The sequence below is a fragment of the Crinia signifera genome, chromosome 4 (genome assembly GCF_055691185.1).
Source record: "Crinia signifera chromosome 4, ASM5569118v1, whole genome shotgun sequence".
NCBI lineage: Eukaryota > Metazoa > Chordata > Amphibia > Anura > Myobatrachidae > Crinia > Crinia signifera.
Genome location: NC_139220.1, coordinates 157,939,750 through 158,011,838, shown reverse-complemented (window position 1 = coordinate 158,011,838; position 72,089 = coordinate 157,939,750). Strand labels below are relative to the sequence as shown.

The 72,089-nt window shown below is 43.2% G+C and overlaps 1 protein-coding gene across 1 annotated transcript; it reads left to right on the top strand.

The window, feature by feature from the left end:
• Positions 1–25,854: 25,854 nt before the first annotated feature.
• Positions 25,855–49,159, top strand: GPR37 (G protein-coupled receptor 37). Its single transcript, XM_083182855.1, has 2 exons — positions 25,855–27,853; positions 48,003–49,159. The coding sequence occupies exons 1-2, from the start codon at positions 26,882–26,884 to the stop codon at positions 48,819–48,821; spliced, it is 1,791 nt and encodes a 596-aa protein (XP_083038981.1). The 5' UTR covers positions 25,855–26,881; the 3' UTR covers positions 48,822–49,159.
• Positions 49,160–72,089: the final 22,930 nt, after the last annotated feature.

Genomic DNA, 72,089 nt, shown 5'->3' with positions numbered 1-72,089 from the left:
ACATTCTCTTTTCAGCAAGGTGAGTAAAATGTGAGATGCATCTGATTAATGAAGAACTGGCATACAATCTAGAGTACAGTTTTGTGTCATCAGGTTTTCATATTACTTAAGCTGTGTACACACGGGTTATAATCGCTGGCAATATGGTTGCGGAGCGACCATATTGCCAGTGATTGGAGTGTGCACCGGCAATAAATTGCCGGGTGCGTGCTCCCGTTTTTAGCCCCCTTATGATCGCTGGTTGCAGAAGCTTGCTCCTGCGACCAGCTGATTCCCTCTGCAGCTCCCCCGGCAGAGGTTCCCTTTGATCAGCGATAAAAAGGAGACACTGAGCAATATATCGCCCCCGTGTGTACACAGCTTTAGATGAAAAAAATGCAATTGTAGGTCATATTAACAGAGTAGTCTAATGCTGGCCACACATCAGACCAACTTTCCTCCAACCATCCAACTAGTTGGTTGGATGGAATAAAAATCTGGTACTGGATAGCAGCAAATGTAATTTGTAATTAAGTCATTTGTTTCCCAAATCTGAAAATGGACAACAACTGTCACTCAGACACGGTACTGTAGTTGGACCTATTTGATTTAAACAATTTCACTGAATATTTTTGTCCATTCTCCTGAGTTTGTGAGCAAATTGCTTATTGGAATTTGCCCCCATACAGTACCAGATTTTCAGTCCAACCAACCAAGTAGTTGGATGGTTGGAGGAAAGTTGGTCTGATGTGTGGCCAGCATTAGGGTATATTCCTATGGATATTTGAGTACTGCATTGATTTGCATTCATCAGGAGGTGAATGCAGCATTACAGTATCTGACCTAAACTTGTGATCTACACTAGAAAATGCTTTTGCAGTACACAATTCAAGTATGTGATGGACCATAGCCTTTACAGTCACTGCAATACGTACAGATATGTTCCTAAAAGTATGCAGCCCTACAACCACTTATGAGTACATACCCACCTTTAAAAAGGATCAGTTATGCGGATTCAGTATTAAATCCCGGTGGTCGGGATCCCGGCGTTCAGAATCCCGATGCTGGAATCCCGACCGCCGAAATCCCGACAAGGGGGGACGTGGATCTCCCCCCCCTTGCGGGCTCGCTGCGCTCACCACGCAGCGGGCCCGGTGCTTCGCTACGCTCGGCACACTAATTCTTGTGGACACCCCCGGAGGGAGAAAGTGTCGGGATTTCAGCGGTCGGAATTCTAGCGTCGGTATTCCGACCGCCGGGATTTCTACTGCATCCCGGTTATGCTGCTTTCCCACTGCCTAAACGGGTAAAGACCGTTTTTTTTTTAAACGGGTAAGAGCCATAAAGACCCTTTTCCACTGCAGCTTTTAAACGGTAAATTACCATTTAAAAGCTGTTTTTGTCCCATTCCCACTTACCTGTTTAAAGACCCATTTATAATAGTAAAGATGGGGGGGGGCTTAAAAAACAACGTGGGTTCCCCTCCCCCCCCCCCCCCCCCCCACTGCCGTAACCAGCACCAGGCTGAAAGGGGGACAAAATGACTAGGGGTCCCCATATTTTAAGAACCAGCCCCAGGCCAAACCAGCCAGCAGGGTAATGTCACAGCCGGGGGAAACTTATTAGATAAGGTCCCGCGGCCAGAACATTCATCCCTACTGACCAGTCAGCCTGGCCAGGGGCCCTGGGGGAGTGGGCCCCCCCCTCCAGGACTTACCTGACCAGGCTGAAGCCTGGTGCTGTCCCCGGTCACCCTGTGCGGTGGTCAACGGGCTGATTGAGTGTAAAAAAAATTGAATAAGCTATTGTCTTTTACTGTGGAACTATGAGTCCCAGCAAGCCTCCCCCACATGAGAACCACAAGTCCCAGCATGCGGGCCATTAAAGGGCCCGCTGGGACTTGTAGTTCTACAGTAAAATAAATAGTTAAATAAACACACACTGACAAAACATAAAAATAAAAGTTTAATACATACATTACACACACATACTGATACTTGCCTATCTTGAGCCCGTAGGTAGGTCCCGGGAGTCCGGGGCTTCAGGATCCAATGAAATCCATGGGGGACCTGTGGAAGGAAATCCTACTCACCAGGTCCTCTGGCGAAGATCCCGTCATCTTCTCTGTCTCCGCCGTAGTCCATCGCATCAGCCGCCGGTACCCCGCTCACGGACTGAGAGGCGCAGAGATGTTTCATCATCCGCGCCCCTCATCCGAATGATTCTATTGGCCGCCTAGCGGCCAATCAGAAGCTGAATTTGGAGCCTGGGGCTGGTTTTAAAAAATCAACGAAGCCCTATTTGTCGGGTTTCCTGATTTTTTTAATATCAGCCCCGGCTCTTACAGCCTGGTGCTGGTTACGGCAGTGGGGGGGGACCCCGTGCCGTTTTTTTTTTAACGGGTAAAAGGGGTACCCCTTTCCCACTGCCGAAAAAACGGCTTTTAAACGGGTAAAACTCTGCTTTTACCCGTTTAAAAAAAACTGTATTTTTAAACGGGTACAGCAACCTGGAGCATTCCCACTGCAGCTCTACCCATTTAAAAAGGCTTAAAAAAACAGCAAATTACCGTTTCAGAGCTGCAGTGGGAAAGGAGTATTAAAGTAAAGGCCCCTTACACTTGTGAGATTTTGTGAGATTTGACCCAATTCAGGTGGATTGAGTCAATTTATCTGACAAAATCTGACGTGCCTGTCTGACAAAATCTTATGTGCCTGATGTGTAGGACACAATCCACAATCCTGTGCCATTGGGTATAACCAAGAGATTGGAAGAGATTGAACCTCCTGCACATAGGATAAATCTCGAGTCAATCAGGTTCAATTTGTTGAACAATAAGTTGAACAAGTGTAAGGGGACCTTTAGAACTGATGCCACTAAACCAAATGGAAATAGTAATGTTGGATCAATTTTCATGTTATGTTGACTATAGTCAGGTTTTACTATGCTTTAGGGTGCTTCCCTTGTTTCTAGTTACAGATGTATATCCTCAGCCACTCCAAATGACCCGGACCCGGACCCGGGTTTCTTACTTGCACCAAGCTTCTTTCTCATTTTTGCATTTTATTTGCATAAATGAAATATATGGGATTGGAAAAAAAACTTTTATACCCCGATTCACACAGAAAATAAAACCCAGGGAATTACCCTGGTCCAGGAGGGTAGATCCGGGGTTTTTTTCTGTCTGAAAGGGGCCAACACATCTAAAATGCTGGGGCTTCGACCCTGGAATTTACCAGGGGTTTTTGCAGGCCTCAATTTCAAAACCTCATGTTGCCAGTTCTTGTTAATCAGCTATGTGATTAAGATGTGGAAGTGCAGGCAAAGGAGGATGCCTGCCTGCAGCGGTTCTTTGACAACAAAAGAGAACTGCAGAATTATTTTATTATGCAGCTTGTGGGTATGCATGACTCAAGTGCATCAACCGCGAAAACCAAGATGTCCAAATGGCCTTCCTTAAAGGCCTAGTGTCTAGATTACACAATCCGCGCCCTCATCCTACGTATCCTCCTTACTACTCTGAGGGGCAGTTACCCAAATTAGGTAACACAGTACTTGTTTTCTAGCACAGCGCCCAAGATTTTTATCTTATGGCATCTTATGCCATCACATGCCAAATAGCCACATGCGATACGATTTTTAATTGTATAAGCACCCTAATGGGTGCTTACAATGTTAACTGCACCCCCAATACGATTTTTAATTGTATAAGCACCCTAATGGGTGCTTACAATGTTAAATGCACCCCCACGCCACCCCCACTATCAACGCAAACCCAAAGCGTGGCAAGGGCAGCGAGCCCGCAAGGGGGGGGCGGTAAGCGTCCTCCGACCTTTTCATACCCCCCTATCCACGTTGGCGTGGAGTTGAATTTAGATAGTGTGGCGAGGGGATGCGTATTACTTTACATGTATTCTGCGTCCCCTCGCGGTGCTCGCTACGCTTCAGGCTCGCTGCGCTCGCCACACTATCTAAAATCAACTCCACGCCAACGTGGATAGTGGGGGTATGAAAAGGTCGGAGGACGCGTACCGCTGCCCCTCGCGGGCTCATTGCCCTCACCACGCTTCGGGTTGGCGTTGATAGTGGGGAGGCATTTAACATTGTAAGGACCCATCAGGGTGCTTGTACAATAAAAAATCGCATACCATTGCAATACATACAATGCCATACAATTTTTTATTGTACAACATCACATCGCATACCTTATTTAGTCTTATGGTATACGATGCGATGGGCGCCGTGCTAGGAAACAAGTACCGGTAACACTTTATGGAAACAAACCCCCTCAAATCAACCTTATGTCACCCTGCATTCTACTCTGCATCATAGCCCACATGCCCTACTGCATAACCATCCAGCTGGCACAGGGAATAACGATCCACTTGGCCCCATGCAGAACACTGCACATGGTAAATGTAGTATTACCTCACATGCCTCGCCCCATAATAATACAGATGGGAATGTGCATTACACTTCAAATACAGATGAAGCCGTCCTCTTCATTGCAGGGGCTGGCGACACTCTCGCCAGCTACCAGCTCCCGCCAGGGGGCGCGCGCGCACGAGATGCTTGTGAACGAGATGCTTGCCCGCCCCCTGGCAATGGAGCTTGCCCCGGGTCCCTGCCACCTCCCCCGCCCTGACCCTTCCCCCTAACCCTGCCAGTCTCCCTGAAGCTGAGATGGGCAGGGACCTGTGTGAGAGGCACACGCGTCCCAGTTCAGTGTAGCCCCTGTCCGCCGGCGCTCGCCAGAGGGGAGGGTCTGGTGAGCCCCGGCCAAGGATGACAGTGGCTACATCTGTAGTCCCACTTTGTAAAGACAGTTGTAAAAATTTTATGTTTATATGTACAGTACCCTGTTATTTTTATATGTTTATTTTGATTGTTTTAACCCTTGTCCATATGTACCCTACACCGATTGCCATGCTAATTGTTCGACCACTTGTCTGATCTCAACTAGAAGCACCTTTTATACAGCGGCATCTGAAGACCTCTAGCCCTTACAGTTTGTGGGTTGGAAAGTATATATACATACATACATACATACATACATACATACATACATGTTGCCCCTTTAATACTAATTCAAGTGCTGTGTTTGGGATGGTCTCACCTTTTAAAAGCCATAAGGACATGGAAGTTAAGCTTTAACCCAGGAAAATAACACATGTTCATTTTAGCTATGATGTGCAAACAGTTGCCAGGTTCCCATGAAAATCAGTTGTTAGTGTAGGACTTGCAGTGAACTGGGGTCCCTTGGCGATGGGCTGCAAGCTTAAATGCATTGATCAATTCATGAACTAAAACCCCATTATTTATTTAATTGATTATTTGAATGTTAAGGTGAGTTAGTTTGTTGTAGTGAGTGCTGGGCCCCCTGTGTTTGTGTTTACTAGAGTGTGTGGTCACAGGCCAATGCACCCCATCCTGGGAAGTGGGTGCTGTTTGTACCCCATTCTTGGGAATGGCGAGTGTGTTGGTACTTCTGTATATATATATATATATATATATACATACAATATAGAGGGTCCGCACTCACATCCAGGGGTGAACTTGGTAGTGGGGTGCACCTTTAGAGAGATCCCAAGGGGGAAAACCAAATATAGCAACAAAGTCCAGTATTCAAATAGAACCACTGAGGAGGGCACTCACCAATCAATTGCAAAAGATGATTTATTCAGAAAAAATCCATATCAATTTGTCGACGTTTTGACCCTAAACTGGTCATTATCAAGCCTGTAAAACAGCAACAATATACCAGCATCTTCCCATTATCTTCCTGCTGGTATATTGTTGCTGTTCTACAGTCTTGATAATGACCCGTTTAGGGTCGAAACGTCGACAAATTGATATGGATTTTTTTCTGAATAAATCATCTTTTGCAATTGATTGGTGAGGGCCCTTCTCAGTAGTTCTATTTGAATACTGGACTTTGTTGCTATATATATATATATATATATATATATATATATATATATATATATATATATATATATCCATGTAGTAACCGGCACACTATGCTGAAATCCTCATCTGTCGCCCGGTGCATATCCTCCACACTGCAGCGGGATAAATATCGACCAATTCGACTGCACACTTGGGCTCACACACAACAAGAAACGGCTGACTCCTCAGGTACTCTGCAACGTTTCAATGTTTAATACATTTTTTTCAAGCACAACATACAAATGAATATACACATACCTTTATAGGTCCACCCTCACCCACCAGCGTGTAGCGCTTCCGGTCCGGGACCACGCACCCGGCCGGGACGCAATCAACTGACGTCATCAAGGCGTTCCTGTTGTCCAGGTTACCAAGACGCTTTAGATGCAATGTAAACACCTCCTGACACCGTGAAAAATAGAAACATAATATCAGCATGTAGAACAGGCACAAAAGTCAATTTAAACATCCCTCATAGAACCGCACTAATAAATATATGACTGTTAATAGCACAAACTGGGATTGCTCAAAAAAGATCATAACTAGCAATCATAAAAAACAATTGAGACCCAGCTGATCGTTGAGCCCAAACGGGGCCAATGTATTCAATCGTACGATCCATTGGCTCTCCCTGCGCAACAACAAAGTGCCTCTGTTTTCACCCCTTTTAGGGGGGGGATGTAATCTATCATCCTATATCGCAAGGAGGTTAACGAATGCCTGCATTCAACAAAGTGGTGGGCGACAGGCTGCTCACTGCCACCCATCTCCAAAGCAATATGGCTGATAAACATTGAAACGTTGCAGAGTACCTGAGGAGTCAGCCGTTTCTTGTTGTGTGTGAGCCCAAGTGTGCAGTCGAATTGGTCGATATTTATCCCGCTGCAGTGTGGAGGATATGCACCGGGCGACAGATGAGGATTTCAGCATAGTGTGCCGGTTACTACATGGATGTATATGAGATCGCTCTCAGCTGGATTGAGGTCTCAAGAACAGGGCACCTGCTTTGAAAGATTTATTCACCCCATCAAGCTCGTGGAGCAGTGGTTGGCACACATCCCTACAATAGGCGAGTGTTGCTGTGTTTTTAAAAAGGTGAAGGTGTTGTTTTCACAAAGAATCTCTTTTGTGAATTTGTGAGCAGATTGGACAGTGTGTACGTCCCGAGCACGGCCAAGATGGCGGAATCCACAGCCGGGAACATTGAAGGCATTGATTTAGCACACTTTGACTATCCAGTGGGTGAATTCCTGACGTTCTCAGAGTCAGAGGCTGAGACAATCCTGGATAAAGACAAATTATGCGACCAGAATGAGTTACTACCACTGGATGTGATATATAAAGATCTGTGGAGACTGTGGAGACTTAACAGGAAAGAAATCGATTACAAGTGCCACAGTGTGTCGCTAAGCGATTACTATCGTGCCAAAAAAATCCCCCGCGGTCTGCGGGTTAAGAATTGCCCAACTATAGGGCGCAATGATCCCAATTTTTGTCGACGCTGGGTCGCCATCTTAAATAAGTGCTCGATGGACTTGATCCTGCTAATCATAGAGCACTCTAATAAAGAACTGAACACCATCAAAGACAAAATAAAAGCATTTGAATTGATTCACAAGTGGGGTGGCATAGTACTGCTCGACTACTCTTATTATGTCAAAGAAGCCTTAAATCAACTTGCAGAACAGTCCTGTTATCTTCAACTTGAACGTGACCCCACTTGGCAGTTCAAAAAAGAAATAGACAATGTCATTGAGATTGGTGTCTGCAATAATTACATCAGCAAGGAAACTGCAGATTTTCTAACACAAAAAAATCCAATAATTCCAATCTTATACACCTTACCCAAGGTGCACAAATCACTTGTGGCACCTCCGGGACGACCGATCATCTCTGCTAGGGGTTCATTATGCCAGCCCCTATCGCAGCTAGTGGATTTTTTTCTGCAACCGGTGGTTAAGCAAACGGAGAGCTTCATTGAGGACACCTCAGATTTTTTAAGAAAATTGAACACTGTAACTAACATCAGACCTGATACCCTCTTGGTTACCTTAGATGTATCCAGCTTGTACACCAACATCCCTCATGAACAGGGACTTGCTGCTTGCCGAGAGATCATCACCTCCAGCAGAGAATACAGTGGTCCACCTATTGACTATCTTACATTACTGATGGGAATCATTCTCAACAAAAATTATTTCCTCTTTTTGAACCGGTTCTATTTGCAACGCCAGGGGACTGCGATGGGGTCCAATATGGCCCCAGCCTACGCAAACCTCTTTATGGCGGCGTATGAGAACAAACATATCTATGGAAATTTACAATACAGGAAATATATTAAGATGTATGTAAGATACATAGACGACCTGTTTCTCTTGTGGACAGGCGGTGAAGATAACCTGTTGGCTTTTGTCAATTACCTTAACCTGATCCCTGGCACTATTCGTTTTACCATCAATTTCAGTCAAAAAGCCATCAGCTTTCTCGATGTCAGCATTACACTAAAAGACTGTGCCATCTCTACCCAAGTGTTCACAAAATCCACGGATAAAAACACATTGCTCCATGCTACAAGCTTTCACCCTGAAGCTCTAAAAAGAGGGCTTCCATACTCTCAGATGCTCAGAGTATGTCGCATTAATTCAAACCCAGAAAGCCTGCCAACAGCACTGGATGAAATGAGCACACGCTTCCTCACAAGGGGATACAGCAAGCAAGATGTTAAATCAGCACGCCTGAAAGTGCGCAACATCGATAGGAATGACCTATTAAAACTTAAACCGAAGAGCCATGAAGAATCCGACAACAGATTAAACTTCTGCAGCACATATACCGTGGCTTCAAACCACATCAAAACCAAGCTCAAAGAACATTGGCACCTTGTTGCCAGTGACCCTGTCCTTGAACCGGTACTTACTAAACCACCAAGGTTTGCCTATAGGAGAGGCCCCAATTTAAAAGACTTACTAGTGACAACAGACATTTCTGCTAATATTCCAAATGCCACCAATTGGCTTTCAAAGAAATATGGGGTCTACAAGTGTTCCGGATGCACGAACTGCAAATTTATGGTCACCGGCAATGAGTTCAAGAATCCCACCAATGGACAAAAATTTAAAATCAATCACAGATTAGACTGTAATAGCAAGTTTGTTATCTACGCTCTCACATGCCCATGCAATTTAATCTACGTGGGTAAAACCACAAGGATGATTAAAGAAAGATTAGGACAGCACAGGTCGTCCATCAAGAAATGTTCTGCAAACAGCAACGAGACGTTGGACCTCAAGCAACTCCCTGTGGCCAGACACTACCTGGAGAAGAGTCACAACATTACACACCTCAAATGCCATCTAATTGATCATATACCCCCACTCAGACGGGGTGGGGACCGTGACAGATTGCTGCTACAACGGGAATTACAATGGATCCACCGACTTAATTCCCTAACTCCGCATGGTCTAAATGAAGACTACAAAATGGGTTGCTTTATATGAACCCACCTCACGCACAGTGCCTGAGTGCACTCCCATACTGGACTAACTGATGTTTCATCCCTCCCATAGTCAAGTATCAGCAGTTGCACATATTATAAGCCCATTCTCTTATACCTCCTTGATGCAACACTGGCGGACTGGATTCCCCACTGCTCTGGCCAGGTTGTTGCATCTTTTTTAACTACATCTCACACACATAGACATACAAGAGTCGACACCGCTGTGTGTCACCGCCTTCTAATTGGTGGGACCTGCTGGACACCGCCGTGTGTCTTATTGTACAGTCTTTTGAGCTGAAGTTATAATAACTCACTGTAGCACCTCCGAGTGTGATTATGCAGATGTAAGTTCAACTACAACTGACACCGCCGTGTGTCAACAGATGTATTATACTGTACCCATTGGACACTGAACTGCTGAATGAAGCACCGCCGAGTGCACCTATGCTTTCTGCTATGTATCACAAATATTTATTTAAATGACTTGAATACGACATCCCTATGTTGGGATCTATGTTATACTGTGAAAGTTTTGCTACAAGTCTACAATGAAGCGCCTCCGTGTGCTATGTTATTATACGTGAATACATTAGTATCTTTTCTGACAAACTCCAATGTTTGTTAGGGTAACTATGTTACCAGAGTTGTATCATTCTGTATATCAGCCGCTCAGTGGCACAATTTCCAGCGGTCCATATGCAAAATTAAGTCAATCACTACCTGTACACATGAGGAGTTAACCAATTTGGCGCCCGTGCAATTCATCACCTGCAATTAACTTGACAGCGCAACATTTCTACTCTGCGTGCACTCCCTTATCGGTGTTCCTGTCACATATAAGTTATGGTCATTTCACTCACGTAACTCACATGGTGAAAGTACTTCTGTACCCCGCTCTGCACTCCCGCACTCCTACCCCTTTTATTACAACCTCAAACGGCATGTAGCACATAATCCTATAGGCACCACAGGGAATCCCCCATGACGCGACTCAGACCAGCCCTCTGTTGCTTAGCAACAGGAAGCTTTCAGCTCTGTGCGTGGTGCTGATTGACAGCGCACTTTGAACCCCAAGGCGGGTCTGGCGCCCTTTTTTATGATAAATACTGCCTGGTATGCTACTGTGATGTACCCCTGAGGAAAACTGGCGTGAGTCCAGTTGAAACAGACTGTCGGGTCTGTTTGATGTTGTATACGATGTTTGCCATGCTGTAAGCATCTTTCAAATACATTTTTCTTTTCTTACTACAAAAACGAGTGCTGGTCTGTCTTCTTCCCTCCTGCGAAGTTGGGTAAGTGCTAACTCTATATATATATATATATATATATATATATATATATATATATATATATATATATATATATATATATATATATATCCATGTAGTAACCGGCACACTATGCTGAAATCCTCATCTGTCGCCCGGTGCATATCCTCCACACTGCAGCGGGATAAATATCGACCAATTCGACTGCACACTTGGGCTCACACACAACAAGAAACGGCTGACTCCTCAGGTACTCTGCAACGTTTCAATGTTTAATACATTTTTTTCAAGCACAACATACAAATGAATATACACATACCTTTATAGGTCCACCCTCACCCACCAGCGTGTAGCGCTTCCGGTCCGGGACCACGCACCCGGCCGGGACGCAATCAACTGACGTCATCAAGGCGTTCCTGTTGTCCAGGTTACCAAGACGCTTTAGATGCAATGTAAACACCTCCTGACACCGTGAAAAATAGAAACATAATATCAGCATGTAGAACAGGCACAAAAGTCAATTTAAACATCCCTCATAGAACCGCACTAATAAATATATGACTGTTAATAGCACAAACTGGGATTGCTCAAAAAAGATCATAACTAGCAATCATAAAAAACAATTGAGACCCAGCTGATCGTTGAGCCCAAACGGGGCCAATGTATTCAATCGTACGATCCATTGGCTCTCCCTGCGCAACAACAAAGTGCCTCTGTTTTCACCCCTTTTAGGGGGGGGATGTAATCTATCATCCTATATCGCAAGGAGGTTAACGAATGCCTGCATTCAACAAAGTGGTGGGCGACAGGCTGCTCACTGCCACCCATCTCCAAAGCAATATGGCTGATAAACATTGAAACGTTGCAGAGTACCTGAGGAGTCAGCCGTTTCTTGTTGTGTGTGAGCCCAAGTGTGCAGTCGAATTGGTCGATATTTATCCCGCTGCAGTGTGGAGGATATGCACCGGGCGACAGATGAGGATTTCAGCATAGTGTGCCGGTTACTACATGGATGTATATGAGATCGCTCTCAGCTGGATTGAGGTCTCAAGAACAGGGCACCTGCTTTGAAAGATTTATTCACCCCATCAAGCTCGTGGAGCAGTGGTTGGCACACATCCCTACAATAGGCGAGTGTTGCTGTGTTTTTAAAAAGGTGAAGGTGTTGTTTTCACAAAGAATCTCTTTTGTGAATTTGTGAGCAGATTGGACAGTGTGTACGTCCCGAGCACGGCCAAGATGGCGGAATCCACAGCCGGGAACATTGAAGGCATTGATTTAGCACACTTTGACTATCCAGTGGGTGAATTCCTGACGTTCTCAGAGTCAGAGGCTGAGACAATCCTGGATAAAGACAAATTATGCGACCAGGATGAGTTACTACCACTGGATGTGATATATAAAGATCTGTGGAGACTTAACAGGAAAGAAATCGATTACAAGTGCCACAGTGTGTCGCTAAGCGATTACTATCGTGCCAAAAAAATCCCCCGCGGTCTGCGGGTTAAGAATTGCCCAACTATAGGGCGCAATGATCCCAATTTTTGTCGACGCTGGGTCGCCATCTTAAATAAGTGCTCGATGGACTTGATCCTGCTAATCATAGAGCACTCTAATAAAGAACTGAACACCATCAAAGACAAAATAAAAGCATTTGAATTGATTCACAAGCCCATCCTGAGTGCCGACACGGAGGTCGACTGGTATGCCAAATTAAATACTCAAATTCAAGTATATAAAAGGGATCTCATCCGTTTCAAGAAAGAAAAATTTACCAAAGTTGAGGCCGACTATGACCATCATACGGTCTATCAATGGATCAGCAATAAGCAGGAGTCCAGAAATCCAAATTTCCCCAGAAAACCCTTTTTCAGGAGAGGTCGTAAGCAATTTGCCAATGAAGGTACTTCTAACGAGGGAGGTTCTACTACCAATAGCGACTATGAGGGAAACTCCTCCAGCCAACAACAGAGAGGGGCCCCTTTGGGTACAACGACTCGTTCAAAGCTAAAAACATCAAGCGATCCCGCACCCATCGGGGTGGTCAGGGGAAGAGGTACGAGAAGAGGAAGACCGCCGCTAACAAGTCGTCGGTAATCTTTAATCTGTCAGACTATGTTTTAACTCCTAGTGAGGTCAGCCTGTTATCTAAAGGCTTATCGTTCGTGCCGACTAATAACTTTGAACCACTCCAGTGGCAAATAGAGCTGCAAGATCTACAGCGCAAATTAAAACTCAAAGAGTTCTTTGAAAAAAATCCTTCTGGTAATATGAACACTGAGAGTATACCCAGTCAGGTTCGCAAACTCCTTCCTCGTTCCAAGTTCGACCCGCCATCATCTAATGCATCAATTAAAGCATTTATAAGACGTATTGAACAACAAGCAAGCTGTAAACCCCCAGTCATCGATGGGTTTAACAGAAGCAATCTGACCAAGGATGAATGGTCTTCTTTACACCGTCTGTCTTCTAATAAAGACCTTATATTTAGGTCAGCGGACAAAGGGGGAGCTCTGGTTATTTTGAACACTTCTGACTACTTGAGAGAGATGTCCAAGCAATTGGATGACACTACAGTGTATTGTAAATTGACGGGAGACCCTACATCAGTTTTTAAGAAAGATTTAATCGTTTGTTTGGACTCTGCAGTGGCAAATAATTTGATTGATAAAAAATTAAGGAATGCCCTTATCCCAGAAGATCCTAAGACACCCTTGATTTACCTGATCCCCAAAATTCATAAGGACCCTTTAAATCCGCCCGGCCGCCCTATCATAGCGGCTCGAGGGTCGTTATTTCAACTCGTGTCGACGTATTTGGACACTCTGTTTCAACCCTGTGTACAAAGTCATCCCAGATTTTTATTAGTTTCGACTGGGTTACTAAATAAATTGATGTCATTACCGAAGGTGCCAGCTGATGTATGGCTGGTCACGATAGATGTCAGCAGCCTGTACACCTCGATCCCCCACAGGGAAGGGGTGCAGGCTGTTAGACAATTCTTAGTGGATCACCCATTATACACTGGCCCCAATGTGACTTTAGTTTTGGAGTTGCTGGAAATGTTACTGAACAAAAATTACTTTACTCATGCTAATGACTTTTTCTTACAGGTTAGCGGGTGTGCGATGGGGTCCCCAGTGGCCCCATCGTACGCCAATATTTTTATGTTCTTCATTGAACAGATGGTTTTTTTCAGCAATGAGGATGTTTCGTCAAGGATCTTGTTTTATACAAGATTTATTGACGACGTTCTGTTGTTTTGGGGGGGGGTCCCCCGAAAGCTTTGCGGATATCATCCAGCAACACAATTCCAGCACTTGTCCCATTAAATTTACGTTCAGTATGCATCTGGAGACAATCTCCTTTTTGGATGTCAAAATCATTTAGGAGAATGAAGCTCTTGTCACCACACTTTTTTCTAAAGATACAGACCGGAATAATCTGCTTCTGTACAGCAGTTTTCACCCAGCACCACTGCGGGCTGGGTTACCCTACTCGCAATTTTTACGAGTATGGCGGATTAATTCCAATTTACAGACAGCTATAGGTCAAATTGACAATATGGCTGATACATTTTTTGAGAGGGGTTATCCCAGGTCCTTTCTGAACGAAGCTAAATCCAGGGTATTGAAATTAGAGAGGAAGGATTTATTGGTAAAAAAACCTGCCAATTTATCCTCTAAGAAAATGTTACCATGGCCTACTGTATTCAACCCGCTCAGCAAGCAGATCCAGAGGGTGGCTAAACAGAATTGGCCTTTAGTGATATCCGATGAGTCTTTGGGGTTGGCTGACACCAGACTCCTCTCGTGTTATAGGAGGGGAAGAAACTTACGCGATTATTTGGTGAAGACCGACATGTCTGATATGAAGGGTGCAAAAAGCAAGCATTTTCTCCAGGCTGGCAACGGCTGCTTTGGTTGTGGCTGTACCACATGTGGTTTTTTACTGAAGGGCAGCAGTTTCCCTCATCCTCAGTCAGGAAAATTGTTTGAAATAAGGTACCATCTTACATGTAAAATGAGGTTCCTGGTATATCAAATTGTGTGTCCCTGTGGGCTGTCATACGTTGGTAAGACGGAGCGAATGTTCCGGGAGCGTATGGCAGCCCACAGATCCGCCATCAAACTTGCTTTGGAGATGGGTGGCAGTGAGCAGCCTGTCGCCCGCCACTTTGTTGAGTGCAGGCATTCATTAACCTCCTTGCGATATAGGATGATAGATTACATCCCCCCCCTAAAAGGGGTGAAAACAGAGGCACTTTGTTGTTGCGCAGGGAGAGCCAATGGATTGTACGATTGATACATTGGCCCCGTTTGGGCTCAACGATCAGCTGGGTCTCAATTGTTTTTTATGATTGCTAGTTATGATCTTTTTTGAGCAATCCCAGTTTGTGCTATTTACAGTCATATATTTATTAGTGCGGTTCTATGAGGGATGTTTAAATTGACTTTTGTGCCTGTTCTACATGCTGATATTATGTTTCTATTTTTCACGGTGTCAGGAGGTGTTTACATTGCATCTGAAGCGTCTTGGTAACCTGGACAACAGGAACGCCTTGATGACGTCAGTTGATTGCGTCCCGGCCGGGTGCGTGGTCCCGGACCGGAAGCGCTACACGCTGGTGGGTGAGGGTGGACCTATAAAGGTATGTGTATATTCATTTGTATGTTGTGCTTGAAAAAAATGTATTAAACATTGAAACGTTGCAGAGTACCTGAGGAGTCAGCCGTTTCTTGTTGTTTGTGAGCCCAAGTGTGCAGTCGAATTGGTCGATATATATATATATATATATATAATATATATATACAGTATATATATATATACAGTATACATATATATACACAGTGTGTGTATATATATATATATATATATATATATATATATATATATATATATACGTGGGTACAGGAATGAGGCCACTCTCCAGACTGTAGAAATTTTCAATATTGCATTTTATTCAGGCACGCTGCCACATCATTAGGTCAATGTTTCGGCTCTAGAATTGAGCCATTATCAAGACATGTGAACAGCCATCAGTGCATACATCGTATGAAAAAATACACCTACAATGAAATATAAAACAAATATGTATCAAACACACAAGACTTCTAAGGGTATATAGCCATTTCATTACAATAGTCACAATGATCATATAAAGTAGAGCATAATTATCATTTATATATGTGGCTTGTTATTACCACTTATGGATCAAAAGGATCCAGAAAAACAACAAAAGCTACATTTATCAAAGTGCAAGTGCATATACAGTACCCTCCTAAAGGTGGAACAGTTAAGTGCATGGATGAATATCCAGTAGAGCCAAGCGTCCAGCTTACCTTGCGATGACAGCAACAAGGTGCACGCCATTAGCCACGTGCAAAGTGCGGCGTGACTGCTATCAAAAACCGCGCTGTCTATATTCCTGAGCGTGGAGCGCATGGCACCACCCCCTGGAACGCACAGTCACTGGCCGGCTTCCGCCCACGTGATCAACCTCCGATCACATGCTCATCACGGAGCCTTCCCATTGGCGCTATATATTAGGCTTATACAGCAAGAAATAACGTACAGACTATATGTCAAATGCGAGCAGTTTTCAAAAAAAGAACCCTTATTAAATATATACACTGTATTAAATCAGTGTTTAGCAGATTATTCAAATAGAAATAAATTTCCATAATGACAGTAAATGTCGCTGGCTCACTGGATAAGGTGTCACATCCATACACCAAACCTTAACACCTATATAGATCCACAATATATCTTAGGTGTCGAAAATACATATATATACACAAAAATACATACAAACATATATAAACATTAAAAATATACTGAGGAAGATATTTAACAATACATAGTTTCAATGTGTGCCCCATCGCCAGGTATAACCCAGATCCCATATGTAATTCATAGAAAAACTGAAAGTGAGTTACTTTCGTTTAAACCTTTAGGTGCTATCGTGTCCAGTTTTGCTATCCACCGAGCTTTCCTCTGGAGGAGTGCCCTCCCTCGGTCACCCCCTCTTTCAGATGGTGGTTCCCAGTCTATAATCATGTAGCGCAAGGTAGTAATTTGATGGTTTTCTCTCATGAAATGTACTGCCACAGGTTTATCAGAAGACCCGGTACTATAGGCCATTCTAATAGAGGAGCGATGTTGTGTCATCCTCTCACGGAAAGTTCTAATAGTTTTTCCGACATATAAATAGCCACACGGGCATTTTAGGAAATAAATCACATGGTCCATCATACATGTCAAACGACGGTTTAATGAGATTTTTTTGCCACTGTGTGGATGATTAAACGATCGTCCAGTGATGAGGGCCCGACAGGTTATGCACCCCAGGCACCTAAAACAACCGACTTGTTGTGACAACCATGTAGGTTTGGATTTGGTTGAAGAGATGGACATGTTAGGCCGCAGGAGATAATCCTTGAGATTACGGCCCTGTCTTATACTCAGTAGAGGCGATGTTTTTTCCATCTTAGAAAAGGCAGGGTCTGATGCAAATATGTGCCAGTTCTTTCTGATACCTTGTTGAACCTTTCTCAAGGCTGTGTCACATTGGGTGCTCAGTACCATACTAGGCAACCTCCTTTTCTGTAACCCCTCGGTATTTTGAAGACGAAATTTCCTTCTTGCTTTATTTAAGCAGTTGTCAATGTCCTGCCTCTTGTACCCACGTTCCTTGAACCTGTGGCAACTTTCCAGGATTTGTTCCTCTGCTTTCTTTGAATCAGAGTTATTCCGCAGTATGCGTAGAAATTGCGACAAGGGTAATTTGGATTTGAGGGAGTCTGGGTGGTGGCTTGTGGCCCACAACATCGTGTTTCGATCAGTGGGCTTTCGATATAAAGTATAGCCTAATTTGCCATTATCTTTAAATAAAGTCACATCTAAGAAATTTATAGACGAATCACTTATCTCTGCTGTAAATTTAATGGGATGTTCTAGACTATTGAGATGTCCAACCATATCATGGAAGGACTGCTCAGTACCACACCATAACAAGATTATATCATCTATAAATCTCTTGTAATACAAGATCTCAGTTTTAAATTTGTACAGAATGTGTTCATTTTCATACTTCTGCATGAAAATATTAGAATACGCCGGAGCCAAATTCGACCCCATAGCGGTCCCCGATAGCTGTACATAATAATCACCTTGATACAAAAAATGATTATTACGGAGTACCATATCCAACAATTCAATCATAAAACCAATCGGGGGACCGCTATAGGGTCCAATCAGCATCTTCTCTTCAACAGCCTGTATCCCCATGTCATGGGGTATAACCGTATATAACGAGCAAACATCGAGTGATGCCAATTTGCATGTTGCAGGAATATTAGTCAATTGTGTAATGTCACCAAGGAGGTGGCCTGTATCACGGAGGTAGCTCTTATCACGAGTGACAAATGGCTGCAAAAAATAATCCAAGAATTGTGCTAAGGGCTGCAAAATAGAACCTCGGGCAGAAATTATTGGTCGCCCAGGCGGGTCGACCAACGATTTATGTACCTTTGGTAACAAATCAATGGGCATAGGGGATAATCCACTGTTAGAAAGTCCCTAACATTATCATCAATCCAATTACTGGTATGTCCAATCTTAATGATTGCATCCACTTCTCTCTTGATCCGGGGCATTGGGTTAAAGCCCAGTTTCAAGTAGGTGTGGGAATCGGTCAGTTGTCTTCTGACCTCAACATCATATTTAGCAGAGTCCATCAGGACAACTGCGCCCCCTTTGTCTGCATTACGTATAGTAATTGCATTGTTGTCTCTTAAATCACGTAAGGCCTGTCTTTCTGCTTTACTTAAATTATCAAAAGATATTTTTTGGTCTTTGTTGTCCAAGACCTCATGATTAACCATTCTCACAAAATTTGTTATACTAATGTTGTTAGATGGGGGATCGAATGTGCTTTTATTTTTAAACAGTACTTTGGATTGTAGTTGGGACTGGCCCCCCCTGCTGTCAAAGAATTCTCTCAATCTCAGTTTCCTCCCCATTTTATGGTCAACAGACCATCTAAATGGGTCCATTTTGTTTGTAGGGATAAAAGATAAACCCTTACACAGCAGGGAATGTTCAGCCTCTGAAAGTTGGTGATTCGACAAATTAAATATTAATTCCCTTTCCGTCCCTTTTTGTTTTTGTTTTTTTCTTGAGATCCTCCCCCTTCTTGGGTGGGGTCTCCTAGTGCATTTATCCTGGATCTGGTTCCTGCGCCTAAAAAAGCCCCAGAAGGAGGCCTTTCATTACCAGAAAATTCTCTATCAGAGGAGGAATATTGATTGCTAGAACCAGATTGATCACTTCTATTACGACCCTGTCTCCTGTTGCCAGTGAATCTAGGTCGTGTATTTTCACCTGTCAACCATCGATAGACTCCATGGTGTTTATAGTCCATCTCGACACTCTCAAGTTTTTTTCTTTTAAATGATATCAGATCTGTCTGAAATCTATCAATCTGACTCTGCAATTTTTTCATCCAATCCTATTTTTTGTCATTTTTTAATGTGGCAATGTGAGCCCTATCATACAATCGAATTTCATTACATATTTTAGCCAGCTCCGTGCCCACCTCCTCAATAACCAAAATCAATAAATCAAGTGAGCACTTGTTAAGAACCTCACACCATCGGACACAAAACGCAGGGTTCTTGCGTCCGATGGTGGGGGTGTTACTCACCCTAAAACCACGTGGTATTTGTTTTTTTCGAAAATACTCGGACAAAAATTGCCCATGGAGGGTTAATTCCACCTCACGTCTCCTAAGTCTTAGTAATTTATGATAAATATCAATCGATGTTTGCTCAGGTAATTTATCAAAATCTAAACGATTAAATAGAACTTTCTCAATTTCGTCATCAGTGAGGCTGACCAAATGGGTTTCAGCCTCACTGAGGAGTGCATCATCCATGATCCCCAGGCTGTGGGCCATCATGGATCAAACAAACACAATCTGCACAAAAATGTACACACCTAACGATTTTAGCACACACAATTCAAAATCTCAGTGGTAGAAAATATTAAACCACACAATCCTCATTATCATATGAAGCAGCCACTGTGTCACGTTCCGATGGTATTGGTATTGATTAAAAGGTCATATAACTGTATGATCAAAAAACGTCATCACTTCTCAGAAGTAGGGTGCCAACCCAAGGAATAATATTTGCATATCCTGATATATTTGGGGGTGTAGGCGACACTCACTAATAAAGATCCATAAGCGCTGGGGTGTCCACTCAATTAACCTCAAGTGAGGAAACAATATATACGTGGGTACAGGAATGAGGCCACTCTCCAGACTGTAGAAATTTTCAATATTGCATTTTATTCAGGCACGCTGCCACATCATTAGGTCAACATTTCGGCTCTAGAATTGAGCCATTATCAAGACATGTGAACAGCCATCAGTGCATACATCGTATGAAAAAATACACCTACAATGAAATATAAAACAAATATGTATCAAACACACAAGACTTCTAAGGTTATATAGCCATTTCATTACAGTAGTCACAATGATCATATAAAGTAGAGCATAATTATCATTTATATATGTGGCTTGTTATTACCACTAATGGATCAAAAGGATCCAGAAAAACAACAAAAGCTACATTTATCAAAGTGCAAGTGCATATACAGTACCCTCCTAAAGGTGGAACAGTTAAGTGCATGGATGAATATCCAGTAGAGCCAAGCGTCCAGCTTACCTTGCGATGACAGCAACAAGGTGCACGCCATTAGCCACGTGCAAAGTGCGGCGTGACTGCTATCAAAAACCGCGCTGTCTATATTCCTGAGCGTGGAGCGCATGGCACCATCCCCTGGAACGCACAGTCACTGGCCGGCTTCCGCCCACGTGATCAACCTCCGATCACATGCTCATCACGGAGCCTTCCCATTGGCGCTATATATTAGGCTTATACAGCAAGAAATAACGTACAGACTATATGTCAAATGCGGGCAGTTTTCAAAAAAAGAACCCTTATTAATTATATACACTGTATTAAATCAGTGTTTAGCAGATTATTCAAATAGAAATAAATTTCCATAATGACAGTAAATGTCGCTGGCTCACTGGATAAGGTGTCACATCCATACACCAAACCTTAACACCTATATAGATCCACAATATTTCTTAGGTGTCGAAAATACATATATATAAACAAAAATACATACAAACATATATAAACATTAAAAACCTACTGAGGAAGATATTTAACAAAACATAGTTTCAACGTGTGCCCCATCGCCAGGTATAACCCAGATCCCATATGTAATTCATAGAAAAATTGAAAGTGAGTTACTTTCGTTTAAACCTTTAGGTGCTATCGTGTCCAGTTTTGCTATCCACCGAGCTTCCCTCTGGAGGAGTGCCCTCCCTCGGTCACCCCCTCTTTCAGATGGTGGTTCCCAGTCTATAATCATGTAGCGCAAGGTAGTAATTTGATGGTTTTCTCTCATGAAATGTACCGCCACAGGTTTATCAGAAGACCCGGTACTATAGGCCAATCTAATAGAGGAGCGATGTTGTGTCATCCTCTCACGGAAATTTCTAATAGTTTTTCCGACATATAAATAGCCACACGGGCATTCTAGGAAATAAATCACATGGTCCATCATACATGTCAAACGACAGTTTAATGAAATTTTAAACCGTCGTTTGACTTGTATGATGGACCATGTGATTTATTTCCTAAAATGCCCGTGTGGCTATTTATATGTCGGAAAAACTATTAGAACTTTCCGTGAGAGGATGACACAACATCGCTCCTCTATTAGATTGGCCTATAGTACCGGGTCTTCTGATAAACCTGTGGCGGTACATTTCATGAGAGAAAACCATCAAATTACTACCTTGCGCTACATGATTATCGACTGGGAACCACCATCTGAAAGAGGGGGTGACCGAGGGAGGGCACTCCTCCAGAGGGAAGCTCGGTGGATAGCAAAACTGGACACGATAGCACCTAAAGGTATAAACGAAAGTAACTCACTTTCAGTTTTTCTATGAATTACATATGGGATCTGGGTTATACCTGGCGATGGGGCACACATTGAAACTATGTATTGTTAAATATCTTCCTCAGTATATTTTTTATGTTTATATATGTTTGTATGTATTTTTGTGTATATATATGTATTTTCGACACCTAAGATATATTGTGGATCTATATAGGTGTTAAGGTTTGGTGTATGGATGTGACACCTTATCCAGTGAGCCAGCGACATTTACTGTCATTATGGAAATTTATTTCTATTTGAATAATCTGCTAAACACTGATTTAATACAGTGTATATAATTAATAAGGGTTCTTTTTTTGAAAACTGCCCGCATTTGACATATAGTCTGTACGTTATTTCTTGCTGTATAAGCCTAATATATAGCGCCAATGGGAAGGCTCCGTGATGAGCATGTGATCGGAGGTTGATCACGTGGGCGGAAGCCGGCCAGTGACTGTGCGTTCCAGGGGGTGGTGCCATGCGCTCCACGCTCAGGAATATAGACAGCGCGGTTTTTGATAGCAGTCACGCCGCACTTTGCACGTGGCTAATGGCGTGCACCTTGTTGCTGTCATCGCAAGGTAAGCTGGACGCTTGGCTCTACTGGATATTCATCCATGCACTTAACTGTTCCACCTTTAGGAGGGTACTGTATATGCACTTGCACTTTGATAAATGTAGCTTTTGTTGTTTTTCTGGATCCTTTTGATCCATAAGTGGTAATAACAAGCCACATATATAAATGATAATTATGCTCTACTTTATATGATCATTGTGACTATTGTAATGAAATGGCTATATACCCTTAGAAGTCTTGTGTGTTTGATACATATTTGTTTTATATTTCATTGTAGGTGTATTTTTTCATACGATGTATGCACTGATGGCTGTTCACATGTCTTGATAATGGCTCAATTCTAGAGCCGAAACGTTGACCTAATGATGTGGCAGCGTGCCTGAATAAAATGCAATATTGAAAATTTCTACAGTCTGGAGAGTGGCCTCATTCCTGTACCCACGTATATATTGTTTCCTCACTTGAGGTTAATTGAGTGGACACCCCAGCGCTTATGGATCTTTATTAGTGAGTGTCGCCTACACCCCCAAATATATATATATATATATATATATATATATATATATATATATATATATAAATGAGCCAGTGATTCATGTGAAGTAACATGTACCCACCAGTATATAAAAACAAAACTTGTTTACAACATCCTTGTTTCCTCTGCTGTGTCATAGTGGCTAAGTAGGCAGTGAGGGTGTTGTGGATAATCTTCGCACTGGTACTTGCAGATTCCCTCTCATAGGCTGCTGTTTTTAGTGGAATGTCACACAGGCCAGAGTCCAGAATATTCCACTGAGGGAGAAACTTATGGATCTTTATTAGTGAGTGTCGCCTACACCTCCAAATATATATACTGTGTGTATATATATATATATATATATAAATGAGGCAGTGATTCATGTGAAGTAACATGTACCCACCAGTATATAAAAACAAAACTTGTTTACAACATCCTTGTTTCCTCTGCTGTGTCATAGTGGCTAAGTAGGCAGTGAGGGTGTTGTGGATAATCTTCGCACTGGTACTTGTAGATTCTCTCTCATAGGCTGCTGTTTTTAGTGGAATGTCACACAGGCCAGAGTCCAGAATATTCCACTGAGGGAGAAACTTTTCTTTTTGCAGCTCGCAGAAGTTGTGCAGAATGCAGCAAGCAACAGCCACATCTGGCACACAGGTTAGGTCATTGTCATTATGCTTTAGTAATTAACACCAGGTTCCCTTTAGCCTACCAAAAGTGTTCTCCACCACCATCCTTGCTGAACTTAGGGTTATGGGTAAAGGAAACTTTGTCCGCAGAGAGTGGAAGATGCAGTGTACCTTTTAAGGTGATGGCTAATGAAGGGCTTCACACAGCATCCCCAGTTAGGTGTACCGGGATCTTAACTCCATCTGTAAAAAAGACAAGTGAGCAGGTAAACGCAGTTTCCCAAAATGCATGCTCAAGGAGCAGGTCTGAAGGAGTCACAATATACACTCTGTGCTACAGCCGCAGTTGTGCAGTTTACACATTCCAGCAAAGGCCTGACAAGAATATTGTATATATATTTACCTCTCTAGGGCCCTTATTCTGGTTGGTGCGGTCAGAGCCGCACACGGGGCTCCGACCGCACAAACCAAGGGCCGCCCACCCGACGGATCGCCACGGCCGTCCGTACACGGACGGCTGGCGATCCGCACAAAAATGGTGGAGGCTACGCCTCCACCATGGTGGGAGCTTCCCTCCTGCCTTCGATGGTCGACGACCATCGAAGGCAGGCCCGCACGCCGCGGCAGCTCCCGCAAGCTCAGACCACACGGACAATCGTCCGTGTGGGAGCTTGAAAGGGGGCTGAAAGCTGACATCCGGCGACGTCAGCTTTCCGCCCCCATGTCATGGTAATGAGGGCGTCATGCCCTCATTACCATGCATACGCCCCGCGTTTGCATGGGAACGCCCATGAAACGCGGGGCGTACACATAGGGTAATGAGGGGCTGAAGCCCCTCACGCCCCTATACGCCCCCTTTGCGGCGGACGAAATCCGTCTGCGGCGAAGGGGGCTGCACATGCGCAGAATGACCTCTGCGCATGTGCAGAACAAAAACATCGGCGGTACGGCCGCACGCGGGCCGTACCGAGCCGATTAGAATAAGGGCCTAGGGCACAACCAGCCACCTTGCTTTTCATCTGCAATCTGGAATAAGTCCGAATTGGCCAGAATCTGTGTGTCATGAGCACGACCAGGCCACCCAATGAAGACATCAGTGAAACGGCAAAAGAATTATAGCTTTGTTGAACAATATACAACATGGTCACAGCATATTGCTTACATTATTTAAAACATACTACTTACCAATACTTCTGGTCCACTATAGCCTGCAAGATGATGTAGTGTCAGCCTTTGCGGTTATGGAAATCCAACGGGTTGTCTTTGGGGGCAATAACGGGTATGTGGGTCCCATCTATGGCTCCAGCACACTGGGGATAGTCATGTTGCAGGAAACATGTGATGGTATTATCTGTTTATTTGATATGCAACACATCTGTGTGCAAATCAGTCTAAAACGTTATGCCAAGTACTACAATGCTACTAATTCGTGTGCAGTTGAAGTCCCAGAGCGAAATCTCTGGTACAGATGGAGTGGTGTGTGCAAATAAGACGCATATATAAAGAAAAAGTTGCTATGTGTGTTGAGACTACGTGTATGAGTACACATCTGCATGCTTATGCACTGAGTATTTTCAAAGGACCTTGAACTTACATGTTTAGAATCAAAATATTGACACGTTTACCATCTGTAGTGACAGCAATTACCAAATCGGCAAAAAAGTTGACATTTACTTACATTACATTAAAATATTGTGTCACTGGATTCACATTAAATACAGCCATGGTTTTGATTAAATATTCAGACCCAAGGTAGTTGATTATATAAGATTTACAATGTATTGTTGCCCCTGTAGACCTGCAGCAGGAATGTATGTGTTTGCCTAGAGGCATTGTGAGGTAAAGGTTTGAACACATCTTGTACTAATTAATGTTTTAGGGATTTATATTTTTAAATCCCAGTCTCAAGCCCTGCCCCCAGCCTGCAGGCTCATCTTCCTCCTTGTACAAGACTTTCATAGGCAGAAGTATGCAAAAAATACATTTAGTAAACCTTTGTAACCTTTGTAACCTTTGTAACGTCTAACTTAAATTATCTTAAAATGTCATGTTTTTATACTTGCATTTCTTAAAAAAAAAATAGATGATATTGTGAACATGCATTTTTATAAAAACAAATGTAATTGTGAATGCTGGTTCTCTGTCTATCCCACCTTGCATACTGAATAATGTATCAAATGAACAAATCCTATTGTGACATGCCATGCATGTACAGGTTTCAAACGTGTAACCACCTATAATTTAGACAAATCAAGGTAACATCAGTTTGCATTTCTACTGCAGCGATTCACGATTACCCGGATAGCAAAGCATTCAGCCAGCTGCTTCTAGATCTTCCTTGCAGCATTAAGAGCTTCTGTTCATTCCCCCACTCTCCCTCCTCCTGCCCAGCCTTTGTGTCAGCTTCAGTGCTAAGAGAACTAGCTATGCTATGCCCAGACAGAGAATGGCACCGCTGCCGCAAGTGCTTCTACAATGTACTGAGGTAAAGGATTATTTTTCTTTGTTGGAAACTGTGAGAGGATATTTAAAGAAATCAACAATGCAAGTCATGTTTTCAGTCAGCCTCCCTTGTTGCAGATGGAACCAGATACATGCGAGGGCACACAGCAAGGTGTGATAATTGTTCAGTGTGACATTAGATGGAGATCTACTGTGTAGAAGGGAGGAGGCAGGCTGTCTCGTTTACAGCCCCACACAGGCGCAGATAATAGTCTTGTAAAACCTGCAGGCGGGGCTCTTCAGTACTTCTCTACATGCATAGCAGTGACAGCAGCAGCACTACAGCCTGGGAGAAGACGCTTCAGAGGCAGAGAGGTACCTCTCCTCCTGCTCCTTGACAACTCGCACAGCTTCACCTTCTCCTCACCTATCTAGAGCTCAGACAAAGGCAAATTAAATGGAATTTTCACGTCTGTTGCCCTGTGAAAGCCTGCCCTTGCTAGCTTTTTATGCCCAGCCTTTAATCTGATCTGATGACATCTCTGCAACCTGTTTACTCTCAACTGAGAGGGATTATTTTCATTTGTGATTATTAGGAGGAGGAAGAGCGGTCACTTGCTTTTTCCAATGGAGCAGATGAAGAAAATGTAAATGAGCAGTCAGGATAAAGCTAACAGTTCTTACAAAGACAGTGGCACAATAAGGGTGGAGCCCAGCGTTTGTATGGATGTGCATCATTAGCAATCTTAACTTTTTGTAACTGCTTGTGCTCCAATACTGGAATGGCTTCAACAACCTGCATTGCATTGTCCTTCCCATGGTATCTGTCTTCAGTGCTGCACCTGTAAGGAAAGGTGTAACTTAATTCCAAGCAGTGTGTCATTTTACACCATACCATTTCTCCCTGCTATTGTCTAGCACTGTTGGATCAAGTGACATGTATGGAACGATCAGTTTATTTCCTGGTTTTTAACTGAATATTTCAAAACAAACATGCAGTTAACATTCCGCTCCCTTTTATTTGCTTTCTTTGGAACTTCACTAGTGATCAACCATGAAATGCATGATTTAAATGTGCAACATGAAGATGGCACAAGATGGTGTCATGATCTCTCTCCGTCCCCTGACAAAGTTTATTCTAGAACATCAAGCAGTCAAACTGGTGATGAGAACTCTACCCGTCAAGGTATTTTAAGGAATATTCTTTGTAAATTTATAAATGGGAGATTACAGAAGTCTATAGAACCTATGTCGGTTGAACAGAATACACATCAGCGAAATGACAAGCAAGAACGAAACGGAACACCTGCAACACACATGCAATCTGAAACCATTCCCTGGGTGCATAGAAAGGTGAGCAACACAGCCATGTATACCAGGTATGTTGCTCCTGTATCAGACAATGGGGAAAACATCCATTCTAGGAATAAAAGAGAAACCTATGAGCAGCAATGGAAAAGAAGCAATGGAAACCCAAACATAATCCACAGTGATAAAATTAATTTAGTGGATTTGAATGAAACGTTGCAAACAACAAATACAGGAAAAGAGAGTGAACCCCAAACATTGTTCTTAAATGGCTCAATTCCCTTTGCAACCAATGATTTAAAAGTGTTTTCCGATATTATGGAAGTAAATCAAGATTTGGTACCAAAAAATACAACCAATAAAAAACTGCACATAAAGAACCCATTTTACCCACTCACAGAAGATTCATACGGTGCTTATGCAGTTATGTGCTTATCCATTATTATATTTGTTATTGGGATTATGGGCAACATGGCTGTGATGTGCATAGTTTGCCACAATTACTATATGAGAAGTATATCCAACTCGCTTTTGGCAAACTTGGCCTTCTGGGACTTTTTGATAATTTTTTTCTGCCTTCCATTGGTAATATTTCATGAACTGACGAAAAAATGGCTACTAGAGGATTTCTCTTGCAAAATCATTCCATATATTGAGGTAATATTTATAACCTTTATAAAACAGTTTGTTTAATCACAAATGCACATTAATAAATTAGAATATTGATTTTAGATCCAACAAGTTTATTTATAAAAGCTTGAAGAGAGATAACATTGTGAGCGATACAGATGGAGCTGCGGACATTGCTAGCGCCGACTTGGTGCGCTGTTCGCCGGGACGGGGATGTGCGAGCGTCTCACATGCATGTGCTCCTCATTCGCGATGTGGTGCATTAAATGGCACACTGGAGGCCACTCCAATGGCAGTGGCTCTATCTGTATAGTACCAGCCAATCAGCTTCTGACTTACATGTTACAGGCGATGTTTGAAAAATGACAGTTAGGAGCTGCTTGGTTGGGACTTTATCTTTCAGACTTTTATCACTAACCAGGCTTTGATATTTACTCCAGATACCTTATTTTATAACATAATGGGTGTTTGTATTCCATAACTATACAGGTGTTTGTAATGCTCTGTGTAGTTAACCTAAACCAGAGAAGTTTAGCAAGTGGGGGGGAGGGGGGGTGTCTTTATTATGTTTATTGTTTTGATTATTGATGGCTCTGGAATAAATGATATACTGTCACAATTATCAACCGAACGGAAGTTTATGGATGAAATCCATCTTTTTTTTTTTTTTTTTGCATGCTAATGAAAACTTAATTTTAAAAAATGCAGTCAATGTCATCATCCATGTCAGACATTCTAAAACTAGATTTGTTTTATTATTTCCATAGTTAATTTGACATAAAGTTATTTGGATTAGTTTATTACAGTTTTTTTTTTTCATATTCAGTGATAACCTTGAGTGTCTGCTTTTTGGAACTGCATCTATTTAATAATGTATATGGTGCAGTTCAAATAATGTACTGTATAAAATGTTTCAGCCAATTTTGACATATTTTTAATGATAAATAATGACCAAATCAAATCTCTAAGATTTAAAAAAAAAAACACAACCGATTTTAAAAATTGGGGTTTCATGATAAAATGATTATTTGATGCACCCTTTTTAGAGATACTGTTTTTATTTTGAAGTAGTGCAGTTACTTTTTAGCAGTTGCAATTATAACTTTAGTGGAACGTAAGAATTCTGTTTATTGATCTTATTTGCACCTGAATATATTGGATCTATTTTTCTGGAAAAATCACACTTGTGTGCTCATACCTTTTCTACAAGAGTTTCAATTCAGAGCAGACATAGTAGACAGCAGGAGAGATAGGATGCCAAGTTTTTGTCTGAGCTTTGGAATAAAATATGGACTCCTAAAGCTGTTTGCCTGCTCTCAATTGCCATGCATATTTGTTCCTTATTTAATAGTGACCAGCATTACATCAGTGCCAGTGTTTCCCCTCTTACCCTGTGTCTCTGCCAAGCTCTCAGTACAAAGTCCACCGTTCATTCAAATTGTTCATTATTGAAAAACAAAATAAACATCAGTGGATACTAATCATCATTTAGATTGCCAGCACTGGCCTACTTATCTGTGCTGCTATAATGGTGGGCCATATAACCAGCCGAGTTTGACCTACAAAGCATCGACATGTATAAATATTAAAGACAGATTATTTTTCAAATGCTAGTAGAAGCTATTTCTGCTGGCATCTCTAAAAATCTATTTGGTGTTAATGGAATGTGAATTATTTTCAAAGCCATTCACAGGCTCCAACTTGCAATGTGTTTCCTTACCTGTAAATGTTCTGCTCACACATGCAACACATTGTTTGCTTTATTAAAATACAAATTCCACTTCTTATACAATATATGCTAACAGGCAAATGTATTTTTATGCCTTATATGTGACTGGGTTAAGTATTAATATTTTAGTTGAGAAATTTGAAAGGTTCATAAAGTTACTTTACAGCATACTTACCTATTCTCCCGGAGGGTCCCAAAAATCAGTTCCCCCTCCCGGGCCCTTATACCCCTTTCAGACATACGCAAAAATCCCGGCTTCTCCCAGAGAGGAGATGATAAAGGTAGGCAAGTATGCTTTACAGATGTTTACCAGATTCTTGGAAATACTGCGCGATAACACAGGTCTGTAATACTGTTTTCACATTGCAAAATGCAGGTTCGCACGGGACTTTGAAACGGTTCAGTCCTGGCGCTAACTTGCATTTGGGATGTTCACATCCCCACAGCAAACCGGCATTATTGACGGTTTGCTGACGTCATCCGGGGGCACGGCGGGAAGTCGGCGCATCATCAGGTGTGGGGGAGGAGGTGGCGCTGCTCCAAGCCCTGCCTCCTCCATAGTATGAACGAGAAATGGGTCACTCAACCTTATTAACCCGTTCACACTGCCAAGCAACACGGCAACGAACTGGTAAAGGAGCCCATACACGGTCCGTTATGGACCGGCTCCGTTCTGTACTATGCGATGCGTGCTCCCGCGCATCACATAGTATGGTACAAAAAGTATGTGCTGCACATACTTTTTGTACTAGGTACACATCGGATCGCATTGCATGCACAATGCATGCGATCAGATACGATGTGTACTTTAAAAGTACAAAACGGACCGGCAAAACGGAGCATCTATGGGCTCCTTAAGAACTCTGCTTTTTTACAGGATCGTATTGCTATGTTGCTACCTGTTTTCATGACATCGCACTAATTACCGGTTCAAACTGGCTTGTACCTGGTAATTAGTTGCTATGTGAAAGGGGTATTAGAAAACCTCTAACATACCCTTAAATGTTTGTAAGGGTATGGGTCATAAGGTCAACCTTATTTAGGTTGACCTGCATTGGGTCAACCACTGAAGGTCGACATGGCTTAGGTCCACACATGAAATAGGACGGCATGGCTAAGTTCGACGGGGTTAGAAGGTCAACACATGCATTAGGTCGACAATGGGAAGTTAGACTGTCAAAATGTCGACATGAGTTTTTCACATTTTTTGGGGAGTTCACATGTGCCGTCAGGCTGTATTTCAAGCCCCACAATCCACTACGGCGTGACAGGAGAATAAAATAGTGTGCTGAGCACAGCGAGCCACCTGCCTCTGAAGCATGGAGAGTGCAGTGGTACACTTTGACGGTGCCCATGTCGACATTTGGGACAAAAACCAGGAAAAAAACCTCATGTTGTCCTTCCCATTGTCGACCTAATGCTTGTGTTGACCTTCCAACCCTGTTGACCATAGCCATGTTGACCCTTACCTGGTCATTCATTAGGTTGACTACTAAAGGTCGACAGGGCTTAGGTTAACACATGAAATATGTCAACATGGCTAAGGTCGGAAGGTTGACACAAGCATTAGATAATCAAATGAAAGATCGATAGTCAAAAGGTAAACTTGACTCTTTCATTTTTTTGGGGGGGGGAATTTCGAAGTCGACATGGACAAAATATCGGTGTACCGCGTCCCCTTGCATGGCTCGCCATGCTTCGGGCACGTTGCCTTGCTGTGTTTGGCACACGATTATATTCTCTTTCGGCGTCCTATGGGATGGTAGGGTATGAAATACCTCCTGTTCTGGAAAAAACTCATGTCAACCTTTTGACTGTCAAACTTCCCATAGTTGACCTAAGCCCTGTCGACCTTTAGTGGTTGACCTAATGTATGTCGACCTCAATAATGTCAACCTACCAACCATATCCTGTATATAATATATAATCATAGCTGTTAAAGGTGATATTTGCATGAAAATATGTTTCATACATTGATGTACTGTATCATCATCTGGCTCTCAGATATAGCTAATGACGTGCACCACAATAGCGCTAAAATGACGTGTCTACAATTTTTTTCTGTATTTGGCAAGATCTACAGCACCGTTTCCCATAGTGTGAAAGTGTCATTATGCCTTTACAATTGTGGCCTATCTGTTAAAACCCAATTTAGAAAAAGTAGTTGTGCTTTTTCTTTAACATCTATACTGTATTTTATTATTCATATTTTGCTGAATTTATAGTCCATGAATAGAGCTTAGATAAAAATGTTTCATTCTGCTTTGTGATTTTGTTGGGAAAGGCCTAAGAAGGGGATGCAGTGTAAATCCCGGCGGTCGGGATCCCAGCGTTCAGAATCCCGACGCTGGAATCCCGACCGCTGAAATCCCGACACTTTCTCCCTCCGGGGGTGTCCACGACACCCCCGGAGGAAGAATAAATTAGTGTGCCGAGCGTAGCGAGGCACCGGGCCCGCTACGTGGCGAGCACAGCGAGCCTGCAAGGGGGGGCGATCCACGTCCCCCCCTTGTCAGGATTTCGGCGGTTGGGATTCCAGCGTCGGGATTCTGAACGCCGGGATCCCGACCGCCGGGATTTAATACTGAATCCCTAAGAAGCATGATCATTTACATGGGCAAATTAATAAAAATGTGTGGAAAATGTTTTATTTTTTTTTGCTCATCTCTAGTGATATGTGCTAGTATGCAATTGCACTGCAAGAGCAACGAGAATTTCAGGGTGTTTTTACAAATATTCAACAAATTCAGAATTTGCTCTGATTTATGCAATATTTGAAACCAGTTATTTTCTATTCTCACCTCTCATTATGTACAGTATTCAGCTTTTTAATACAGATGGGTCCTACTACCATTCTGAAGCAATCGCAAAACAGCCCTATTTGATGATCCAGGTCCCAGACGACACTGCTTGTACAAATTAAAAATTGGATGCGACAAAACTGCTTAATGAGCATGCACCGGTTAATTTGAAGAGCGATACTTGCACATTTGTGTGCGAACGTGTGAATCTACATGCGAAGTATGACCATCTAGCGAGTATAGCTTACTATCATAACAAGCCCTATGCTAATGGGGCTGCCCAGCAACCCCCGCCCTTCTCCGCCCCTCCCTCGGTGTGTAAGGTGCGTGCACCTGGCAAAGCGAAAGTTCGCCATGGGTGCACGCACCCTGTGTCTGCACATGCGCAGAAACGCGCATACGCAGAGACAAATCATCGGTCCTCCGTGCGAACGCATGGAGGACCGAATCGATCAAAATAAGGTCCTAGGTGTATGAGGACACAACTGCAGTGGTTAATTCCCCCACATCAAAGGACAAGTTTGATTGTTCACAATCTATAAATGTGAGAATGCTTGTTCTTCACAGATTCAGATATAGTAGGTATGTGATCATAGGCAAATTTGAAGGATATTGGATAGAGAAAGATGTGACTGTAGACTATAGATGTGCGCAGGGGTGGTTCTGGGAGTGCCCAAGCACCCCCTAATATCGAATATACCCCTTTGCCACCGCCACATTCGGCCTGCAACCCACAGTGGCCATAGTGCTGCACTCCCATTCTGTCACCGGCAACCCCTCCAAAATGGCCGCGGCTGGTCCTCTAGTGTCTGCCTCCTCCAAAAAGGTGGCCATTTTTGGAGGGGCCACCACTGACAGAATGTTAGTGCGGCCCGCTCGCTGAGGAGAGGACAGCAGTGCCATTAGTAACAACAAGGCAATGAGCATGCAACGCTGGGCATTCCCATGGGCGACCGCCACCATCTGCCCCTGGCCTGCCCAGATCCCTGCGATCCCTCCCAAAGGGGAGCTTCACATACGCATAAAAGACTATGCGCATGCACAGTCCCACAAACATTGCAACAGGGCCAAACTTGCAAGAATGCAAGTAAACCAGAATTACCCCATATATGCAATAGCACCAGAAGTTTACCTTACTGGTTGCAAGTATGTTGCACATCTGATTAAACTGTATACTAAATTATAATATGATGGGTTACATTTATGTTCACTTACTACATTTATGTTTACATTTCTTATAATCTATGTTCCATCATTTAGTTTAACCCTTTGAGTGATTCTGATGTGGGGAAAATGCTAACAAAGCGTGTATCATTGCATTAGGAAACAGTGGCGTAACTAGGGGGTGTGGAACTGGTGCCACTGCACAGATCTTGTGGGTAGCACCATTGCCCTTGCTTATGGCTAGTAGTCCTTTGGATGCTACTGCCAGGCACCCTGCCATGTGTACATCTGCTTGGAGCATCTTCAGGAGGATTTGATACGAAATCCCGGCGGTCGGATTCTCGGAGTTCAAAATCCCGACGCCAGAATCCCGACAAGGGGGGGGGGGCGTGGATTGCCCCCCTTGCGGGCCCGGTGCCTTGCTAGGCTCGGCACACTAATTTATTCTCCCTCTATGGGTGTCGTGGACACCCATAGAGGGGAGAGAGTGTCTGGATTTCGGCGGTCGGGATTCCGACCGCCGGGATTATAACTGCATTCCCTTCAGGATGCTCCAGGCACTGCAGAACTTTCATTTCTGTCGACCTATGACCCTATGAACTATGCCATGGTACCATGCCCAACAGGGGCTGGGCCAGCACAGGGTGCTGTAAAGCCCTTGCATGTCACTCACTGTATGGAACAACAAGTTGAGATGCAATTAATCGAATTCCTGTATATATAATTGCGTGTAGAATTACTGGCTGTTTTTGTCGACCTACTTGACAGTTTTATTTTTAAACCCCAATTTAGATTTGAGTTTGGATGTTGCCCTCCCATATCTCAATCTTTCTCACCTGTAGTAATACATCATGGCTTTACCGAGGTGCAAAGTTGCTTGTTCTTATTTTGTTTAGCTGCCAATTCATTCAGAATCAGTCCCATAGCTTACCTGTTACCAATATACAGAGATATATCTGCTTTTTCAGCACTGGTGTATTTATAATGGAAGCAGTGTGTGAGATAGAAAAATAAGTGTACCACAATATACCTACAGCCCTTCCAGCAATGTCACTCAGATGGCATTCACCCTGTAGCTGATCATATACTACTTCTGTGCATTTCATTATATTATGTATGAATATTGGCAGCGCCACTTTTGCATTTATGACTAACACTGCCAAGCTGTGTATTTATGCTATAGTTTGGTGTAATGGTTAGCATTACTGTCTTACAGCACTGATGGGTTGATGGTCATGGGTTTAATTCCCACCATGGCCCTAACTGTGCGGAGTTTGTATATTCTCGCCGTACTTGCATTGGGTTTACTCCGAGTGCTGCGGTTTCCTCCCACACTCCAAAAATATACTGGTAGGTCAATTGGCTTCCAACAAAGTTAACCTTAGAATGTCTGTGTGTGTACATGTGGTAGGGAATATAGATTGTAAGCTCCACTGGGGCAGGGACTGATGTGAATGTTGAAATATTGGGGGTTACACCAAACCCCGCCCGGCAAACGCACGCCCCCCCCCCCCGCCGCCCCGGCAAAGTGCGGCTTAGCCTGCACAGAGCAGCGAATGGATGTTTATAAGTGACTTTTGAGTTACTTAGTTTAGCGTGCACGCTGGCGTGATATGGGCGGGCAGCTAACATCCGGTGATGTCAGCTACCCGGCCCACACACCCGCGTCACTGCCTCATTACCATGAGAACGCCCAGCGTTCTCATGGAAACGCCCATGGAACGCTGGGCGTTCCCATTTGGTAATGGGGCAGCCCGGTGCTCCCCGCCCATCTCCGCCCCCCCCCTCGCTGCCATGGGTGCGTGCAATGTCGCCGTGGGTGCACGCACCATGCGCAGAAACACGCATGCGCAGATGCACAACATCGGTACTGCGTGCGAATGCGCGCAGTACCGATGAAATCTGAATAAAGCCCATTACAGATGGAGCGGGACTTATCTATCCAGGGGATGGCAAGGGCGACGCCAGCCGCCATCCCCTGCCCCGCGCCATCTGTATGCCGGAAGGGGACGCGCGCGCGTCCCCTTCCGTCGGTGCTGCCGACAGTCGCCCGGTGTCTACACCGGGTCCCCGCAGCCCCCTGAAGCGGGAGGCGGACAGGATTGCGTCCGCCTCGCCGCCGCCCAGATACTGAGACGCGCGTGCGTGGGGGACGCACGCGCGTCTCAGTCAGATGGAGCGCCGTGTTGCTGGCGGATCGCCAGCAACATGCTGCTGGCGATTCGCCAGCAACAATAAGACCCGCTCCATCTGTATCTGTAAAGCACTGCAAAATATATGTGCGCTTTATAAGAAACTTAATAAATTATAAATAAATATGTATTTGTACTTATGATGGTTTTTTGTTGGACATATCTTGAGATATGTGCTTTGAAATAAACCTTTAGCATTATTTATTTATTACCTGTTCTTTATACTGTATAGCGCATATATATTCCACAGTGCTCTTCAGAGAATATTTTCCTATTCACTTCAATCCCTGCACACACTTTCATGCTAGGGTTATTTTTTGGGGGAACCAATTAACCTACAAGTATAGTTTTTTTGTTGTGGGGGAAAATGAAACCCACCCATGCATGAGAGAATATACAAACTCCACATATGGCCATGGTGGGAATCAAACCTATTACCTTAGCAGACATGCCCAGGTGTTTTTGAGGAGGGTATGACATCAGCGATGACCACTTCCAGCCTGTCTCAGTCACAGATTAGTGGAAGCTAGACCTACAAACAGACTGCAAATACTGTTTGATGGTTCGGCAATTGCTTATGGATTTGCGAAGATTACAATTAGCGATCCATTTGCTTTTAGTAAGGGGCATTTTCTCTTTGTCTGGGCAGTGGCTTATTCCTCTCAGTCCACTGTGAATTTTTCACATTAGCAGTCAAGTTGGAATTATCCGGACCACAATGTACATAGATATAGTATCATTTTGCAGTTTGTGAAAATTGTGAATATGGAACTCCTTGATGCTAAGAACACACACACACACACACACATGACTATTGAACTTACTCTAGAGGTACGTTTAGATCTTCTCCTTTGAAAATAAACTTAAAAGTTTGCACATAGCAATTCTCGACATTTCCTTTTAATATAGTGTTTTTAATATTGGAGAAGAATGAACATATTTCACCGCATTTTACAGAGCGTTAACACTTCTGATACTGTAAATGAATGATTAAGGTGTATGTGTAAATGCAGCCAAAGAGAGGGATAGGTATAGTGGGTTGCTCTTCGCCTAGGTCAAAAATGGTGAAAACTAAGTAGCGGAGGTATGAGGAATACTTCACAAATTTCTTTAAGGTCCTGGTGTTTTCTTTCAAGGGTCTACTCCACTGGTGCTCCCGTGCCAAGACCAGCGCTGACGTAATCGCTGGCCAATAGAAAGCCACTTCGACCATCTGAATGCTGCCGATTTTTGTGTGGCGGGGAATGCGAGCTCCGTAGTGCGGTACTAGTGCGGCTAGCTTGGGACAGGAGCACCAGTGGAGTAGTCCCTTGAAAGAAAACACCAGGATCTTAAAGAAATTCCTGAAGCTAAGTATTCCTCATACCTCCGCTACTTAGTTTTCACCTTTTTTAACCTAGGTGAAGCGCCACGCACTATACCTATCCCTCTCTGACTCTGTTTTCGTGGGTTTAGGGAGTCTACACAAAGTATAGTGGGGCAGCTGCCCTGAGTGAAGCGCCAAAGTGATCCCCACCAAATATCTTTTTCAGTATGTGTAAATGCATTTACCAACAACAAATTTTGTAATATCAATATCGTCCTGCTAGTAGAACACCCATATTTTGTAAGTTAACTTCTTGGTCATTCCCTCTTTTAGAAAGAAATTTCAGTCTTATCCTAAATTCTTAATGGTTGTTTCTACAAAAGTTGTGCTCTCTCCGTCTGATTCACATTTACCCACAAGTCAGCCAAAATAAAACTCACATTGCTTGCACAAACCATAATGTGGAAATATACAAGCATGCGGAGTTGCATCCATTTGGGGTCTCTGCATAGTGTTCAATCCTGCAAAGAGCCATTGTGTTTTATAAGAAACCTTCTAAATGACAGCAGATCCTGAGTTGAACATTGGCCAACATCGACTTAGCCATACTTTATGATGGGTGCTGGACAGTTTCCCGACAGTCGGCATCCCGACAGTCATCAACCCGACATCGGGATCCCGACAGTCAAAACCCCGACACTCGGGTTCCCGATGGCCACCGGCTATTCTCCCTCGTGGGGGTCAACGACCCGACATCGGGCTAATGAGTGTCGGGACCATATACCACACCCTTTTTTGTTAACCAGGAAAATACCAAAAACAATTCGGGTTAAGGTATATTGTAATATACTGTTTCAACGTGCTTATGTTTTATACTGTTCAATAAGTATTCTAAAATGTACCCAGCTATTAAATTACATTTCAGGAAAAAAAATCTTCTGCTTTACAAATGTCAGTTATTAAAAAGAAAAACAATTTAAATTCATGTGAAAAATACTATTATCAAGGAATGCATAATCACATGCACGGGAATGTATTATTAGTCACTGCCTGTTCATGCTTGGACAGAAATGCTGTATAATAATTAGTTTAATGGCGTATTATGCATAATACAGAGGAAAGCATTTCCTTTGTGGTCATCGTGCATTTTTTAATGAATTGTTATAATGAATGGCTCTAACAAAGGTTCTCTGTTTTACAGCACTATGTCAAGTAACAATGCACTTTGGTACAGAACTGGTGGGAAAGTACACACACTTTGTTAAACCATTCATCTTTTAGGAACCAGCCAACAAGTAAATATATGGTTATGTGATGATTCTGTGTTAGCCTGCCCAAAGTGTTCTATAGCAGTAGAAAAGTTGACTATTTAAAAAAAGAAAAAAAAAAACAGTTGAGCATTATATAGACTAGAAGTAGTGTAGTTTGTAATAACACTGGTAGTCCATGAGATTATGATAAGTCAATGACTGTAGCTTACTAAACATGTTCTGTTAAACAATGTAACAATGGCAGTACCATGTCTATATAATCCTCAAAGTTGAAGCATATTTTAAAAGGAAATAAACATAATTTAAAATATATTTTATTGGTTTTATTCTTACTAACAAATCCAATATTAGTCTGTTTTACACATATTTGCCTGACTATGGGGGGTATTCAATCCCGGGTCATGACTGTCGATCTGGCCCGACAGCCGTGACCCTGGCCCGTTTTCGTTTTGTTCGACCGCAGATCGCCAGGTGCAATTCAATGTCCCAATTCGCGATTGGCAAAAAGGGGGCGGGTCCGCATAAATGGCCGTGGATTGTCGAAATTGGCTGCGATCGCGACAATTCACAGCGAAATCGACAAAATGAGCCTGACTGCTTTTGATAATGATGATGTAAGTCACTGCAAATCTCATCATCAAGCCTTTAGAACATACTTGCAGACTTCTGGTCTGCTCTCTCCAGAAGAGCAGCCAGGGCTGCCCAGCTGGGGGGCAGTGCAGGGGGAGAGTGACATAGGGAAAGGGGGTGCGATGGAGTTGGAACTATGAAAAGGAGGTGGGGTAGAGGCATGGGGGCCACAATCACATCTCTGTAGCTACGCCCCAGCTTTACAATGTCGAGATTACCGTTGATGCAATTCAGCCAGAATTACATCATCGGCTGTGAGTGAGAGGGCCCCCTGATTTTTGGGAGCCTCCTGGCCATTCCTGGAGGCAAAGCTAGTATGTATTGGACCAGGGTTGAACTGGCCCACAGGGGAAATACCCACTGCCTGAGAGTTCAGCCCTTCTTCTAGGGTTCCAGACTGTGCACGTGAATTATACTTTATACATACAGTATGTTAATAATAATTAGTATTATACTGGACAGGAATGTGGTGTATTTTCTACAGTGCATTGCTGTTATTAAACCTTTACATTAGCATGCATAGACGAGCAAGAGGACTTTTTGTTAGCTGGCCACACCATTAAGAATGTCCCCCTGTCACTGCATTTCCCCGGTAGGCCCTTAATGCTCCTGTCCATCTCTGTGTTACTCTGGCAGGTCTGTGTAACTGCAGCCTGACTACTGTATGTGTGCTGTGTGCAGTCTCAGCTACTACATAATTAGCCCATTATTATGTGTCTGGCTGTCTAGCTGCAGTTAACCTGTGTATCAGGAGGCTGGTGTTTTCCCAGCCATCCTGATTGGTCGCACCCATGGGAATGCCTAGAAAGGAAATCACCTGGGGACGTGGGTGCCAGGGGCGGGCTGCTGACATCACCAGTGTATGCCATTACATAGATGTTACTGCAATATAATATTATAACACGTTTTTATTTCAGCAAATTAATTTTAGCTAATATACAGTTCTCATTTAAAGACATTGTTTAAAACTAATGGAAATTGTTGTAGACTAATTCCCTCGATGCACTCTAAGTTATGTGGTACCCAAGGGTATCAGAACGTTATCTGGTTGGTGTGGAGGGGGTGTCAAATAAAATCTCAGTTTCGTGCCACTAGCATTACAAACATTGCCCATTATTCTGGTTCACTCACAAAGGCAAATTCCTTCTCAAATGGACAAAACCATGTGCACTTCAGGGGGGGCATATGCAACATGTGCAGAGAAATTTAGATTTGGGTGAGTTATTTTGTTTCTGTGCAGGGGAAAAACTGACTGTTTTATTTTTACACTGCAATATAGGTCTCACTTTGAAATAAAATCCCACAAAAATGTAATTGTCTCTGCACAAGTTACATTTGCCACACCTGCAGTGCACATGGTTTTGTCCATTTGAGAAGGAATTTGCCTTTCGCGAGTAAACCAGAATAAGGGCCATTATGATAGGTAAAGTCACTTGTGCACATTTCGTCTGGTAGAGTCTGTGTTACACAATAAGCCAGATAGAACCCATAACACAAATTATGCCAGGTAGAGCCCCTTGTACACATTATGCCAGGTAGAGCTCCTTGTACACATTATGATAGATAGAGCCCCCATTACACACTATAACAGGTAGAGCCAACGTTGCACATTATGGGCCAGATGTATCAAGTTTCAAAAATTGATAAAGTGGAGAGTGATAAACAGCCAGCCAATCAGCTCCTGTTATTTTTCAAACCCACTTTGGAGCTGATTGGTTGGCTATTTATCATTCTCCATTGTACTGTATCTCTTTTTGAATGCATCTAAGCCTAAGCCTTGTAGCATACCCCCTTACACATTATACCAGGTAGAGTCCCTAAATACATATTACACCAGGTACAGACCCTTTTACAAGCTTCTGGATGAGCTCACCTTGCACACTGTATACTTTCTTACCTTCAGCATCAGCTCCAGCAGAGTCCAGGTCTAGGAACGAAGTCCCGCCATCGAGCCTCTGCAGCAGGAGAACCGAAGTCTCCTCCCTCATTTCTACAAGTATAATGTAATGCAGTGGTGTCAAACTCATGTCCCAGCATCTGTTGTGGAACTATACTTCCCAGCATGACCTGCCACAGATTTGACATATTGGATTGCTCAAACTGTGGCAGGGCATGCTGTGACGTCTAGTTCCACAACAGCTGTAGAGCCATGAGTTTGACACCACTGGATTAATGCTTTAGGAGACCTGCAGTAGTAATGTCAGCAGCCTGCGGCCATCAACGAGGATGAGATGCTCTTCAAACTGCTGGTGCAGACGTGCGCAGCGGCACCCATCAGTATCGATGGACACAGCAGCACAGTATAACAGAGCAGGGAAACGTCACTCCAGCCTGGCGCCTCCCTGCTCTGCCTTCAGTAACAATATAATTAACTTGCATATTGTTAATCAAAATCGTAAAGTGTGTACCCATCATAAGAATAGCAACAGCTCTGTGGAAACTGTGTACAGTATATCTCTCGTAAGTGCCCCGAGTTCTAGTTCTTGCCTGTCTTAAGGTAATTCTTGATTATCAATTAGAGGTGAATTACTTTTCTGTATTGATCAACTAGAACAGCCTAATGGGACATGTGGTGTATGCTTGAATGCATAAATAATCATGCTGTCTAGACCAAATCCACAGTAAACAGCAAAACTGCACATTGTCTACTGTACTTCACCACATCCACTTTTACTCTGATCGGCTTCCTCTACATCATTTAGAGGACTGTTTATCACACTCACAAGACAAAAGTGAAGCTAACAGTAGAGCTGGGATTTGTGGCTAGTTCTAAAATAAAGAAAATTTGTGCAGTAATTCAAAAAATGTCTTCTGTCATACACATAATAATGTAAATCCTTTTTCTGCAAGCATGAAACTGACTTTGAAACTGTTACCTTCTAAAGTGGTAACAATGGGGGTTATTCAGCACGGGCCGTAGAATTGCTAAAATAGTATTTTAGCAGTTCTGTGCACACCGCAGCACACAGGGGTGGATTTGGGTGGGCGCGGTCTGCACAGTGCAGGCACATCAGGTCTGTTTTTGGGGCAGTTTGCTGTGGCTGAAGGAAGGTGTTGCTGGATATGGACAAAGTGGGGGATATGTCCGCAAAATTGCATCTGCTACACAATGCCGAGATTACAGGCACTATGATGCCGGGCGTGGGGCCATGATGACATGATTCAACTTAAAATGAATGCAAACTGAGCGAGGGTTGTGTGCAGCTGCAGGAGATGTGCAGACAGCTGGTGGCTGGCTAGGAGGCTTTGGGGCCGATTCAAGTTGGCTCGGTAAGCTGCGAAGATTGCGGGTTACCGAGCACCTAAGATGCAACCCATGTGAACACCGCGACCCCACTGCCACCGATTCCTTTCATTAACATGTGAGATGACGTGTAACGAAGATACATCCCCTCGCATGTCTCCACTGCAGGAGAGATCATTGTCGCCGACCATCTAATGATTTCACAAATAAGTCTGTGGACAAAGACATGGCAGGTGGCTGACGTCTTGTGACATCTGCCATTCGTCCTGGCAGACATCGGCTCGCCCGTGTACTCATGGAAACATCCAGCGTTTTCATGGAGATGCCCATAAAACACATTCCCATAGGCGATCCCCCATCCTTGATGCCGTCCGTCCTCAGCCCGCCCTGATGCTTGTGAATGGCTCGACAACTATGCAAATTGCCGAAGCCACTCGCAAAGAGGAGCTGCACATGCGCAGTGCCAAAAACATTGATACAGGGCCAAACTCACAAAATAGCAAGTCATCTGGAATCACCCCCTTTGCCCATTCTTCTGGGGGAGCGGGAGCACTACCCAATTTTCAGGATCCTCCCAGACATTCTGGTAGAGTAGGCAAGTATGCTATTAAAGTTTAGACTAATGTAGATAAATAATGTGAGTGAACAGACCTATAAACACACACACACACTTCACAACAAGCAGTCACGTTGCTTCATGACAATTTCAACACTACAGAACATGCAACAGTCAGAAGCGTTCTCTAGATAAAAATACATTGTGTTTATATGGCAACACGTAATAATTACATAGTACACTGTGCTCCAGTGAAGCTTTCAGACAAGATAATCAATGCGTGTAAAATACTCAGTTTTCCTTAGTTTAGTCCTAGCATTAATTAGTGTCCATGAGAATGATAAAAAGATATACTGTATAAATCCCCTTTCAATCTTACTTCAAAATGTCTGATGCTTTTATCTACACATGCAGTTTAGATTTACTTGGTTCTTATCTACAAAATTCTGCATGTTCAGATTTTTCCGATGTTTCTGATAGACGGACAATAAGATTCCGCTTTGAGATCCGAGGAAAACCGAACCCAAACACACACACACACACGCTATGGGTGCATAACAAACTATACAGCCATGTCAGTGTAACAGCCACAAACTTGTACTCATTGTCTCACACTATAGTAGCAGAATAATTGACACTGAATTACTTAGCATGTTAATATTTACAATGCTGATTCTGAAAATTAATTAGAAGTGAAAGTGTTATGTCAGTGGAGTAACATATCAATGACTAATTGTTTGTTGGAAGAGATGTATTCACATAGAGTAGTAGTCTAATTATAAAATGCAGTTTTATAATTTATAAGTATTTATTATCCATTTTATAATCCTCACATTGGGCCTTATTTTGGTTCATTCTTTCTGACAAAATCCTTCTTAGATGGACAAAACCATGTGCACTGCGGGTGGGGCAGATGTAACTTGTGCAGAGAGAATTAGATTTGGGTGGGGTTTTACTTCAAAGTGAGATCTATATTGCAGTGTAAAATAAAGCAGTCAGTATTTTCCCTGCACAGAAACAAAATAACTCACCCAAATCTAATTCTATCTGCACATGTAACATCTGCCCCCCTGCAGTGCACATGGTTTTACCCATCTAAGAAGGATTTTGTCAGAAAGAATGAACCAAAATAAGGCCCACTCTCTTTTAAGTTTAAGGATACAGTTTCGGGAGCATTGTTCAGAGAGTATCTTGTAACATACAGATGGAGCAGGCCCCATCTTTGCAGGGTCTGGCTATTCTATCGCCAGCCCCCGCCAGCGGCCAGCTCTCCTCAGGGGTGCACTTGCGAGCGCCCGTGGCTACGGAGCCAGCTCCGCCACCAGCAGCCTCCCCCGGTGCCCCTTGCTGTCCCCCCTATCCCTGCCCGTCTCCCTGAAGAGGAGATGGGCAGGATGCCGCCGCGGCGCCGTCCAGAAACTGGGATGCACGTGCGTGTGAGAAGCACGCACGTCCCAGTCAGATGGAGCATCTCTGCGCCGGCGATCTCCGGCCAAGGATCAGAGGCACTCTATCTGTTATATATTAGAAGTGCGCTACAGTACAAATGTGCATGTCATGACAGCATATCACTAAATTACAGTGTGGGTAAGACTAGGACACAGAGCAAGAAGTAGGGTTGCAGTGCAATTCAAATAGGGGAGCCACAGCAATGGCCACAAACTGCCATTCTAAACTGACTCACTGGCAGTTGGTGTGGCTCCCCTATTTGAATTTTGGACTGTGCTGCAGCCCAACCTCTGGAGCCACCACTGCGACTCGCTATCTATGAGATCAAGCAATGTTAAGTCACAGGGATGGAGGGGAGGCAGTTTGAAAAGTGTGCACAAGTAAGGGCAAGTGTACAATTTTACAGTTTCTGAATAGAAACACAGGACAATGAGCACAAGTGGCATAGTGCAAAGGAAACAACCAGTAGGTTGTTTCTGGCCTTATGTGGGTGGCCCAGACATTAAGGAGTGTGTGACAGACAAGCCTGTTCCTGCTGTATGTTACAGAGTCCCATGCTGAGTTTCAGAAAATACATGCTGTGACTAAGAGCACCGCTTTTAGCGTCTGCCCATGCGGGATATGCATTGTGCTTCAACACAGCCATAAATCAGCAAAGTCTGGAAGGCTTCAGTAAAGCCAGAAAGACTTTTGTTGGGTCTCCATTGTTTGCAATGGAGGGGGGAACTGCAAAATCCATCTATAGATGGCATAAGGGGTATAGTCATAACTCAACCTTAAATGAAGCCCTATGCAGTGGGAATGGCTGATCTGATATTGAGGGTCTCCTGCGGTGGTTCCCAGTGATATGCTATGGTGGCAAAATTGGAGTTTATATAGGTTTTTGTAATACTCCCTTACACTGCCACAATTATTTTTAGAACCTTCCATACAGAAATCGGCATGCGTGTTATGCATTTATTTAATCCAGAGTACACCATAAAATTCAGTGCTCCGTAGATCTGCAGATCATTGCTCTACTATAAAGAAACTTCTTAACTGACTTGTATAAAAATGTATTTTGAGAGTAGGAAATTATATCCATGCCTCTATTGTAATGTGCCCATGTAATGAATCCCTTTTATGAATAATTTTCGAATGCTATAGCTTTGATCATATTAAATGATATTTGACAACATTTTTGACATAAGAAATACAAGTACTGTAACCCATGGGGGGGGGGAATCCCATTAGCCATAGGGTTTATCACACAGCTAATTACCAACACTGTCTGATTCAATTAGCGGTATTTACCCCACGTATTAAGCACCAAGAGGGAGTTCTCTCCTCAGCCTCTGGAGTTGCCAGGAAAAGTATTAGGGAACAGGAACCCTTTAATATTTACCCACACATTCAGCATTTACACAGAATGTATGGATTGGCGCACTGTGGGCCTTATTCTAGTTCACTCTTTCTGACAAAATCCTTCTTAGATGGACAAAACCATGTGCACTACAGGTGGGGTAGATGTTACTTGTGCAGAGAGAATTAGATTTGGGTGGGGGTTTTACTTCAAATTGAGATCTATACTGCAGTGTAAAAATAAAGCAGCCAGTATTTACCCTGCATAGAAACAAAATAACTCACCCAAATCTAATTTCCTCTGCACATTTTACATCTGCCCCACCTGCAGTGCACATGGTTTTGTCCATCTAAGAAGGATTTTGTCAGAAAGAGTTAACTAGAATAAGGCCCTTTATCCCTGTGTTTATGGCCCAGAAAAAAAGGTGCTTTATTAGATAGCAACACCAGAACTTTTCCCAAAGCACTGCAGTTTTTTAAACATTTATTATCGGTTTGCTGATAAATGTTCTATTATATGTAAAATAAATATATATATCTATAATTTTACATTTTTCACATTTGTCTAAAATGTAAAAAAAAAAGGTCTAAACATTTGTTACAACCATTGATGATAGAACAATATGAACAAAAATCCACAATAGGAAATCTTGTCATCAGTGGAGAAATATTAGGTACTGTAATTGTGAACTGGTGAAGTAAGCGCTTCCCTTCATTATTTATTCACTATCATTTTCTTAACACGTTTTCAGATGGCTAGCTTTCCTGGGCATTACTGCAATATTGCTATAACCTCATTGTTGATTGGTCTAACAGGAAAGAGATGTGCTTTCAAACTCTAAAATGACAAACATTTTTCTTAAGATCAATATGCCATTTTTAAATTGAAGTCTGTAGTTCAGTGTCAACTGATTCATTGATGTCATCAGGCTAGTGCAGTTTGATCAGGCCGCACCGGTATACTTCATACAGTGCAGATAGTACAGCATGGAACAGTTACCATAGACCAAACAAGTTTCACAGCTTCATGGCAGAATCTATGATCCTGATCGTTGCATCTCTAAAGCCCCATACGCACTACAGGAAATTGGGAAAGATTTTTCTCAGAGAGGGTCTTCTGAGGGATATCTTTTCAAATATCCTCTAGTGTGTACACTCAGTATTGTTAACAATGCATGCTCCTGTGCATCGTTAATTACCCCTCCCATCTTCTGAACCTGCACGTCAATTTAGCTATATAGCCAACGACCCGCACGTTCAAAAAGTCCCGGGGATATCGCTGAACGAGATCATTTACCGATATCGTTCAGTCTGTAGGCTCAAATTACCCACCTGCTACCAATGTCATTAACTATATCGGACCCAGCCAGGATAGCCTAATGCATGGTTCTTCAACCTGTGGCCCTCCAGATGTTGTGAAACTACATGTTCCAACATGCATTGCCACATTTTTTTTCTATAAGAGCATGCCAAAAAACCTCAGGGCATGCTGGGACATGTAGTTCCACAACATCTGGAGGGCCACAGGTTGAAGACCTGTGGCCTAATGCATATGGGGCTTTACAAAGCGACAGCCAGCAGTAAAATATGTTCTAAAGGCTTTGTCTTTCCAAGCCAGTATTACTTGTACGCTCTGTTATTACGATAGTGCAACACAATAGTATTTGACAGTACGGATGGTGCGATGGTTAACATTACTGCCTCATAATACTGAGGTCATGGATTTGATTCCAACAATGGCCCTAACTGTGTGGAGTTTGTATATTATTCCTGTATTTGCGTGGGTTTCCTCTGGATTCTGCAAAAAAACCTTATAATTGGCTCTCAATAAAATGAATCCTAATGTGAGTATATACTTGTAGTAGGGAATATAAATTGTAAGCTCCACTTGGGAAGGGGCTGATGATAATGGGCTGATATTCTCTGCAAAAGTCTGTGGAATATGTGTGTGCTATATAAATAACTGGTAATAAATAATAATTGCAATAGTAATACAGTATGTGTGACAATTTTGGGTATACTGTACATTGTGCTGTGGACTTGCCCACCTTCATAAATGACCTTAATACTGTACAGTGTATGCAACTAACTAGTATAGAACATGTTTATTGTATTTGGAAAGGAATATATTGCATACAACTGATTCTGGGAATCCTTTGTTCTACCAGCATTATTGATCTTACCAGCATTGCATTTAGATTTCAATGTACAGTCACATTTAAAACACATTAGTTAAAAGTAATAATTATATCTTAAATAAAGTGAAATTTTCTTAAATTCCGTAACTATTTTAGTGGTTTGTTTAATTTATCGTAAAGCAACACAGATGCCCTCAGTTTTTTATTTAACTGCTGCAACTACTGTATATATCATGTCTCACACATGTATCTTATTCATTTTATCACGTGCAATGTTTGTCTAATTTGACTACGCATTAATGTATGTATTGCATGTTTTACATGTTGTTCACATTTTCATTTATTTGTCTTACAGGTAGCCTCTCTCGGAGTCACCACGTTTACACTGTGTGCGCTGTGCATTGACCGATTCCGTGCTGCCACTAATGTACAGATGTATTACGAAATGATTGAGAACTGCACATCCACAACTGCCAAGCTAGCTGTTATATGGGTGGGTGCTCTCCTTTTAGCACTGCCTGAGGTCGTCCTTCGGCAGTTAACCAAGGATGAGTCAGCAATAAGTGCCAACACTCTCTCGGAGCGCTGTGTTGTTAAAATTTCCACTGATCTTCCGGATAGTATTTATGTCTTAGCTCTTACATATGACAGTGCAAGACTATGGTGGTACTTTGGCTGTTATTTCTGTTTGCCCACTCTTTTCACAATAACGTGCTCATTGGTAACGGCAAGAAAAATCAGAAGAGCCGAAAAAGCTTGTACAAGAGGAAATAAGCGTCAGATTCAACTTGAAAGTCAGATGAACTGTACTGTAGTAGCCCTCACAATATTGTATGGCTTTTGCATAATCCCTGAAAATATCTGTAACATTGTAACCGCTTATATGTCCACTGGGGTATCCCGGCAAACGTTGGACCTTCTTCATCTGATCAGCCAATTCCTTTTGTTCTTTAAATCATGTGTTACCCCTGTCCTTCTGTTTTGCCTTTGCAAGCCTTTTAGTAGGGCTTTCATGGAATGCTGCTGTTGCTGTTGTGATGAATGCATTCAGAAATCCTCAACTGCAACAAGTGATGATAATGACAATGAGTATACTACAGAGCTGGAACTTTCCCCTTTCAGTACTATACGGCGTGAAATGTCCACATTCGCCTCTGTTGGAACTCATTGTTAAACCCTTTGTGTATATTTGTAAATATTCCGTGTATTACATTTTAAATGATTTTAGTTTGTTTTTTTAATGAAACACTTGTGCAAGAACAATTTTGGTATCTATATTTATTATGTTTTAGGTCACCTAACAGGGTATGTTTCAAAGAATCTATTAACACGTTTCTGCACCTTAATTAGGTAGTTGATAGCTTTTTGATAATCACACCCATAACTTTTTAAAGTATTATATATAAATCTAGGTGAAAATATTATATTCCAAGGTGGTTTGCACTGAAATAAAATATTGTAATGTTTAGTTTAAACATTAAAAAAAATAGCTGTTTAATAAATTTTATTTTGTTTTTATTAAACATTTTGTCAGTATTATTTCAATAAAAGATGTGTCCATTATTATTACATACTACATCGTTTAAATTATGTATTCTCTAAGAAAACGTTTTAGTTCTCTTGCTGAATTAACATTAATAATACATTTGACATTTACATTGATTTGAATTTATTATGCATACACACATACACCATTCTATCTTATTCTTAACTAAGTAACCATCTGAATCATGTTGATGTAAATATACCGAAGATCAAAATGTTTAACCCTTTGAGTGCTGTGAGATATGTTAAAATGATCCCCTAAAAATGCCAGCATCGCTCACATTTGTTATATAAATTCAAATAAATAATATTGTTTAAAAAAAAGAATATATTTCCTATATAAGATAAACATTACAGGTCATTATGCTGAATAAAAATGTTTGCTTGCCAATTTTCACAGCTATTTTGACAAATTCACTTGGCACTCAAAGGGTTAATCTTACAGCCTTTATCTTATCACATCTAAGCTATATCTATTGACATGTATGACATTATCTAATATGCAGTAAAACATTTCATAGTTTCTGGTTAATCCACAAACAATGTTCAACTATATTTTAATGTGCATACAGTACATGGGAAAGGGCGAGTTCTTACAATGCACGGTACTTGTGTATTATCTGGGCGCCCGATTTTTTTCATTGCACGTTAAAAAATCACATACAATCATATCGCATGCGATGCAACGCGATTGGACTCGATTTTTAATCGTACAGCCACCCAGATGCCTGATTCCTATGTTAAATGCCCCCCCCGACCCGATTTTTGATTGTACACCCACTCTGATGGGTGATTACTATGTTAAATGGCCCCCCATTGTTAACGCCACCCCAATATCAATGCCAACCCGAAGCGTGGCGAGCGGCGGCGGTACGGGTCCTCCGACCTTTTCATACCACCACTATCCACGTCGGCATGGAGTTGATTTTATATAGTGTGGCGAGCCACCGAGCCCGAAGCATGGCGAGCGCAGCGAGCCCCACAAAGGGACGCGGAATACATGTGAAGTAATACGCGTCCCCTCGCGGGGCTCGCTGCGCTCGCCATGCTTCGGGCTCGGTGGCTCGCTGCACTTGCCGACGTAGATAGTGGGGGTATGAAAAGGTCGGAGGACGCGTACCGCTGCCGCTCGCCACACTTTGGGTTGGCGTTGATACTGGGGTGGCATTAACAATGGGGGCAGAGCCGGGCCCTAGCCTAAATGACACCCTAGGCAAGATTTTGGCTGGTGCCCCCTAGCACCGCCACTAGTTCCGCCTCTGACTCTGCTCCCCTTTCCCAGCACCATCAACCCTCATCATAGCAGTCATCATTTTGGTGCTCCTACCCGCAATATTTTAAATAGAAACAGTGCACACATTCGGTGCGCAGCCCAAACATGGGTGTGTTCTTGCTGGGAAGGGGCATGGCTACCCAACAGTACCCCCATTTCAAATTATGCCACGCAGTAGTGCAACTTTATTCACATTATATCATGCGATGGTGTCCCTTATTTACGTTACATCAAACAGTAGTACCACTTTACCTTATGTACATTACTCCTGACATTATTCACATTATACCCTTAGAAAAAAATCCTGAGAAAATATTGTATTTTAAGCACCTCCATGGCCATACTGCAACCCAGCACAAAGCAGTGTGTGCTGGGCAGAGGAGAAGAGCTGCAGCTGCTGCTGTCACTTAAGGGGAGGGGGCCCAGGGCCCCCACTGGGCCCTTCCATCAGACTTTGGCCTGGGTAATTTGTACCCCCTACCCCTTTCTCTCAGCACCCCTGATAATACCACACAGTAATGCCCCTTACACATGACACACATTATTAATGTCCTTATAACCATAATGCCCCTTACACATTATGCCAACCTTTATTAATGCCCTTCATACACATAATGACACACATAATGCCCCTTACACATATGTTGCACATTATTAATGCCCTTATACACATGAGACACATAATGCCCATTACACATATGTTGCACATTATTAATGCCCTCATACACATGACACACATAATGCCTGTTACACATATGTCGCACATTATTAATGCATTTATACATGACACACATAATGCCCCTTACACATATGCCAAACACTATTGCACAACCAACCCACCCGCAGACAGCACTCACACAGCCGCTAACACTGTGACCTCTGCCTCTGCTTGGATACAGATGTTTCCTCATACATCTTGCCTCAAAAGGCCATGCAGCTTCTGGCCAGTTCTGCTAACGTTGGGTGCATTTTTTGCTGAAAATTTATCTTATTTGCATTGTTATGACCAGCACACACAAGCTCCACACACAAGGAGCTTCCGATGATTAAAATTATATATGGCATGAATATATTCTGTGTGCGTCTGTGGCTGTACCTGCATACGGAATGCTATGTTACAGTGATTTCCATGAATACACTATTTCATATGCAGATACAGCCTCACTCACACACAGAATATAGGCATGCTGCATATCATTTTAATCAGCAGAAGCTACTGATGCCCATATGCATTCCAAATGCAATTGCCTAGTTTGCCTATGCCTAAGACCGGCTCTGAATGGGGGGGCATTTCACATAGTAATCACCCATCAGGGTGGGTGTACAATTCAAAATCAGGTCTGGGGGTGCATTTAACATTGTAATCAGGCATCAGGGTGCCTGTACAATGTAATATCGGGTATAATCGCATCGCATGCCACTAGTTAAGGCATGCGATGCGACGCGATATTAAAATTGTACACTCCCAAGAAAGGCTCAAAATCGGGTCCAATCGCATCACATGCCTTAACTAGTATATCATCGATGGTCGATGGCCATCCCTACTGCTGACAGTCTCCTCTTTGGGCTTCTCACGGACAAGAGACTTTAAAAGTAGGCAACCCTGATCTATCTATGTACACAGTTCAACTGGCCCCAGTGGATTATTTTCACATCAGCACAGGACCTCCGTACAAAGGCATGCATCGGTACACCACCAGTACCCATTACCTAAGGCTGAGCTGATCTCCATGAGGATCTGCTTCCTTTTAAAGTATATCCTTAGCCACTCAGGGGCCATCATTATAGTGCTTACTTAGTAGATTTAATAAAGCTTTTTTAAATGAAAAATGTATTCCAAAAATGTTTCCATAGCAACCAATTAGATTCTATCATTTTCTTGGATACAATAGAGAAATGATAGCTAGAATCTGGTTTCTATGGACAACACCATTTTATTTTTAGATCGTTTAGTAAATCTACCCCATAGGGTGCATATGGGCTGCTGGAATTAACTATAAGTTCCTAACTCTCCCTCCGAAAATAGCACCAACTCATTGACACTTTACTTACATAATGGTCCTTGGTCCTTATTCTGGTTCACTCGCAAAGGCAATTTCCTTCTCAAATGGACAAAACCATGTGCACTGCAGGAGGGGCAGATGTAAGTTGTGCAGAGAGAATTAGATTTGGGTGGGGTTTTACTTCAAAGTGAGATCTATATTGCAGTGTAGAAATAAAGCAGCCAGTATTTTCCCTGCACAGAAACAAAATAACTCACCCAAATCTAATTATATCTGCACCTGTTACATCTGCCCCACCTGCAGTGCACATGGTTTGTCCATTTGAGAAGAAATTTGCCTTTACGAGTGAACCAGAATAAGTGCCAATGTCAATACTTACATAAATTGTAGATTCTACCCCACAATAATCATATAAATACATGTGTCAATTATATTACATATTGGGCCATATTCAATGTGGCCGGCGAGGGGGTTAAATGGTGGGGGCCTCGCTGTCAGATGAGGCTTGCAGCTAATGCAGGGAGCCCGCTGCATTTAGCCACGAGCTTTGCTCTTTTAGCGGCTGCACACGCCGTTTCCATGTTGCTGCAAAAACCTAGCCACGTGGAAACAGTGTGTGCAGGGGCTCAGTTAAATACTAACCGTGCAAGCTGTGACAGTGAGCAGTCATCAATGCTCTGTCACAGCTTGCAAAAAACATTGAATATACCCCTATATATTACATAATAAATAGTAAAATATCATCAAATAAGTAAATATCTAATAGGGGATTACATTTGGATTCATACTGAATGCATGCTTTTAGTAAGGAAATCATGCTAAACTGACATCTTTCAGTATTGGTATTCGTAGTGTGCTGAAAGTGGATTCTTGTAGGTGGGTTTACAGTATGTATATATATACTGTAGCATCTTCTTATAGCTGTGCTGTTCTGTGCAGGTCTGTCACAGTGCCATTTATGTGAGTTCATCTCTCTCCATTTCAGCTTTTCATTTAACCAGCTTGGAAAACTCAGTCCTTCATGTCTGTACATATGTTTCTATTCTCTTCCCTGTGCAAAATAATCCAAACCCAGATTAGTGTGGAGGCGGCCTGATTAGTGGGCAGGCAGTGAGGCATTGCATAATCTTAGCTTTCACACTATGCACTTTTCATTCCCTCTTTCTGCACCATATATACAAAAATGTAATATATGCTCCTTTATCTTAATTTATAACATTGATCTATACAATAAATGTAGCAGTTTTCAAATCCTGTGTGGGCAAACACAGGATTTGTGCAGGGATGCATATACATATATACAGAATAGATAGATAGATAGCTACCCCTCTTGACAAGGGTGCCATAGCACCGAAACGGATGTCAAGGAGATGCTTCTACTAATTATAAAGTATTACCTGTTGGGTGTCTTTTTCCATTATGCAATTCCCTGTGACTATGCATTGGAAGCCTGTTATTCTGACACAATCACCTCAGTGCACTATTCTTCAATGTTTTTTTTTTTATTTATTTATTTTTAAAAACACCAAATTTGAAAGTTTTTTTTTTACCGTAACACAAACATGGTACTTGTTTCCTAGCACGGCGCCCACTAAGCAAATAGCTTAGTGGCCTATTCTGCGTAGGAAAATCGCATTGCATCACATCGCGTACCATGTATAGTAATGTACATATTAAGTGCACAGGAGTGCTTATACAATGAAATATCGCATAGGATCGCATGGCACCAAATGCGATGCATTACGATATTTCATTGTATGAGCATCCATGCCATGTGATGTGATGGGTGCTTGCTATGCCATTACGTCACCCCCAGTATCCACGCCACCCCAAAGCGTGGCAAGATGTATGATATGGCTGGTGTGAATGTGTTCCTAAAACACCCCCACTATCCACGCCGAAGCGTGCCAAGTGCAGCAAGCCCCGCGAGGGGCGGCGGAACTCTTCCTCCGACCTTTTCATACCCCCACTATCCACATCGGCGTGGAGTTGATTTGATATAGTGTGGCGATTGTAGCGAGCCACTGAGCCCGAAGCATGGAGAGTGGACGCGGAATACATGTAAATTAATGTGTGTGAGAGCTCTACCTCCAGACTTCCAGTAACGTCCTCTACAATGGACCGTCCTACTGAGGTGACATAATCTTCCGGCACAATAGTAAATTGTAAATTCATCACCATAGCAAGTGGATAACATTTCAGACACCAACAGTTGGCTTCTTGATTGGTAAGTATATGGGGAGCAATAGCAGACAGCCAGGGAAGAAAAGGGTTAGAATTAGGATCTAGTGGAGGGATTTAGGGCTAGGCTGCAGGGAGGGGGGGGGGGGGGCTAGAGTTAGGCAGCAGGGTACATGGGTTTGGGTTAGGCACTAGCAGGAAGGGCTAGAGTCAGGCTGCAGGGGGGTATGGCTAAGGTCCATACACACTGAGAGATTTTCACCCTTCTGAGTGATTTTTCCCAGGGGTGGATGACTTTCCATAGCAGTATGCTATGGAAAGCCGTCCACCCTGTCACTCATCTGCTGGTAAAACATATGGTATGTGGCGGCTGAGCTGTTTTAAGCTCAAAATCACCCAGTGTGTATGGTCTTTAGGCTGCTGTAAGGGAGGAGGAGAGGGTTACATCCATTACGGAGCCAGGCTTTTCCATATTGTAATGTTGGGGTTGATCTTTTGACCACCTATAGAGCTGCTATAGATCTGGTAAGCCAGACTTTTTTTTAGGTAAGTGAAGGGAAATAGTGAGTGAGAGAGACAGAGAGAGAGACAGAGAAATTGAGTGTGTGGGCAGTATGTGTATAAACTGCACTACTACTGTAGGCATTATATGTACTGTATAAGCAGCATTACTACTCTGGGCAGTAGATATATAAACAGCACTAATACTGTGGACATTATTTGTATAAGTGTCTATTACTGTGGGCATTGTATATAAGGGTTTAACCTTATAATACCTTGGCACTACCTCTGTGGGCAATATGTGTCTAAGTGTCCAGAGCCAGTGCAAGGGTGTTTGTCGCCCCTCATACTTTGCAAAGGGTCAGTGCATGCCCAATCATGCAAATGGGATGAGGCCACAAGAAAGTACCCCTATTTCAAATTACACCATAGTAGCATATTCTTATTCACATTACACTGTGTAGTGCCACTGATTTCTATTTTCTTATGCTACACAGTAGTACACCTTACACATAATGCCCACAGAAGTAGTGACACTTACACACATCTTACCACTAGTCTTACCACTAGTATTAGCACCCCTTATATGGATAATGCATGTAGTAATAGTGACACTTACAATCATAATACCCCCAGAAGCAGCACAGCTCCCTTACACACATAGGGCCTTATTCTGGTTGGAGCGTCCGGGCCGTACGCGTACGTCCCGGGGTTTTTTACGATCTGCGCATGTGCAGATACGCTAATGCGCCGGCGCGAACACTCCACAACGCTTACGGCCGGTGTCTCAACGTGCGAAAAAACCTGTACGCGAGCGTACGGGTAATGGGGCGGCATAGGGGCGTGTTGATGGGAGCGGCCGAAATAATGAGGGAAAATGGGCGTAAATATGGGCGTACACGGGGGTGTGCACCAAAAATGAGCGGTGCTACTACCGCACGATCGACTAAGGCACCGTTCGTTTCGGACACCAAACAGGCGGCCACCAACCGCCAGCTAAAACCACCCCTACAGATACCGCATGCCAGCGTGCGCCTGAGTTGGCTAATTAACGCTGATTACTACTCAAACACATACACCTGAATGTAATAAGCAATGCTGCAGTCTATTAACTCCAAACCATGATTTCACTGCCTGCAAGCCACACATGCAGCACGCAAACACATTGGAAGCTTATGTTTCTATACTTCTCCACATTTAAAGGTTTGTTTAATTTAAGGTAAGAATCTTTTTATACGCTAAGGTAGGTATTTGCTAAACAGACACATTCACTACCTGCTTTCATAGACTTTACGCAGTAGCACACTCAATCTACACAAGTCGACATGTGTCAACGTGTTCACTCTAATACTAACATAGGTTTTGTATTTAGGATACAATAACATAAACCACATCTAACACCTACAAAGGATGTTTCAGCAATGTTTTAAGCCCATGACCACTAAATGTTGTTTTATTAGGTCTTTATTAAGGTAGACAATTGAGTTAATAGAAAACAATAAGTGAATAACAAATAGATTAATTAATCAATTGTCAGATTAGTAGTTGAGAGGCAAGATTTGCAGGTCCATATATGTGAAGGGTATGCCAGCGTGCACGGACGTACGCTCACTCTCACGAGCGGTGACATAAGCTGAGTTTTCCATTGAAAACAATAGGGACCCGTCCGTGCAAACTGGCGTACGCTCAGATCTCCGCAAGAAGTCGGTGGGGAGACGGAGGAAAGACGGCCGTAGACGGCGCCGTACGCTCAGTTGTACGCCAGTTGTCGGAGTGTAAGGGCTGGGCCGGCCGCGTACGTTGCCGTACGCTCATTTGTACGCCACTCCCCTTCTACGTTATTTCTGCCCGTACGTAAGCGGCTGATTTGTGGGTGGACTTAACCCTAACGGCCGCGTACGGCTAGCGTGCGGTAATGGCGTACGTACGCACGTTTGGCCGCTCCAACCAGAATAAGGCCCATAGTTCTTGTAGTGGTAGCACTGCTTATACATGATGCCCAAGCAGTAGTGTCAATTCTACATATAATGCCCACACATACACTTTCCCTTACTCAATGTAACAAATAGCAGCCTGTCCCCACTCCCTTTTCAGAACCTATTTCAATGCTTTCACAGAGGGGTGGAAGACACTTCAAGTTGCCAGCGCTGCTGTCTGGGAAACAGTATGACGGAACAGTAGCAGCCAGCAGTAACAGGACACCAGCAGGGATAGCAGAGCAGGAAGAACGCCTCTCCATCTTGGCACCTTCCTGCTTTGCATACTCTGCTGAGTGGGTTCCACTGGCTCTGTAAGTGGAATTACTACTGTGGGCATTAGCTGTAAGGGAAATTACTTTGTAGTGTAATGTGAATAAGGGTACTACTATGTGTTGTAATATGAATCAAGGGCACTACATGTGGTGTAATGTGATGAAGAGTGACTTCTGTATGACATAATTTAAAATGGATTAACTATTATTTGACTATGCCCCGTCTTGTAAGACAACACCCCTTTCTCCTATGGCACGTGCTGTCCCTTTGTAAAGTATTGGAGGGCACACATTTATAGTTTACAGGTGGGCACTAAACACACTAGCACTAGCTCTAGTCTTGCATATATTTAAGTCTCAGGAGTCTATATACTAAGCCTTAGGGACAGATAAAGTGGATGGAGATAAAGTAAGTAGTAAGTAAGTAGTGGTTGACAGTTTTACTTGCCGTGTACACGGTGATGACATAGTCTGTGGGGCCGCTGGTATCAGCTGTGGTATCAGGACTTGATATTCAGAGCAGGAGTCCCGATGGTTCAGCCGATGGTAAGTGGCTTGTGATGTGCCGGGTTTTGGAGGGGGCAATGTCTCTCTTTCACAGTTGTTTGGGGCGAGCTGGTCGGCTTTGATGCACCGCAATACAAGTGTCTCTCACCTGCCGAACCTGCGTGCACTGGCGCTGACACAATGCTGGTAATTGAATAGTTCCAAGGGAGACAGGCAGTTGGTTGGATGGTGCTGCACTGCGTCTCTCACCAGCAGTGGCTAATTTCCTTTACCCGGTACTTTGGAGACTGCGCTTCCAGCGGAACAAAGCTCCAAATGATGCCTGATGTCAATAGGCTCACCAGCACATGAAGGGTGTCAGGACACTGTAAGTGGTGTATGGATGGGCATCAAAAGGGCATCAGATGGAGGCTGCAAGTGGTCCTCTAATGCATTTCACTCCAAAGTTCCACTGGGAGCGAAATGCGTTAGCGGACCACTTGCAGCCTCCATCTGATGCCCTTTTGATGCCAATACATACACCACTTACAACTTAGAACTCTATGGGGCAGTTAGCACTTTAGTGTGAATCTCGGCCGCCGTATAGTATGACTGCTGCAGCGATGACCATGCTAATTTGATTCACCCCTTAGTGTATAAGTGATTTTCCCTATCTCTAGCATTTGCTATATGAAATAAAAGGAGTGTTTCTTGTTGTGAGTTGTGTGCTTTTAAACTCAAAGTTTGAATTCCCTACTGGCGGGTTCCGCTAGCATCCATTAGGAGCCAGCTGAGAAATATGGCAACCGGCCGAGGTATTCTTTTGTCCTTGATATTCATACAAATAAGTCCGTTTTTCTTTTGATGTTCTGCAAATCTGCCCCACACATGAATACCTGCATTATATTATTTTGATGTACTTCTATAATTTTGTCCAACCAGATATATCAAAAAGTTTTATTTATACTCAGTACATTCCTTCTGGTGTCCTGTAGCAGAAAAGCAATTAGCTGTGCAGACTAGGTGCAACTTCGAGCACGGTGCCTCGCTGTGCAGTGGATAGATGACCGGGTAAATTTCTGCTGCACCATTTTCCAGGATATCTGAGCAGGCATGGTAGACTAGCACATAGGGGGTTATTCTAGTTCATTCTTTCTGACAAAATCCTTCTTAGATGGACAAAACCATGTGCACTGCGGGTGGGGCAGAGGTAACTTGTGCAGAGAGAATTAGATTTGGGCGGGGTTTTTCTTCAAAGTGAGATCTATATTGCAGTGTAAAATAAAGCAGTCAGTATTTTCCCTGCACAGAAACAAAATAACTCACCCAAATCTAATTCTATCTGCACATGTTACATCTGCCCCCCTGCAGTGCATATGGTTTTGTCCATCTAAGAAGGATTTTGTCAGAAAGAATGAACCAGAATAAACCCCATAGACACTTAATACTCCCTTGCTGCTTATGCAATTTCGTCTCATCCCTGCAAATCATTGTTTAATTGTAACTTATCTATTTTCTTGTCTCCCACTCAATTATTTAACTTGAGGTGTTCCTGGTAATGGTTTCAGTACTATCAACCACTGGCAAATCTGAAGATTTACCCAAGTCTATACTACTTACAAGATACCACGGACAGTAAGTACTGTATGCTGCGGCAGCCATAAGGAAGAGTGACCACAGATGTTTCAATCTTAAAACCAAACTCATTTCCGTATGCTGTAGCACTAACTGCTGGAATGAAATACTAAAACTAACATTGTGAAAACCATCTTAAGTTATTGCGAAATGACTCCTCCGTATAAGATTATTTGGTTATTTCTCTGAGCACGAATGAATGCTAACCTGTTAATATTCGAATCACATGCAGTTAGTTTAGCGTACTCTGTATATTCCCATTTAGAGATTGGTTTATGCTCTGACCATACACTGTTGTACCTTTATCAGAATATTGTCAGCCTTACTGGCTTATATCTCTTGAAACATCTCTTTTAGATCCAAATGTACTAAGCTTGAAAAGTGATAACATTGAGAGTGATAAACCACCAGCCAATCAGCTCCTTACTACCATTTCATGGGCTGTGTTTGAAAAATGACAGGAAGGAGCTGATTGGTTGCTAGTTTCTCCTGCTTCATGTTATCACTTTTCAAGGCTTAGTACATCTCACCCTCAGTCAGAACCCAAGAACAAAACACGTTGTGTGCTGAGTGCAATACAGTGTCTAGAGCATGGGTCTTCAACCTGTGGCCCTCCAGATGTTGTGAAACTACATGTCCCAGCATGCATTGCCACATTTTTTCTTATAAGAGCATGCCAAAACTGTCAGGGCATGCTGGGACATGTAGTTCCACAACATCTGGAGGGCCACAGGTTGAAGACCTGTGGTCTAGAGGATCCCGTGCTCAGATAATAGGGAGGATTGCAGTTTTTTTACCAATTTTTTTGACCAATTTTGTTTCGGCCATTCTGAATGAAATTGGTCAAAATATCTTTCAGCGTATTTACGACGAACGACGAATGATGATGCACACCCGCCAGTTGATCATCAAGATTGTTTATCAACTGTGCATGCAGCTCAATTTGGATATCTTTCAAAAAGTGCCTATAAACTGTAGCTAGATCTTTTGTCTTTCCTCTGTCGTCAATATCTTTTGTCAACATCTTTCAAATTGGTCATCAAGGTCTTTCAACAAAATTGGTCAAATAATTGTACAGTGTGTATGCACCTTAATGGTGATAAAAATCATTCAGTAAAATTATCAATATTACAGCTTGCGGAGTTCCTAAACAAATAAATGCTCATAAAAACATAAATAAATAAAAAAATTTGAGGACAAGTAAGAGGAAGAGACATGTGACACATTCATTAACAGTTTATTAACGATCAACTTGCATTGCTATTTGTTTTCAATTAGTACTTTTAAGCTGAGCTATTTCTTTGTTTTTCAAAATACAGTTTACATTTTTGAATATGAAATAATAATTTGAAGCTGCCTTTATGATATATCTCACTTTTGTTCTTGCACTGTTCATAGTTTGGAAATGTTTTTATAACTAACCAGATTACATGGGTGGTTCTAAGATTTCTGGACCTGTGCCACTTTCAGTGGCATAGAGCCAACATGAGTCATCAAATACTCTTTTTGTCATTATGTAAGACCAGCATTTAATCCTTTTGAAGTGGCTTTCATCTGCCTTTCCTCTTTCAAAAGCGTATTACAGAATGTTGTGTGTACTAGTATTATTCAGCTTCCTAGAAAAAAAAAATCACATTTCCAGTTTCTACAAGTTGTGTAGTTTTTCTGCCATAAAATCAGCTTGAGAACATCACATTGTAAAATGGGTTAGAATACTTAACAAATTTTATTTTAAAATGTTTTTTGAGTTTTTTATTTGGCAAACAGAAACAGAATTCCATACTGGGGCTGACATTAGGATTGGGAAAATGTAGGTTATGTAGAGCAACATAATTATGGGGCTCCTAAAAATATGAATGTGTGTGGAACCTATTTATCATGTTTACCTTAGGATCATGTGGAAAATGTACAGTATGCATTATTTTGTTTTCACGCCTACCAGAGAAGAGGCTACTTCCTAACAAAGAAAACATCATAGATATCTCCTGCATTAGGCTAAATCAGGGGTAGGGAAGCTCAGGCTGAGTGGCCATCCCACCCGCTTTGCTGGGAGTCAAGTACAGGGGAATTCACGCAAGAGGTTGGTAGTTCTCGCGAGATTCCTCTTAATCAACAGCAGCCGGAGATTGTCAGTCCTATTCAGCGGCAGCCGCTGGAGTGTGGGACGGCTGCAGCAGGACAATTTGTATGAGAAATATTTACTTATGGCCCCCGAAGGATTTTTTTCCCCATACAAATGGCCCTTGGCACAAAAAAGGTTCCCCACCCCTGGGCTAAATAATGCAGGTGGACCTCACTGTCTGGGGCCTACCTTAACATCTAGAGTTCCAGATTATGCACCTGAATTATACATTACACATGTTACCATATACTGTACATGACTATTTTGTACTTTCTACAAGGCATTGATGCTATTTATCTGGTACATTATCATGTGTGCACTACCATTATTTACTTCCCCTCTCTCACTCTCTTTATATATATATTGTAATAAAATATACCAATATCTTAGAAAATTCTCGGTACTCTTTACCTAGAACGGCGCCCGTCGCGGGCATCGCGGGTACATTTATGCCTGCCCGCGACGCGACCGACGCGATGCCCGCGATTTTCCCATTGAAAACCATGTTAAATCTGAAAAATCGCGTCGGTCGCGTCGCGGCCGGCCATAAACGTACCCGCGATGCCCGCGACGCGATGCTCACGATTTCCCATAGGGAACAATGTTAAAAGTCGCGATGGACCCGATTTTAGTGTTAAATGGCTCAATCAACCCGATTTTGCCATAGGAATCAATGTTAAATGGGCCACAGAGCCCATTAACCCTTAAATGTCCCCAAAAATTTTTAACACCACCCCACGATCCACGCGAACCCGAAGCGTGGCGAGCGCAGCGAGCCCGCGAGGGGCGGCGGTACGCGTCCTACGACCTTTTCATGCCCTACTATCCACGTCGGCGTGGTGTGAGAATATAATAGTGTGGCGAGCGCAGCGAGCCACCGAGCCCGAAGCGTGGCGAGCGCAGCGAGCCCCGCGAGGGGACGCGGATACCTTCACAGTTATACGCGTCCCCTCGCGGGCTTCACAGGTGTCCGTGGCGACCCGGACACCTGTGAAGCCCGCGAGGGGACGCGTCTACCTGTGAAGGTATCCGCGTCCCCTCGCGGGGCTCGCTGCGCTCGCCACGCTTCGGGCTCGGTGGCTCGCTGCGCTCGCCACACTATTATATTCCCACACCACGCCGACGTGGATAGTAGGGCATGAAAAGGTCGGAGGACGCGTACCGCCGCCCCTCGCGGGCTCGCTGCGCTCGCCACGCTTCGGGTTCGCGTGGATCGTGGGGTGGCGTTAAAAATTGTTGGGGACATTTAAGGGTTAATTGGGCCTAATTCAGGGTTAATATGGCCAAATCGGGTCAATTGAGCCATTTAACAGTGAAATCGCGGTCAATCAGCCTTTTTTAACATTGTTCCCTATGGGAAAATCGCGGTGATCGCGGTCATCGCGGGCATCGCGACCATCCAATTTTACCCGCGATGCCCGCGATTACCGCGATCACCGCGATTTTTACCCGCGATGACCACGATTTCAATCGTGGGCGCCGTTCTAGGTAAAGAGTACCAAATTCTCATTGGTTAGTGATGGATTTATATATATAATAAGGCTGCAGTCACAGAAGGACATTGTGTCCGATGGTCGCAATGTTCCTCTTGAAGTGCAATCACATCGCAGTTTAATGCAGTTTCAAATGGAGGCAGGAGGTGGTGTGTAACTCCTCCTGCATTTGCATTGCTTAAGGATCGCATATGTCAAGTTTCTGCAAGAAGCTTATAATATGTGACCCTTAGTGACTGGCCAATTTTTGGATAGCATGATGATTGTAGAGATTGTCATAGATTATTTTTCCTACAATGTTCCTTGTTAATCCCTAGTGTTATGTTCTTAAGGTTACCTGTTTTCGTTACAGTAAAGTTTATCCCATAATTTTTACCTACATGTTGATGCTTGAAGAAAAAAGCATGCATAATCTGTAATACCTAGAACACTGCCTTTATGTGAGGGAATAAAAAACAAGTTTGAAAGAGGTTATATTAGTTCATATAGGAAGGGTTTCATTAGCAATAGTTACAATTATTAAACCTGCCAATTTTTTTAAGTGAACAGTACAAAATGGGCATTGCACAAGTTTCACATATTACACAATTTATAGAGAAAAGATCAACATAATTTTTAAAATTGCTCAATCATTTTTATGCCTTATTCTGCATTTGACCTCTGAAAGTGGACCTTAGAGATTGCATTACCAAAACGTCACACCTTGCATTGTTCTGTGTATATATATGATTCTCATAAAATGATGATCATCTTTACTCAGAGTCATGGGTATAGTGGGTGCAGTGGCTTCCACTGCTATGTGGCTCAGGGGTAGATTTATTAATGGTCGGTGTGGGGCATATGCGCTATCCCCGTGCTCTAAAGCAAGGGATAGCGCTTCCCCTCATCTATTAAACCCGCTGTAACGACGGCGGTGGGGGGGCTGTGACATAGCGCATGTACTATTTTAAGTACAGCGCTCACCATTGAAACCTAATTTATGAACGGTCAGCATCGCTGACCATTCCGCCACCTGCAGCTATCGACTTCGCCAGCTGCAGGCGGCGATGTCCTATGCCTACAGCAGGGACAGCGCTGTCCCTGCTGCTGGCTCTGAGCTGCGCTGGGATCTCGCGTGAGTAGCGAGATCCCGCGCATGCGCAGTCCAGCCGGCCGGGGAGAAGCAGACAGTGTGTCAGTGTTAACTGACGCGCTGTCAGCTGGAGGGGACATCGCCGGAGGGGGGAGTTAGCGCTCCCCCGCTTCGGCGGCAAGATCTTAGTAGATCTTGTCGATGTCCCCTCCTGCTTCGCCTCGCTACTGAGGCGAAGCAGGGAGTGTTATAGCGGCGCTCTTAGCCTTAAAAGGCCTCAGAGCCAGTTCATATAGTTGTCTACCAAGTTCCCAGAGTTTCAAGCCCGGTAGGAAAAAAGTAATCATTATTATTAGATGGTGATCTGTAATGATCATTACTTTTTATTTATTAGTGCCAAAAGGGTCCTGCAGTGCCTAACAGAATATGTAAATGAGCAAAAGCAAGAAACTACAGTACAAGGCAATTTAGTATAAGTTCATGGTAAATAAAGATAGCTATATCAAGGCACAGTACAGCGAAGTAATAATTAGTGTGGCAGAAATGTAGAGTTAGGTGGTGTTGAATGGAGTAATATATATATTTCGCTGATGTCCGGCACTCCTCGGATTCTCTTTCAGCTGCGCCGGGTGCCTTCATAAGTGGATGGATATTGCAGGAGATGATGGGGCACTCTTGATCTTATGTAAATAATCACACTATATCACAGTTCTTAATTCTACGTTTTGGTTTTTATTTCAAAACCTTCATCAGGAATTCCGAGAGTGCCGCATCATCTCCTACAATATATATATATATATATATATATATATATATATATATATATATATAAAATATATATATATATATACTGGGCAAGGGTCCAGCACTCCCAACAATCTCTTACAACCACCATGGTGCCTTCCTTGAAGATATAGACAGGTAAGTATCAGAGATACAACGGGGCGGCACTCGAACGGATTATCATGGAAGTAAATGCAGACCGACAACTGCTGAGGTCTGACGTTTCGGTAATTTTATTACCTTTTTCAAAGACACAGAATAAACAGAAAAACACTTACTTATCGGAGAAATCACCAGTGGCAGGTCCCGGCGTCTCCACGCCCGCATCCACGCCGGCGCATGTAACTGATGTCACTGGACTACGTCCTCTGCACAGAATGCCGCACGGCTTGGACCGTTGCTATGGCAACCACCGGGTGCCTGTAATACATTGAAAAACGTGTATAAAAAAACGTGTAATCACACAAACAAGAAGAGCGCATGTACATTTTACATAATGTCAAGCATTAAAACATACAAAAGCAGAATTTGTTAATGCATATAATGGGAATCATCCAAAGCACACCATGTATGTACACCATTGATAAAAACTTGTGTGGGGGGGGGGGGGGAGGGAGAGAAAGGGAACATGAAAGGGAATATCTGTCCCATGATGACACATCCAGCTTCATGTCGACTTTCTGGACAACAGGCTGAGTGTGCTTTACAAGAAGCAGTTAAGAGATGAATATTCATTAAGCCCAGAAGGGGCAACGGCATTCAGCTTAAAGATCCATCTTGCTTCAAGCTGTAAAAGCGTCTTGTTGGCGGATACAGTGATCTATGAACGTCTGGATGCTGATCCGACCAACAAATTTAAGCTGGAGGTCGACACCATGTTGAATGTAGCCCTTGACTCTAACATCATCTCCAAGAAATGCCGGGACGCACTCACCACACATCACCCAATAACACCACTGTTATACACCTTGCCAAAAATTCATAAAAATCTACAGCAACCGCCTGGCCGTCCCATAATCTCCGCATGGGGTTCTCTTGGCACACACCCAGTATCGGATGCGATGTGCCACTGACAGTTGCATATACGACTTATCTTACGTGCAGCCATGTCTGACTTCAATCCAATGCCCATGGGGCCGCGCATTGGATTGAATGTCAAACACATATGATTTGGGTCGCTGATTTCACCCACTTTCTCAGCCCGATCCACTGGAAGCAGATGAAATCGTACCTGAATCACATAGTGTATGTGGGCTTTTAGTAGATGACTATTAACCATCTTGGCACCTCTTTTCTGTTATTTAAATTGCAGCAAATGTATGCAAGTTATTTAGGAGGAAAAACATGGTGTTATACTTAGATTCTATAGTACACATCCTAAGTGTACTACAGTTGTGTGTTACACAATTAGGAAGGAAGGGTAGGGGGCAGTATGGTCAGCAGGTATGTCACTACATACTCCACCTCTATTTTCCTGTACTACCCTGGGGCATATTCTTTTGAAACATTATTTCTGTGGGGTCATATAGGGGTTATTCTGATTGAGTCGGACAGCTGACATAGGCGGATAACTGTCCGAGGGGTCTGGAGCACTAGTGGCTGCCTGACCGCTCAGTCCATCATTCGATGGTCGGCGACCATCGGAGGATAGGGGAGGTTCCCACAGGCCAGTGAGTGGGTGTTCACATGAAACATCCACTCGCGGTCCATTCACTTGGCATCCTACTGCATTTGGACGGCGTGAGTGATCCATATGATAGGCGGGGTTAAGAACACTCAATGCCCATCCGAAATACGCAACCGTCCGACTCAATCAGAATAAGGGCCACAGGGACAGAGGCACGTGGCAAAAATGTAGGGCTAAGGAGTGTGGCCACATAATAGTACCATATCACCTCATACCACACAGTAGTGTTTGTTATTCACATTATACCACACATTAGTGCCAGCTAGAGCTCCTTATGCACACTGCACTAGGTAGAGACTTTTAGACACACTGTGCCAGGTAGAGCCCTTAGACACCCTGCTCTCAATAGAACTTCTGTAGAAATACTGCACTGGCATTAAGCACCATAATGCCCATTACACATTGCCACACACAATAATGCCTAATACACTTTATGCAGCACACCGTAATGCCCATTACACATTATTTCACACATCGTAATGCCCATTACACATTATGCCGCACACCATATTGCTCTTAACATATTATGCCACACACTATAATGCTTATTACACATTATACCACACACCAAAATGCCCATTGCATATTATGCCACATAAGTTCAGCTTAGCTACATACTCATCAGGAGTTACATGCTTGTTGCCAGTGGTTTCTTGCTCGATACCAGGGATTAATTGCTCGATGCCAGGGGCTTCATGATCGCTGTATGCTAGTTGCCTTGGTGATTTACATGCATGTTGCCAGGGGACCGATGGCCTGCGCTGCTCTCTGGTAACTGAGAGTAACTCAGGATGCTGGAGATGGTATTAGCAGATATCAGACAGTTGATTAAAGGACCAGAAATAGGTAGAAGCAGCAGCATAATCTGGAGTCAGGTAACCTGTAGCCTAGAAATCAGCTTCTGGGATCTCTCTCAGGAGGAATTCAATTGTTCAAGGTGCTAGACTGAACATTATTGACTCCGTTTATCCCAATCAGTTGTATCTGATTGGTGGACCATCATGTGACTGCAGTAGGGACTGCGATTAGAGCATGGGATCCAGGCAGGTAACATTGGGACTGAGTCACATGACACATTCTGGACTCCAGGAATTTGAGTGCATAGGTCAGCTGACTCCGGGTGTCATGGTGGCGCCCATGCAGCCACACACCGGCGTGGGACACCAGGCTGAATGCTGGACCACAGCAATGGGGTGACAGCTGAACATCACACCAGCCTATGGCACCGCTGGCGGCTCCTGCGATAGATCTGCAGCAGAGCACAATCCAACGCGCAGGTACTGTAAGACGTGCATGCCAGTGCCGCATTTCCTGACACTGTGAAGTGGGCAAAATTGACTGGAAATTAATGCTATCTGGGTTATAAAAACTGTACTAACAAAGGCAGGCTCACATTACATGAGTTAAGCTGATTTTGGCAAAAAAATATATTTTAATCCAGATCCAAAACTAAAGTTTGGGAACATGGTTTTCCAAACCCAGAATACAAAGTCAAAACACCAACGGTGATTTGGAAAACCATAAAAACTGTAATTTTAGGTATTGCAATTGATGAAAAAAACATTGAATCATTGAATTGATTTTAAAAAAATCATACTTAATATCTTCATAATATTAATTTGGCACATACAATTGGATAATCTATTTTCATCTGAAGGCGTTCTCGATTAATGCTTCAGATTTCAGCTGTAGCATATACTGCAAAATATCAACTAACACAATGTAAATAGCCTATAAAATTTTACTTTCATAAAGGTCATGAAATGACTGGAAGCAACACTGCTGTTAAATGTCAGCAATGTTGGGTATTGCAGACTATCTGAGATGTTATACTGTCAAATTAGCAACCTTGGCTGCTATTCAACAACATTCATCCAAAAACTTGACTGTATTTGGTCTTTTCTCACTCAATGACAGTACGAATGTTATTTTAAGCAGTCTAATCTGCAATGTGTTGATGTAATTATCATAGAATTATAGCATTAATTAAATTCATATTAAAAGTAGTGTTATTTGAACATAATCACTCTGGCCCTTATTTTGATCGGCACGGTACGGCCCGCGTGCGGCCGTACCGCCGATGTTTTTTGTCTGCACATGCGCAGAGGTCATTCTGCGCATGTGCAGCCCCCTTCGCCGCAGACGGATTTCGTCCGCCGCAAAGGGGGCGTATAGGGGCGTGAGGGGCTTCAGCCCCTCATTTCCCTATGTGTACGCCCCGCGTTTCATGGGCGTTCCCATGCAAACGCGGGGCGTATGCATGGTAATGAGGGCATGACGCCCTCATTACCATGACATGGGGGCGGAAAGCTGACGTCGCCGGATGTCAGCTTTCAGCCCCCTTACAAGCTCCCACACGGACGATTGTCCGTGTGGTCTGAGCTTGCGGGAGCTGCCGCGGCGTGCGGGCCTGCCTTCGATGGTCGTCGACCATCGAAGGCAGGGGGCAGCTCCCACCATGGTGGAGGCGTAGCCTCCACCATTTTTGTGCGGATCGCCAGCCGTCCGTGTATGGACGGCCGTGGCGATCCGTCCGGTGGGCGGCCCTTGGTTTGTGCGGTCGGAGCCCCGTGTGCGGCTCTGACCGCACCAACCAGAATAAGGGCCTCTGACAGGATATAAGACAAATGTTGCTATTTCTTTTTCTCTTAGCTTGTTCCTTCATACTGATATTAATGATTTATGATTACTCAGATTTTCCACAGTGTTAGATTATGTTACTACAAGACAATAACAATCACTTGACACGTGATACTTAGCTGACTTTCATCCTGCAGGAGACTCCTGGTTCAGTGTGGAGTCTCCTGCTGCCCTGGATTGTAAAGTAAAACCACCTGATTCTTCATTGAAGGCCAACTCAACCTGTTGGTGGGCAATTAAGTAGTTTATAGGCCAGGACAATATTTTTTTATGATTGCTGTTGATGCCCAGGGGTCCACGCTGCCAACTCTAAGCAACTTTTTGTTGGTTTCTTGGCAGAAGAGTACACAGCCTGCTTGACCCATATGCAACAGCAGTCTTTTTATCTCAGCGTCGGCTGCTCCTAGTGTGCTTTTGTTAACAGTAAGAATTTATATTAGTAATCATTAGTTAAAAACACAAAAGGAACATTCAACAAAAAGTTGTAAAATCTTGTTTTTTTTTAATGTTTTGTTACCATGAGTTTATGAATAAATTAAGTATGGGATTTCTCATCATACTGTATCTGGTAAACCAATGGTGTTTTTTTTTTTTTTTTTTAAATAATAGGTTCAAAAGTATTTTAATATCTAATATAGAACATAATAATGGCTACCTTAATAATTATGATCTAAAGGTAGGTATATTATATGTAGATGCTTAATACTGTAATTAAATTTATTGTAATAAACTAAAAGCAGCCAGTATTTTAAGGATCCCAAATACAATCCCTCATAGCACCTTATGTGACCAATAAAAATGTTGTAGTATTAAGTATAACAATCCAGTGGCGTAGCTACAGGGGTCGCAGCGGTCGCAGATGCGACCGGGCCCCTGAGCCAGGGGGCCCAACCCCCGCCACTGTCCCGTGTAACTGTCTTCCTCCTGGCTCCCGAGACCAAGCTACTGTAGCAATCCCCTGCACCCTGTCAATTCTTTAAAATAGTGCTGTTGTCCTGTGCCCCCAGTTACCGTCCTATCCACATAGAAATTGAATATGAAGGGGCCATCAGCGTAACAGATGCAGCGTAGCGCTGGGGAGGAGGTCCTGCCTCTCTCTTGTGGCTCAACGTCACTCTTTAGTGACAAGCCAGACAGCGCGAAATACAAGTGTGCTGTCTGACCTGTCCTGCTTCCGGGGCTGATGACAGGAGACCCGGCGCGACAGTGTGCGTGCAGTGAAAACCCAGCGCAGCAATGTGAAAAACCAGCAGCGCTCTGGAGACCTAAGGTGCGGGGACCCGGCCATGCGGTCCAGAGACCCAGTGGTAGCCTGGCACTGGTGAGTGGAACCCGGTGCTGCCGAGGTATACAGTGCCACCTTTCCTCTTGGAGGGGGAGGGAAGGGGGGGATTTGGGGAGGTTCACAGAAGCACACCGCACCATCTATAGGGGGGGGGGGGGCTGGGGGCTCTCCTGCTCTCTCTCCCCTGCTCTCTTTCCCCCTGCCACTGCTCCTTCTCTCAACCCTCTGTCTCACCTCTTTATCTCTCTCTCTTTATCTCTCTCTGCCCATAGACTTTATCCTCTCTTCTCCCCACTTCTTTCCCCATGCTCCCCCTCTCTCTCTCTCCCTCTCTCTAACATACTCCATCCCCTCTCTTTACCTGTGCTCCCAAACCCCCACCCCACACCCTCTCTATAGCCCTAACTCTCCCCGATACTCTCTCCGATGGTCTCCCCCCAACCCCACCCCTCTACCTAGCACAGTCTCACACAGTGGGACGTGTAGTTCCACAACAGCACTGACTCCAGTCCTGTCAGGCTTGTCAGCTTTTATTTTCTTGGACCAAGACCGAGATTTTAATTTTGTTGTATGTAGGGGGGCCCCAAGCTGACCTTTCGCACCAGAGCCCATGAACCCTTAGCTACGCCCCTGTAACAATCCATTTATGGATTTGGAGTAAGTGGTGTGCAATTTGAGTATCTAGTTTTATTTAATGATTTGCAGGAAAACAGCATAACCAATAAATATATGTGGGTCGCTACAAGCTGCAAGTAGTCCAGTGTTCATAATGACATACAGTAACATCTTTTATAACCAAAAACGTACTTAACAACATATTCTCAGTTGACCCAGCAAGAAATATATGCTTAGGGATGAAGTCACAGAAGGTCTTATTGCATTTGTAATTTATTGCATAGCCTTCACATACAGTATATTGTGCTGAGTTAGTATCACAGCACATAATTGCAAACAAATTGCCAGCAGCCCAAATTGCATACAGCGATGTTAGGGTGAATTCTTGCAAAAGTTTGCAAAATATATTTTTATATGAAATATCTTGCAACAAGCATTTAAGCATAGATGTGCCCATAGGTGGAGCTAAGCAGGTGCTTTGGGAAGAGCATCTCACACACCTTGAATGCTACTTTGCACCCATGGATCACATTTTCCCAGCAAGTAAAATCTATTTGACACTAGCATTCAAAAGTAGGCAAGAATGATCGCAGTGATGCTCTGGAATGCTTGGATCTATGTTCACTGTGACCCTCACACCTCTTCCCTCTGCCTTCATATTGTAAACAGTATATATGACCACATGATAAATAATGTGAATAAATAAAAGTGAATAATAATAACAATTCAAATGATATAGCACTTTCCTCTAACAGGACTCTTTACCAACATAAAAATACCACATTTTCACAAAGCATTTAGTGTTACAGCAAGTAAAAAATCACACATAAAAATAAAACTTAAAGAGCACATTTAGTTATATAGTCCACC

Coding starts and splice junctions, on each gene's coding strand:
- GPR37 (XM_083182855.1), top strand. CDS start 26,882: ATGCAGTTAACATTCCGCTCCCTTTTATTTGCTTTCTTTGGAACTTCA. Junction 27,854..48,002: donor AAATCATTCCATATATTGAG/GTAATATTTATA, acceptor TTTGTCTTACAG/GTAGCCTCTCTCGGAGTCAC.